Source organism: Quercus robur, chromosome 5, assembly GCF_932294415.1.
Source record: "Quercus robur chromosome 5, dhQueRobu3.1, whole genome shotgun sequence".
Lineage (NCBI taxonomy): Eukaryota > Viridiplantae > Streptophyta > Magnoliopsida > Fagales > Fagaceae > Quercus > Quercus robur.
In genome coordinates, this window is record NC_065538.1 from 52401655 (window position 1) to 52473743 (window position 72089).

The 72089-nt window shown below is 34.3% G+C and overlaps 2 protein-coding genes and 2 pseudogenes across 2 annotated transcripts; 1 reads left to right on the forward strand and 3 right to left on the reverse strand.

The window, feature by feature from the left end:
• Nucleotides 1-17110: 17110 nt before the first annotated feature.
• On the reverse strand, nt 17111-19046 carry LOC126728341 (pentatricopeptide repeat-containing protein At3g54980, mitochondrial-like; annotated as a pseudogene).
• Nucleotides 19047-30987: 11941 nt separating this feature from the next.
• Nucleotides 30988-33343, forward strand: LOC126728342 (FT-interacting protein 3-like). The gene has a single exon (XM_050434183.1). The coding sequence runs from the start codon at nt 30988-30990 to the stop codon at nt 33166-33168; it is 2181 nt and encodes a 726-aa protein (XP_050290140.1). The 3' UTR covers nt 33169-33343.
• Nucleotides 33344-58881: 25538 nt separating this feature from the next.
• Nucleotides 58882-59495, reverse strand: LOC126729112 (probable histone H2A.1; annotated as a pseudogene).
• Nucleotides 59496-61320: 1825 nt separating this feature from the next.
• LOC126728343 (uncharacterized) lies at nt 61321-63823 on the reverse strand. Its single transcript, XM_050434186.1, has 3 exons — nt 63749-63823; nt 62359-62874; nt 61321-61689 (listed from the first exon to the last, which is right to left on the reverse strand). Exons 1-3 carry the CDS (start codon nt 63821-63823, stop codon nt 61561-61563), a joined length of 720 nt encoding a protein of 239 aa, XP_050290143.1. The 3' UTR covers nt 61321-61560.
• Nucleotides 63824-72089: the final 8266 nt, after the last annotated feature.

Sequence of the window (72089 nt, forward strand, 5' to 3'; positions counted from 1 at the left end):
CAATGCTTCAAGGCAAGGTACTTTCCTCGATGCAATTTTTTGGATGCGGTTGAGTCACCAAATTGTTCGTATGCATGGAAGAGCATGGTTGCTGCATTATCTATTCTTAAGAGTGGGTGTTGTTGGCGAGTGGGGAATGGTGAATCCATTAAAGTATATTTAGATAAAGGGATACTAAACTACCCAGCAAATAGAATTCTCCATCAGGGACACGATGTTGATAGGGAGATGCTGGTATCAAAGCTCATTGATGCTAATTTACATTGGTGGAGGCATGATATGATTATGGAAAAATTTTGTAGAGAGGAAGCTGATGCCATATGCAAAATTACTTTGAGTCGAAGGAATATATCTGACTCAGTTGTGTGGCTGCATACCAAGAAAGGGAAGTGTGCTGTTAAGTCAGGGTACCATGTTGTAAGGAAAGTGTTGAGGAAAGATGATGGGATAGGTAGCTCTGGTGGTGTGGGTGGTCAACAGGTGTGGAACAAAATTTGGCAACTGCATGTGCCAAATAAAATAAAAATTTTCAGGTGGAGAGCATGCCAAGACATTTTACCAACCCGAGTGATCCTAGTCCGAAGGAAAATAATCACTGAGAGGGGCTGTCAATGCTGCAAAGGGGTACCCAAATTTGCATTACATACAATTTGGGAGTGTGGGGTTGCACAGGACTTGTGGGTTGGCTATGCTATCAGTTTGTAGAAGTTTACCACTGTTTTCCATGACATTGTGGTTTTGTTTGAGCATTTATTGGACAAGTTATCACATCTGATTTTGAGGTTTTCCTTGTTCATTGGCTTATTTAGAATAAGAGAAATGTGATTGTACATGGAGGACATATAAGGGATCCGAAGTGGCTGAACCAAAGAGCAGTGGAGTACTTAGACGAGTATAGGAAAGCGCAAGACCAGATGAGTCTTCCAAACACAGCGGCATAACCTAGACAAAGCTGGCAACCTCCTCCTTCATCGGTGTATAAACTTTGACGCGGCTGTATTTGATGGGATTCAGTGCTCGGGTTTTGGGGCAATAATTCGAAATTCATATGGTGAAGTAATGGCGGCAATGTCTGTCAAAGGGCCTTCGGTCAGTAGCAGTGAAGAAGCGAAGGCATTGGCTTGTCGAAAGGCTATTGAGTTTGCTATGGAAGCTAGTTTTTTAGAGTTGATAATTGTAGGTGACAACAGTGTAGTCATGAAAGCAATGGCAGGAGCATTAGGTGGTTACTCGTTGCTGGGACATGTTTATGAAGACATCCACTGCAACCTTCGTGGGTTGCACTTAGTCTCTATAAGCTGTGTTAGAAGAGGGGGAAAGAAGGTAGCGCAAATTTTGGCTCAATATGCTAGAAATATTACTGATGAGTTGTGATGAGTTGTATTGGATGGAGGATTCTCAACCCCCTGTCCTAGAAGCCTTGTACCATGACTACACTACAAAAAAAAGGTTCTATGGCTGCGCTTTTAAAACGTGGCTATATGTCAAAAAAACGTGGCTATAGCCTATAGCCGCGTTTTTTTAGGCCACGCTTTCTAGTGTGGCCTAAAACCTGTGACTATAGGACTCACGGTCCTATAGCCACACTTTTTAACCGCGGCCCAAGACCAGGTCCTATAGCCGCGTTTAAAACGCGGCCTAAGGTTGTGGTCTTGGGCCGCATTTTAAACGCGGCCTAAGGTTGTGGTCTTGGGCTGCGTTTTAAACGCGGCCCAAGGTTTAACCTTAGGCCACGTTTAAAACGCGGCTATATACCCTTAAATTTTTTAAAAAAAAAAAAACCTTTGATTACCAAAAATTAATTTTCGGTAATCAAAAGTTTTTTTTTTTAAATTAAAATTAAAATTTTTAAAATTAATACTTTCAAACTTTAAAATTTCAATTTTAAATAAATAAAGAAATTCAAAACAAAAATACAAACCCAGCAAATTCAAAAACAAAAACAAAAACAAAAACAAAAATACAAACCCAGCAAATTCAAATTCAAAAACAAAAACAAAAATACAAACCCAGCAAATTCAAAAACAAAAACAAAAAAAAAAAAAAATACAAACCCAGAAAATTGAAATTCAAAAACAAAAACAAAAATACAAACCCAGCGTCGCCGATGAAGCTCAACGGCGACGCCGAGAGCGTCGCGATCGGCGACGCTTGAGCGTCGCGAACGGCGACGCTAGCGTCGCGATCGCGACGCTGGAGCGTCGCGGTTCGCGACGCTGGAGCGTCGCGTTCGCGACGCTTGAGCGTCGCGTTCGCGACGCTTGAGCGTCGCCGTTCGCGACGCTTGAGCGTCGCGATCGCGACGCTCTTGGCGTCGCCGTTGAGCTTCATCGGCGACGGCTGAGCTCAACGGCGAGGGTGTTTGTGGTTTGTGTTTTTTTTTTTTTTTTTTTTTTGACCGAAATGGCTCTGGGTTGTGGTTTGTGTTTGTTTGTGTTTGTTGGTGTGCTATTAGTATTGAATGGCTCCAGTTAAGGAAAAGAAAAAAAAAAAAAAAAGTTTGTCAAAAAATAAAGTACGGAGGTCCTTAGGCCGCGTTTTTAGCTCAAAAAAACGCGGCCTAAGATCCCGTCTATGGTCACGCTTCTAAAACGCGGCCACAGTTAAGGAAAAGAAAAAAAAATTTGCTAAAAAATAAAACACGGAGGTCCTTAGGCCGCGTTTTTAGCTTAAATAAACGCGGCCTAAGAGCACGTCTATGGCCACGCTTAAAAAACGCGGCCTAAGAACCTGTCTATGGCCTCATTTTTAAAACGCGGCCACAGTTAAGGAAAAGAAAAAAAAAATTTGCCGGAAAAAAAAACAAGGAGGTCCTTAGGCCGCGTTTTTAGCTCAAATAAACGCGGCCTAAGAGCCCGTCTATGGCCACGCTTAAAAAACGCGGCCTAAGATCCTGTCTATGGCCTCATTTTTAAAACGCGGCCACAGTTAAGGAATAGGAAAAAAAAATTGCTGAAAAAAAAAACACGGAGGTCCTTAGGCCGCGTTTTTAGCTCAAGAAAACGCGGCCTAAGGTCCCGTCTATGGCCACGTTTAAAAAACGCGGCCTAAGAGCCCGTCTATGGCCCCGTTTTTTAGAAACGCGGCTTCAGTCCATCTTAGGCCGCGTTTTTTATGGCCACAGCTTAAAAAACGCGGCCTAAGACCCCCGCGTTTTGTAGTGCTATTTAAACATTAATGAATGAATATTTGCATTGTCTTCAAAAATAAAATAAAAATTAAATGGCAAAACTTAACCAACTGACATTGTATTAATTATTGACTCACACTCCACACTCATACATACATAATTTTTTTTTTTTTTTTTTAAGAAGGTTATCTATACATAAATAATACACTAAAAGTTTACTTGACTAATCAAATGATTAAACAATTACTAAATTTACTATTCTTTATTTATTGAAGCACTAACTTTACAACAAAAAATTATTATAGCATAATAACAATACACACATATGTAATAAAACTATTGCATTTCATAAATATTAAAACCTTGATACATTTTGATTGAAATTTTGATTACTAAAGAGTAGCTGTAATTTAAAATTTTATTACTGACAAAGTACTTTTTTCCGAATGAAAAGATACCACTATTTTACAGCTAGAAATTGACTAAAAATGTTTACAGCGAGTGGGCCCCAAAGTTTCAGCTGTAAACACGGAACAGTGCTTGAACTCGCGCATTTGCGTGTGCCCCACCGCTAAAACGGTTAGCAAAAAGTTCCTTACACTATCCTTCCTAAGACCTCGTACTCTCTAGTCTCTACCATTTTCCCCTCTTGTAATTTGCTTGGTTGGTACACAAGACAAGAGTACAACTACAGAGTACAAACGCTAGCTTTGGTTCAAGACATGTGACCGTGAACATTGGCTCATGGTTCCCACACTTCCGCTTGAAGTCCAAGCCTTACTGACCCAAATATATGACATTATAGGTCCGTTTGGATTGAACTTATTGTTGCTGAAATTGAAAACTGAAAATACTGTAACAAAATAATTTTTAAACGTGTGAATAGTGTCGTGGAACCCATGAATAATGCGTGAACAGTACATGAATAGTGCATGAACAGTATTTTTTGTCCCTTACACAATAAAATCATGTGATTTTACTGTTCATGTGCAGGGGGAAAAAAAAACTTGAAAACGCAGAACTGAAAACGCCACTTTCAACCCAATCCAAACGGGTACTATATGCGGCTAAGCCCACGGTTACTACCACACGACTAAATGTCGAAACTGCCCTTCCTATCCAGTTCCTAATAGAGAGTATATCTATTAAATTATCAACATAATGTCAAAACTACCCTTCCTATCCAGTTGCCAATCAGTGACTGTTCCATAATATGGAGGCCATTCAAAAACTCAAATTTGACAAAATTTAATAAAAATAATAATTTAAATATATCACGGTATTGATAAAAAAAAAAAATTTTGAAGTATTAAAATTTTCTTCTATGAGTTTTTATATTTCAAAATTTGTTACGTAATAATTCATTATTATTTATTAATCTGGGTAGATGAGACCAATTTAACAAAGTTAAATTTATATAACATATTTATTTTTATGTAGATTTTTTATAAAAATATTTTAAATTAAATGGCAAAACTTAACTCATTAGTGTGTGTATATATATATATATATATAACTCAGAAAAAATCCAATTAGATTTTAATTGGATTCTCAATTTTGCATCACGTGCCTTATCTAATTTTTAATTTTTGTACTAAGTGAATAATTGAGTGTATAAATCGAAGTGTCCTAATTCAATTTGATTGCAATTGGAGTCCAATTTTGCGCCACGTGTTAATCTTTTGTTTTTGTTTTTTTTTTTTTTTTTTTTGTGGCATGAGAATTATTGGGTGCAAAAATCGAAATGTATAAATCCAATTATATATACAATGAGAAACTTATATATTTTAGAAATATATGGTGTAAAAAAGGTGTAAGTTAATACTATATCTAATTTGAATATATTCTAAAAAAAATGTATAATTTGAAACGTGTAATTGTGATTGATTTTAATTAAACAGGTGCATATGAATGAGATTACACACTAGTTGTATTAATTATTGACTCACATTGCCATACTCATCCCTACATAAATAATACACTAAGAGTTGCTTAACCAATCGAATGGTTGAACAATCACTAAATTTACTATTTTTTATTTATTGAATCACTAACTTTATAACATAATAACAATATACACATATAATAAACATTTAATATTACATAATTATTAGATCCTTGGGTACATTTTCATTGCAATTTTGATAACTAAAAAATTATTTGTTATTGCAAATTTTATTGCTAACAAAAGTACCTTCTTCTTTTTTAAGGCAATAGCAAAATATTTGAATATATTTATTAAACAAATAAAGTTTCTACTTTTTACATATACCCATTATTTTATGGCTTATCACAGGCAATTTTGATGATATGATAATCACGGGCAATGACCTTGCTTGTGTTGCTTCTCTAAAGTCAGTTTTAGATCAGAGGTTTACAATCAAGGACCTTGGCTCACTCAAGTATTTCTTGGGGTTAGAAAGTGTAAGGAATAAGACATTAATTAGCTTAAATCAAAGGAAGTATGCTTTTGAGGTTCTTAAGGAGACAGGAATGACAGGTAATTGTAAGCCAGCCAAAACACCAATGGAACAACAATTGAAGCTGTCTAAAGGCAGTGGAGAGTTGATTCCAAATCCTGGTCAATATAGGAGACTCATTGGGAAGTTGATGTATCTGACCTTGAGTAAACCAAATATCATATATGTAGTGCATAGGATTAGCCAAGTTTTGGCACAACCTAGAATACCACATATGTAGTCAGTAACTAGGATACTTCAATACATTATGGGTACACCAGGGCAAGGAGTTTTCTTCCCTGTGAATTCTGATTTGCAATTAAAAGTTTATAGTGATGCAGATTGAGCAGATTGCCCTGATACAAGGAAATCTCTTACTGGATACTGTGCGTTTTTGGGTGATGCTTTAATTTCTTTGAGGTCAAAAAAGCAAAGCATAGTATCTAGGTCCAGTGCAAAGGTAGAATATAGGTCTATGGCTGCAACAACTTGTGAATTGACTTGGCTTTTATACTTGTTGAAGCATTTACATGTTCAACATAACAAACTTGTGTTAATGTACTGTGATAACCAGGCTACACTCCATATTGCTGCTAATCTAGTGTTCCATGAAAGATCAAAACATACAGAAGTTGATTGACACATTGTGAGGAATAGAAGTTTGGATGGGACAATCAAAACTTTTTATGTGTCAACTAAAAATCAGCTAGTAGATGTATTCACTAAGGCCCTTAGGGTAGAAGACTACTTGACGCTAATTAAGGAGTTAGGCATCATTAATATCTTTGCTCATACTGTAGAATATCCTCAGCCTACTGCACTAAGTCAAGAAGCAAGAGCTTTGCTCTTGAGGGAGAGTGTTAAAACTATAGATGACAGTGCAGAGCATTATAGCAGAGTTGGTGAGCTAAGGTGCATGAGTCAAGTAGCAATAAGTGCAGCACCTGATGAGGAAAGGTGCACGAGTCAAGCAACAAGGATAGCATTAGAGCCTACCTGGGCTATCACAGATCGTCTAGAAGTAATTGAAGAAGTTCCTTATCATGAGCTATTCATCCATAACTTTGAGGAGTTAGTTATACGAAGTTAGGCAGTTAGAGAGTTTACTATTTGTGGATGCCACGTGTAAAACTTGGATGGTTCTAGTAACAGATTTTAGCGTCAAATAAGGAAGTTAGTTATTTTGCTTGGTTCAAATTGTATATAAGTAGGACTAGGCTATGTATTTCAATTCAATTCATTGTAAAACTCTTCACTTGATCAATGAAATTCTCTGAGTTTTATTTAGATGATTCCTCTAAGAATTTTACACCATAACTGGTTTGGACTAGTTGCATTTAGATATATTATTATAAGAGTACTTAACTTATGCACGATTCTCTACTATTCTATGATTAGAGTGTCAAAGTTTCATTTTCTGTGGTTTTGTCACGTGTTTATTGATCTGAAACCACATAATTATAGCAAAATTGATTTTTTTTTTCCCCTTAATCCACTTTGAGAACCCAAATATAGTGGTTTTTAATACTTCTTTATAAGTCATATTGAATTATTACTTTTCATATTTTCCTCCACAGACGTTTTGTATGGAAGAAGTGATTTGGAGAATTGTAGGAATTAATTCATGAAATTTGGTTGATAAAAGTCTAAATTTGTGATCATTTGAGAGTTCTAAATGTTCCAGTTTCTATTTGATTAAGAGCTGACGATGTGTCTCGTCAAGAAAGGACAAGAAAAAAGGGAAAGTTAGAAACAAAATGGAAAATGAAAATAAGTGTAGAATGGTCGAAACCTCGAAATGTTCTTGATGTTCCTCTTATGTCACTTCAGGTCATGGGCAGTGGCGGAGCCAGGATTTTAGTTTAGGGGGGGCAAGATCAAAAGGCAATAATAAAAAAATAAAAAATAAAACCTAAAATTATTAATTGACAATTGTAAAATAAATAAACAATTGTAAAACATCTAATTCATCTATATATATATATATATATATAAAATCGAAGCTTTTGAAGCTCCCACAATTTTCCACGTCAGCACAATATTTAAATTAAATTAAATTTTCCACCTCATCACTGTTTTCCTTTTCCAATGCAAATTAGACTTCTAGCCAAATAAGGACACTCTCCCACCGCCTCTACTCTCTCCTATTTAAGAATTGCTTGCGTAGAAAACCTAAGCCCCAAAAACTTATTTTTGCCGCAACACAATTTTCTCCTTAAAACTTATTTTTCTTCAAGATTTTTTTTTGAGGGCGGCTCATGCTTCACAATTCACATATTCCACTTATGTATTGGACTCCTCTCCTTCTTCGGTCAATGCATCAAGGTTAGGGTTATTTGATTTGTTCAATAAAAATTATAGATTTGTTGCTTTTTCTTATAAGTTTGTCAATTGTTGTTTTGTTTATTTAATTGTTGGGCCTGAATCTTTTAATTAAATCTTCAAATTTTTATTGAACAAATCAAATAACCCTAACCTTGATGCATTGACCGAAGAAGGAGAGGAGTCCAATACATAAGTGGAAAAGCTATAATCATGGATTCCCTTCTTTCTATTGTATTTCTCTATTGCGTAATTTTATATATATATATATATATATATATATATATATATATATATATTGTTTTATTTCAATACTTTTGAAGCTTTGAATCTTCTGATTTTTTTAAAATTATTTTTTTTTTGGCCTTTTGGAAGTTTTAACATCATAACTTTTGGGTTTTATTTTTTCTATTATCAGAAATTATCTAGAAGATTTCAATGAATATCCATGGATTATTCTTTTTGAGGGTAACCCATCTTTATCTTATATTTCTATTCCTAACTTTTTTTTCCTATATTTTTTCTTTAATTGTCCGTGTTTACGTCTCTTTTGTTTTTCTTATTTTTTCTTTAATTGTCCGTGTTTATGTCTCTTTTTGTGTGAGTATGTGTCATCGTATCTGGGTACTTAGGTAAAATCTATAAAGACTAACGATGCTTTTTTTTTTTTTTTTTGGTAATGAATCTTGTGTTTTTCATGACTTTAGTGAGTCATATTCTTAATGATCGAAATGGTTTTGTTTGACGTGGATTTTGTTCATATTGGTTTCAAAGTTTATTTCTTGGCTTATATTATAGATTGTAATATATTTATTCATCAAACTGTTTAGTTGAGTTTGTTTTCGAAATTGTTTTCAGTGTTGGACATTTTCTTGAAGCATGTTGGTATCATATATTAAAATACTGTTAAGTTGATAATAATAATAATAATAATAATAATATAGTTTAATAAATGTCTGAAACGTATAGCTGTTAACAAATGTTTTAGCTATATGATTTTATTTTACAAATTCAATTTTGGTGTTGTAGTAAAATAAACAAAGATTAAATTATATATTGTACTCAATACATTTCCCGTGCATCGCACGGGTTAGCGACTAGTAGTTATTAATTGACAATCAATCATCAAAGTAAGAGATTAATCTATATACATAAAGTTTGGAAATCTAATTTGATAACTCAAAATAAATTGAGAAAATAAATTTCAACTTTTCTCTATTCTTTTAATTATTTTAAATTTTGGATTTATGGTAGAGACTCAAATTTTGAAACTATGAAAATGGAAAAGATGAAGGATAAAAAAGTAATGGATATTTTAATGCTTTAGTACCATACAAGACATTATTATTAGATAAGTGAAAAAAATAAAAGACAAAAAGAGTTATAATGGTCAAAAGTGTAAACAGCTTTAACAAGTTTTGTTTGGTGGCATTTATTTTGTGTCAGATTGTTTAAAGTGAGAGGAACTGTTTTAGTAACACTACAAAATTTCACAATATTTTTACAATAAATTAAGGTGTTAGTACATCATTGGTCAAAATAAAATAAAATAAATTATTCTGAAATTCATTTCAACTAAAAATAAGAGTATTGTGAAAATATTGTAAGATTTTTTTGTGTCTCTAAACTTTCTCAATTGGAAGATTTGTTATTTATTATTTATTTCATATCATGTACTGTTGGTTTAGGGAAACTGTTTCTTTGTTTTTCTATTCTGTTAGGAGTTAAATCAACTTTACATAAGCATGTATAATGGACATTTTAGGTGGAGTCAGGGGGGGCAGGTGCCCCCTCTCGCCCCCCTCTGGCTCCGCCCCTGGTCATGGGTATTTAGAACTACTAGACATTCGAAGCTAATTGTGTTTCCAATCTAAAGTTCGGTAGCAAAAATGGCATTAATTAAGTAAAAGGATAAATATTTTCCTTGGTCCTTTTTAATATTTTTAAGTTCATATATCCAAAAATAGGGAACAATGAATTTGAATTGCCATTATTTTACATCAGCACAATTGTACAACACCAGTTTGAGATGTTATGTTTATTTGATTGTGGATTATTTTTATTTGATTGTGGATGTTGTTTAGTTGATGTGCTGAAAGAAATAACTAGTAGGATGGGTGTGACGTATTGGAGGCAAGGTAGTCGATACCGTATCGGTACCAGCCGTACCGGTACCAAAACGCCAACATTTCATACTGATTTGGATGCCAGCGATACCGACTGATTTCGGGCGTGCCGGCCACGTACTGGGCATACCAGTCGGTACAATTTTTTTTTTTAGTTTTGTAATTTTTGAATTTTTGTAAGGGCAAAATGATAACTTATTAGTATTATTTGTTTTCTTAGAATGCAATGAACAATTAAGCTTTCTATTTTTTATATTATGTTTTTTTTTTCCTTTAATTAATGCTAAAGTTTAAAACCATGAATAATTTGTTTTGAATTGAGGTAATGTTTTATGATAAACTTTTATATTTATTATAATACACACACACACACACACACATATTTATAAATATAAAAGTAACGGTAAACCCGAAACAGTACATCGGTATTGACCAGTACCGAAATATATTGTTCTACTAGTCAAATCGGTACAGCCTTTAGTACGAGATTGACTCTCTTGATTGGAGGTTTGATGGTAATTCTTGCCAAATTCAAATGGTTGGGGTAACACCAGAACCATAAGGGAATGCTGAGAGCAACATTAATTGTGATTGTCACATCGAGAATAACAGTACTGTATGTCATGTTGTAAAGATGTACAGTTCCCTCATCTTATTACTCTTCTATTTTATATTCTATGCATGATTCTATGACTTCATATGATGGACAAAAATTTAAAAGTTTTTCATCTAAGCCTTACTCTCTACTCCTCTGTATATTGTTGTTGTTAATATTTTTATCATGTAAGTGAACCAACTTGTTTTGAAGCATGCATTGTATATTTAGCCCAGTAAACATTAATTTCAAAAGCAATTTGTTTACATCTCTTATCATTTTATCATTGATTTACTTATAATGATAGTACTTGTCTGGACTCAATATTTTATTTCCCATGTGTTGTAGAATGCTAAAGGGTTATAGTCTTCTTGGCATGCTTCCACCTCAACTTTCTAATTTCCTCACCTCCAAAAAACGTAAGTTCATTTTAAAATTCTTCAAATACATTTTTTTTGGTAATATTCTATAGAAATAATTTCTTGCACAATTCACAAGGTTTGTATTAGGGGTGTAATTGGTTCGTTTCGACCGATTTTCTTAGTGTTTGGCCAACCGAATTGAAATTTTTCGATTTGTGAATTTCTCCACCGAAATTGACCGAAATAATTGGAAATCAATTGGTTTCGGTTTATTTCGATTTTGGTCGGTTTTCGATTTTTATTTTGAACAATTGAAAAAAGAATCAAAACCCTAAGTTTATGTTTTTACTACTAGGCTATTAGCTATAATCTCATAAAAATAGCATTGATTTAATATTAAAGAAAACCCAAAAAAAAGAAAAAAAGAGAGGGTTATAAGATTTTCAAAACCCTAACTTTAATCACATATAAAAAACAAAGAGAGAGAGAGAGAGAGAGAGAGAGAGAGAGCTGTTGAAGTATTGATTGAAGCAAATCAAGAAAGAAAATTGAAGAAAGAGAGAAGAACCATACCAATGATCAAAAGAAGCCTCAAGTCGATGATCAAAAGAGAGTGAGAGTGAAAGAAAGGGGAAACCGACATGCGGAGGTCGGTGGCAGAGCCAGAATCAGACTATGGAGGACTATGGAATGGAGTGTGGAGGCGGAGGCTGTTTGAGAGTGAGAGTGAGAGTGAATTGTGAGCTGTGAGGTATGTAGGGTAGGGTTTCTAAAAATTTTCTTTTGTTTTTACTTAATCTAATGGGTTAATGGGTTTTAAATAGCAAAAGGCTTAAACGAAAAAACAAAAAAGGCCAGATGTTTGCAATTTGGAGGCCTAATGTTTGCAAGCCCAAACATGTTTTATATTATATATGTAATATATAATATATTATAATAAATTCAATTCGGTTTCTGCCGGTTCAGTGCATACAAACTTGCCACCGAAACCAAAATTTTAGGTTTTTATGAAATGAAAACCAAAACCAAACCAAAAATTTGGCACAATTTGGCCGGTTTTTTTGGTTTCTTAGTTTTGTGCACACCCCTAGTTTGTATAAAGACTTTTTTTTTTCCAATACTTTTCAATTTAAACTTGTCTTCTTCTAATTGTAGTGATTTTGTGTACAACTATCTCAATGGAACAATAACGCCAAAATGGGCTACAAAAATGGGCTTCTATAGTAGACAAAACAACAATCTTTTATAGATTTAAAGACCAAGATATAGCTATATCACCTAGAGTAAATGCAAACCCAGTAGTACTCTTTCTACTATCAATATCACTTGCTAATTCAGCATCTACATAACCCTGTAGTTTCAAACTTGCACCTGTGAAGCAAAGACATGTATCTGTTGAGCCTTTCAGATACCTCAGAATCCACTTGACTGCCTCCCAATGTTGCTTTCTTGGCCTACTCATGTATCTACTCATAACTCCCACTGCATGTGCAATGTCTGGCCTTGTACACACCATAACATACATCAAGCTGCCAATAGCTGAGGCATAGGGAATCTTGCTCATATGGTCCCTTTCTTCTTTTGTCTTCGGTAACTATTCTTTACTTAGTCTGAAATGACTACCCAAGGGTGTACTCACTGGTTCAGCTTTATTCATGTTGAACCTACTGAGAATCTTCTTCACATATTCTGCTTGTGAAAAGCTTCAATGTACCATTAGCCTTGTCTCTAATGATTCTCATACCAAGGATTCGTTTTGCAACTCTCAAATCCTTCATTGCAAACTGTTTCGACAATTGCTTCTTCAGATTATTAATCTCTTCAATGCTAGACCCTGCGATGAGCATATCATCCACATACAACAGTAAAATGATCTAAGAATTTTCAAAGAACTTAACATAGCAACAGTGATCAGCTTCACATCTCTTGAACCTAGTTCTATTCATAAAAATATCAAATTTCTTATACCACTGTCTTGGAGCTTGCTTTAGGCCATACAAGCTCTTTCTCAGTTTGCAGACCAGACTCTCTTGTTCCAAAACAATAAACCCTTCTGGCTGACTCATGTAAATGTCTTCCTCCAAGTCACCATGAAGGAATGCTGTTTTCACATCTAATTGCTCAAGATGTAGATTCTCTGTAGCCACCATTCCCAGTACCAGTCTAATTATTAACATCTTCACAATTGGAGAAAATATTTCTAAGTAATCAATGCCCTTCTTCTGCTGGAACCCTTTGATAACTAATCTAGTCTTGTAGCATTTGCTACCATCATGCTCATTCTTTATTCTGTATACACACTTGTTGTGCAAAGCCTTCTTTCCTTCTAGCAATTCAGTCACTTCCCATGTTTGATTCCCCAACAAAGAATCCATCTCATCCTTCATGGCTAACTCCCACTTGCTTGAATTTTCATCTTGCAAGGCTTCATCATCACACTCTAACTCACCACCATCAGTCAACAAGAGATAATTTAAGGCGGGTGAATAACGTTGTGGAGGTCTAATGATCCTGGAAGATCTACGAATTTCAGCTATAGGTGTACTCTGATCTACCTGTGAATTTACATTCTCCTTATCTTCTTCACCCCCTTTACGAACAGTATTTTCAGTCAATTCATCTAAGTTGACAAACTCAGATTTCTTTTGATCTATCTCTGTAACATCTGACACTACAGTTGATCTGTCTTTATACATAACTTGTTCATTAAATATCACATTTCTGCTTCTGATGATTTTTTTGTTTTGTTCATCCCAAAACCAATAGCCAATTTTGTCATCACCATAGCCAATAAAAAAACATATTTTAGATTTTGGATCAAGTTTACAGGAGCATCAGAATCAATATGAACATAAGAAACACAACCAAAAACTTCTAAATGGGAAAACTTTACCTCTTTACCGCTCCAAACCTCTTCAGGAATTCTGAATTCCATGGGAATTGATGGTCCTTGGTTTATCAGATAAGCTACAGTACTAATAGCATCAGCTCAGAAAGTTTTTGGTAATCCAGCATGCAACCTCATACTCCTAGTACACTCATTGAGAGTTCTATTCATGCGCTTAGCCACACCATTTTGCTGTGGTGTCTCAGGAATGGTCTTCTCCATCCTAATTCCATGTGTTGCACAATATTCATTGAACCCTCCATCTATGTACTCTCTTCCATTATCTGACCTCAGAAATTTTACTTTCAGATCTATTTCTGTCTCAACCATGACCTTCCACTTCTTAAAAATCTCAAATACATCAGATTTATTTTTCAGAAAATAAACTCATACCTTTCTGCTTGAGTCTTCAATGAAAGTAATGTAGTACCTTAAACTTCCAAGCGATGCAATCGGAAAAGGCCCTCACAAATCAGTGTACTAACTCCAATTTTTTAGCCCTCGGTGTCCTGCTAGTTTTTAAGAAGTTCACCACTTTCTGCTTTTCTAAGATGTAGCTTTCACACATATCAAGATTAATAGACTTCAGTTCTGGTAGTTTCCCTTTTGGCAATAGCATCTTCATTCCGTTCTCATTTATGTGACCAAGTCTACAGTGCCATAGACTTGCATCGATACTTACTTTAGCAACTGCAATTGTGTCCCTTGGACTTGAGGTCATATACAAAGTACCAATTGTCCTTCCACGAGCCAATACCATGGCTCTCTTTGTAACCATCCAGGTACCACTAACAAATAGTATTGCATGCCCTTCATCATCAAGTTGTCCTATAGAATCAGATTAATATGTCGAACCTTCTACAATAACCAGACATACCCATTGGGCAATACAATCCGGACGTCTCCCATACCCACAACATCCAAGGCTTCTCCATCAACCAAATACACCTTACCAAAATTACCTTCAACATAGTTCTGTATGATTTCTTGGTGTGGAGTGGTATGAAACGAAACTCCTGCGTCCAAAACCCAATCATCAAGTGGACTATCTACAGCAAGAAGCAGCGCATCCTGTATCTCATCTGTTACAGCATTAGTAGAATCATCATCCTTCTTCTTCTTAGGGCTTTTGCAGTGCCTCTTAAAATGGCCAGCTTTGCCACAGTTCCAACACTGCACCTGTTGGCTAGATCTAGAATTACTTCTATTTCGATTGGAATTTCTAGATTTTAATCTACCTCGATTTGAATTTCTATCATTACCTCTACCTCTTGTCTCAAGGTTTAGGGCAGAACCAGACCCTGAGATTTCACCTGCATCTCTTCTGCGAAGCTCCTCAGCCAGAACTAGATCTCATATGTTATTGTACTTCAGCTTTTCTTTTCCAGTAGAATTGCTCACTGCCATTCTCATAGCCTCCCAACTATTTGGCAATGAAGCCAAAATGATCAGTGCATGGATCTCATCATCAAAATCAATTTCTACAACAGACAGTTGATTTGTGATGGTGTTAAATTCATTCAAATGTTGTGCTACTAATGCATTCTCTGCCATCTTCAAATTGAATAGTTTCTTCATCAAATGCACCTTGTTGTTTGCTGATGGCTTTTCATACATACTAGACAAAGCCTTCATCAGATCTGCTGTGGTCTTCTCCTTCACAACATTGTGTTCAATAGACCTTGACAGAGTTAATCTAATGACTCCTAGTACATGTCTGTCAAGAAGAGTCCATTCATCATCTTTCATAGTTGCAAGTTTCTCCCTTCAAAGCAGCAAGTGCAACTTCTTCCCATAGAGATAGTCCTCAATTTGCACCCTCCAGAATCCAAAGTCTGTGCTATCAAATTTTTGTATTCCAGACGCCTTTCCTGTTTCCTTTGCCATTGCTCCCACTCAAACCTAACCCTAGGCTCTAATACGAATTGATGGGAATATGGACGAAATTCCCAGACCTATGAGATGCAAAAATAGAGAAAAAAATATACACCAAAGAAAAAATAATAGCACATAAGATAGTATTTACATGGTTCAGCAATTTGCCTACGTTCACGGAATTGCAGAGATTTCACTATTCTCAAGGAAAAATATAGAGTGCAGCAGTACAGTTTTTCTCTCTCAAAAATGACATCAAAACCCTAATTTCCAAAACAATAGTTTTTCTATCTTGTGCACAGGATTCCCTTAGAAAACCTCCCATTAAAAACTGTAACAACATTATTTCGGGTCGGGTCATAATCCGAATCAAACACAACTAGGCTCTACAAAGCCCAAAAATATAGTTGTGAAATGGAGTAGAAATGCTTTGGTTCTTCTTGCTAAATGTATCTTTAGGACCTCAAAACCTCTAGAATTTTTTATTGTTTATCTGTTAAACAATAATTTTAATATCCTTGCAGTCCATTGTGATCTCTCGGGAGGTTTAATCAATTCTATTATGCTTCTTAGTAATCTCAATATTTCTTTTTCATTTTGGTTTTTTTCCCCTTTTCAAACAGGCCCTGAAGCAAACCAAAAACCAATTCCCTTACATTGTTCCTCTAAGCTTGGGGATTTGATCAACTTGCAAACTTTGTGAGACATTTCATTTTGGTGTTCTACAATTCTTTTTCTTTTCACCATCAACACATTTCTGAAGGATTTTGGTGGTTCATTGCTTCAATGTTCTAATTTCCGGATGCTCTCCTCCAATAATTTGACAGGGTACTTGCCGATGGCTTTGACTAGGTTGAGAAACCTAACAGATTTGAGAGAATTTGTTATATCCTCCTCTTTTTATATATTTGCCTCTCTTTAAAGCATAAATATCCACCTCTTTTTATTTACCTCTCCTTTAAAGCATAAATACAAACTTTACCTGATCAAAATTATTTTATTACACAATGCAGTAGGATAAATGATAACAACTTAAGGGGAATTATACCCGATTTCATACAGAATTAATATTGGAAACAACTGACAAGATTGTGAGATCCTTGTTCGGTTCAAAAATATCTCAAATGCTTTTTGAGTTTTAATGGTAGATAAGTCTAAATATTGTGTATATATTATAGTAGTTATTCTCATTCAAATTTGAATATTGAAGAGATGCATGCAAGTGGACTCAAGGGACCCATCCCTCCAAAGATTCCTGAGTTGCTCAAACGATTCCAGTCGAGGTTCCAATCAGTTATTTACACTTATGAGACTTCAAACAATTCCAGTTGAGGTTCCAATCAGTTATTTACACTTATGAGACTTCAGCGGGAGTATTTACTGCCTTTGCTTTCCCATTACAAGAATATCATAAGTAATCTCATCAGGTACATGACCTCTGTCAAGCATCTCATCAAGTAGTCTAAAAGCTTCTTGCAGGTTCCCCTACATGAAGTGTCCAGCAATCAAGGTATTATAAAATGAAAAAACTCTAGGATTCATGCTCTTCCTAGCCACGTCTTCCAAAATTTTGCATGCATTTTTTAGCTATCCTTCGTTACACGGGCCATTTATTAGAACCATATATGTAATAATGTCTGGCACAATACCCTTTGAAAGCATCTCCAAGTAAAGATCTGATGCAAGTGGCAATTTACCATCTTTTAACAATCCATCGATCAATATTGTATACGTTTGCAAATCATACTATTGTACGCAACTGCATTTGGAGACAAACAGACTTCAAGAAGTTAAGAAAAAAGTTCACGTGCAGTTTCCATGTCTCGCTTTTTGCAAAAACCCATCAGTACGTGCAATATGCTGTAACATCCAATTCAAGACCCTTGCTTTTCATCTTATTATTCAGCATTTTCCAAGCAAGATTATTGCTTTTGCAAAACCCATTAATCTAGCTGGTGTAAGTGACCACATAGGGGGAATTCCACTTTCACACATGCCTCTATAAATGGCCAATGCAGAATTGATGGCACCCTCCTAGACCAATCCATCTATAATGCTATTGTAAGTCAAAAAGACGAAGAAAAAAAAAAAAAAAAAAAAAAAAACCCTCTCAACAAAGTTCTTCAACATCACCTTTGCGATTTGCCTCAGATGTGTGGCCAACTTTGCACAAGCCATTGATAATAGTGTTAAATACTTAAATGTGAAGTATGTGAGAACAATATTTACACTTATCATTTGGTCAAACACATCAAAGGCGCATTCAGTGTCACCTTTCTTGAATTACCCACCCATCAAAACAGATTACATGATCACATTAGGATATAAGCTCTTTTCCATCATCCCCAAAAATAAGCTATTTGCAACATCCATATCCCCCTTTCTGCAGTGACCAAGTATCATATTGTTGTAAGACACTACACTATGTATCACACCCTTGGTAAGCATATTTTTTTCCACGTACCTTGAGCCTCACTTACCTTGCCCTTTCCAGAGAGCCATAACAAAAGATTATTATATATAAAAATATTAGCAAGACCACATTCAACTGCCTCGTCAAACACCTTGAATGCAGTTTCCAGTGATCAAGAATTCGAGATTTCAAGAAGCAACTTAAGTCACTAGGCTGGATACCCTTTTCTTTCATTTTGGGTGTAAAGCTCATAGGCCTTTTCCATGCTCCCATTCTTACTGAACCATTCAATCAAAACTGAATAAGCTTGTTTGGTGAAAGCCCATCCTCACCAATCTTATTCAACAAATCCAAAGCACTATCCAAATTGCCTAGCACGCAATATTTCTTTATCAAATTTTTCGCCACAACCAAATTCATTGACTTCCCACAGGCCACAGCTAATCATCTCAACCTTAGGCCTCAATGCCTGTACCATATTCCCATGCTTCACATATGACAAGCCCCAATAATACAAGTATACGTACCATCGAAGGAATCCATCCCATTTCTATCATTTCCTTCAATAACACAAGAGACAAACTCAAAATTGGGTTTCTTACAAAGAGCTTGAATAACAAATTTTACAATACTATAAGCTTCTGCATCAAGTTCAATCCCTATAGCCTTGGCCTCTCTTAAATACTCCTCAAACACGCACGCATCAACGCATGCACCATATAGCAATCACCACAAATTCCTTTACATATATACCATCTTATTATGCAATTCTTGCACTTCACCAAACATGTTTCTCCTAACTAATGCACTCAAAAGAATATTGATATATCATATACGGCACCAAAGGAGTTATAACAATGCACAGTATCTTCAATTTTTTTTTTTTTTTTTTTTTTTTTTTTTTTTTGAAAGCAATTCTATTTGATCTAACATAACTATAAATTTACAATTTTGCGAGAGAAGTGTTTGTGCATGCCACGGTTTATAGGCTAGTGTAAAGTAATTAAGTATCACGAGTGCAATTTTTTATCTCTTCGTAAATGTATGCTAATGATTAATAAATAAACTATATTTGAGATAATTAAATTGATTAATTTTCATTTTTAAACTTACAAAACTTAGATACATTAAACTTATATGATTAGAAATTATATATATCCTACAAAAGACGGTTTACATTATTAATAACTTATAAATAATACTTTAATATTTTTACACCTATACACTAGTAAATTAGTAATTTGTATATTGTCATTGTGCATTACAAAATTTATAAACTTATATATTTTGTTTAAGTTTTTTTTTTTTTTTTTTTTGAGGGGGAATATATTTTGTTAAAGTTAGAAACTCATTTTCGATTAAAAGCGTTTTGTATTTATATTCTAATCCAATCTTGGTCCAAACCCATTTCTAAAGCTGTATTGGTATACTTCATTTAAGGAAATAATAATAATAATATGTTTATTATTATTATACACGGTATAAAAAAAAACACATAAATAGGGGTGAAAATTTGAAAACGGTGAAAAAGGGTCCAAAACTCCCACCTAATGCAATAAATACCAACCCATGTCTAAAAATTTTGTTGATGTACACTGCTCTATGGTCTGATATCTTAGAAAACAAAACCAAAATGCAAGACAAAGGCAAATGCAAATGCAATACTACCATTTTAACAAAGTCATTTAAAAAATTAAAAATAAATAAATAAAAGAGAGAGAGAAAAGTAAGCACACAAAATCAGAAAACAAAAATAAAAGATGAAGAAGTGGAGCACAGGATAACTGGATAAGATTCAAAAGTACCTTTCTTTATACTAGATTGTAACTAGGACCAAACCATTGTAAAATTTTTGTTTTCTTAGATTATATATATAGGACTAAAGCCATGAAATTTTTCACTTTATTTTCCATGTGATGTAATATTCAAATCATTCAATAAAGAGTATTTCATGAAGGTTTTCTTATTTTTCTATAATGAAATAAGTTGTGAGTCCATATGCAATCACAATTGTAAGGATCTTTAGGTTAGTGACAAATCCCATGACAAGTTTGGGTGTAATTTTGAATGTTAATTTTACATTGTAATCAATGTAGTGTTGGGGTTTGATTTTGTAATGGGCTTTAGATGTTAGTGTTGAGGTACAAATTTTTTCGGCCTTAATTTCATTAGCCCACTCACAAAAATACCCACACAAACCCATAAATTATTTTGAGCTCACATAAATATTCCCAATATATATTACTCAAATATTCTCCATGTTATTAAGCCTTCACAAATACTCCATACACAAGCCCATAAATTGCCTTGGGCTCTCTCACGAATATTACCCATTATAGCCCACATATTATCCAACTTGGGCTTTCACAAAAATACTCACCATATTGCTACCATATTGAGTCACAAAATTATACCATCTCTATAAAAAGCCCAAAAGCACTTACCTTGTGGGAAAATCCAAAAAGCCCAACAAAACCCTCTCCAAAGCCTGTTGCTACACGACATCTTTACAAAGTCCGTTGCTACACGACATCTTTACAAAGCCCATTGCTACACAGCACCTCTAAATCTCGCTACGATGTGGCATCTTCAAAGCCCGCTATGATGCGGCACCTCCAAAGCCCGTTACTACACGGCATCTTTACAAAACCCGTTGCTACAGGGCACATCCAAAGCCCGTTGCAACACGACACCTTTACAAAGCCTGCTACGATGCGGCATTTTCAAAGCCCACTATGATGCGGCACCTCTAAAGCCCGTTACGATACGACACTTCTACTAAGTCCGTTGCTACACGGCAATATTTTTACAAAATCCTACAAAGCCCAAATACTAATTTGGCAACCATCTCTAAAAGCCCAAATAATAATTTGGCAACTATTCCTACAAAAGCCCAAATCTATTTTGGCAACTATTTTACAAAACCCAAAATATTATTTTGGCAAAAACAATTACTTTATGCTCAAAGCCCAAATGTTAATTTGGCACCCATTTTATAAAGCCCAAGTATTAATTTGGCAACTATTTTATAAAGCCCAAATAATATTTTGGCACATATTTACAAAATCAAGTATTATTTCAACACTTGCTTTACATATACTAAGTCCCTAACTCATGGGAAATATAAATTACTCATCTCTCAAAAAATATCTCTTTCACAAAATTTATGGAAACTATGCCTATTTTTTCCATAATCAACTAACTACAAAAGTCCATGAATATCACCCATGGCAAAACTCTTCATTTTTTAGTGATAACCAAACCCAAAGGAGCTCAACTACAAAGCCCAGCTGAGCCAGCCCAACCCACACACAAATCCCAGCTACTGGAGGTCACGTGAGTTGACCAGCCAAATTTCAGCAACAACTGAACAGCTGGAGCCCCTTCCCATTAGGTCCCAACTTGTCCAATCAGATCAGAAGAGGACACATGTCCCTCAAGGGTTGAATCCTTCTTTCACAAGCTGAAATCCCATCATTTCTCATTTGACACAAAGCTGAAAGGGATGTGACAGAAAGCTGGGAAGCTTCAGCCAGCTGTCACTTCTTTCTTCTCCAACCCAGCCGGTCAAAAATCAAGAGCAGCCATGATCAGACCATTAAAGCTCCTGAAACAACATGAAATCAGCTCATTTTCATTCTAAAAATGTGTATTCTCTGGTTCATGGACCAAGCACATGAACCCCAAATAAGGAAACTTAGGGAAATGTGGTTTGGAGGGCACCAAGGGGATCTCAATAGAGTTCCCAGCAAGGGCTCCAAGGTTCACACCTGGCTTGGGGTGATCTAATATGCCCTAAGGAGCTCTGATTCTAGTTGCAGCATAACCAAGATCAATAGCCTTAAGCATGCTCTAATCCCATCAGTCAAGGCGAATCAACATTCAATACTAAGTTAGAATCCCAACTGTTATTACCCAAAATAGCAACAACCTTCTAAAAGCTGAGCTTACCACTATTAGCTAAAATCCCAAGAACGATTCTCTAAGGATTTTCTGAGAATTGGGAAAGATTTAGCAGAAATTATTTGCTAATCACCCCCTAAAAACCCAGATATAAATGGAACTCTCCATTAATGCTTAAACAACACACTAAGGAGACCAAGATACACTAAGACATACACAAGGAAAGACTTTTTCTTAACTTCTCTGTTTTAAGTCTCCTTTAAGCTCTGAAAAAAAAAAAAAAAAAAAAAAAAAAAAAAAAAAAAAAAAAAGATGGAGTTCTTAGTTCCAAGCCTAGAAACTAAGTTCCCCAGCTACTAGCTTAAAAACACTCATCATATCTCTACTCATAAACACTTACTTACCCCCAGTAGAAAGCCCCAGCAGTTTTATTGTGCACGTTCTCTCTCACTACTCATACGACCTGAAATATCCCTCATTACTCACTATATTCATGAGCATGCCATGGCACCATAATGATCTTGTTGCACTAGCTGGGATCTCTCTCTCTCTCTCTCTCTCTCTCTCTCTCTCTCTCTCTCTCCCTTCATCTCACACTAAGTTTTCCTTATTATTTGTCATAATGGAACCCATGATATTTACTTATTCTTTTTCTATCAATGGTTATGATGTAACTGTTACTATAGAATTTTTCCCTCATATTGTATTAGAAGACTCCTCTCCAGAGCTAACAGATGATGAGTCTAAAAATGTAGATATTTTCCTTAGTTTGTGAAGTAGCTAACAGCTAGAGGTTTATCATGTTTTATCTTACTTTATCGCTAGGCTATTTTTTGTAGAAACACCTTACCGCTGAGATGTTTTCTGCAAAAACACTTTACTGCTAGGTTATTTCTTGCAGTATGCTTTTTAACTGTGCTAACGTGTCCGCTGTAGGGATTGTTTATGGGCTACTCTTGTCAGTTCCAATCTAGGCCCAAGGCATAAAATATAGTGGATTCCTTGGATCTTCACCAATATCTTTGGGTTGTGCATTAAGCCCATCGTCAAATTTCGGTTTAAACCCCCCAACCCAACATAAATCTTATTAGTCAGAAGAAAAAATTTTTCGCCCCCGACAGTTAGAAACTGAAAATTTGAAATTGCAAGTTATAGAATCTCACACAAGTGAAAGTCAGAGGGTTAGGAAACTATTAGGAGAGTTCACATTTTTAAATCCAGCTAAGGTAGCAATTCCCCTTTCATTTTTACAACTCTATCTTGATTGAAAAATCTATAACTTGAGAGAATTTAGTTACGAATTGCTATACAGTACTAGCTCTCAACCTCTCTTTTAAACCCTCATTTCTCATGACTTTCGAAGCAAAAAAAAAAACTCTATATATTGAAGAATTGGAAAGAGACCAAATATCCTAGAGAAAATACCTTCACGTTCTCTCTACCTTCTCCCTCTGAAATTTCCATATATCATGACAAGTGATTAAGACCATCACACACTTGAAATCTTAAAAGTTCTTTGACTGAAGCTTGGGAATCATTAGAGCATCCTAGAATTTTCAAGGAGACTTAGAGATAGCAGTTGGATCTCAATTGTGAATTTGGTGACTAGAGAAGACAAAGGACTCGAGGAGTTGGTTGTGAGTAGAAGCTTGGAAGGCTTGAGTACATTGTTACTTCATAGCTTGGAGGGCTTTGTACGTAAGATGTATTATAACTCTCTAGTGGATCATTTGGTACTATGATGCCACTGAGAGTTTTTTTTTTTTATGCCTAGTACTTTGGTGGTATTCTTCATAAATACTTTAGTGTTCTTATGGGTGATTGGTTTTTCTTGGTTGCTATTGAATTAATGTTTACCCATGCATGTTAAGGTAAATTGGTATAATTACTTAAACAATTGTGCTTAAATTTATGATTAGATTAAAATCAATATTGGCCATAAAATTTAGGATCGAAAGTGTTGTAACTCTCAACAATCAACTCATCATTTCCAATGAGGATCTCCAAAAGGGTGTAAAAAAAAAGCGGGTCATCACATTAGCCAATCCAAATGGAATCTTAAAAGTTTTAGTAGTAACACAAGTGCCCACCATTATCTTAATTTTGCCGCCTAATTTTCTGATTAACGTAAATTAGGGTTTTGATGGGCGTTTTCCTAGCCGCCCTAGGTTTTCTTTCACTATTTAAGCATATATATATATCGTGACTTCTAAGGAATTCAATTATTAAATCAATAAAATTGCAAAGCTTATCATGAGGTTTTTTTTTTTTTTGTGTGTGTGTGTGGATTCTTGAAACATATTTCCTCGTGGATTCAATGTTACTTTTTTTTTAAACAAATGTGTTTTATTTTTTGTAGATATTTCACTGCATTATTTATGTACACACAATTCACTTATTGATAGTGATGAAACTAATTAGGGAGTGATTTTGTACTGTATTAGCTAGTATGAGTGGTATGTCTCATACATATTTGTAGACCAATATAGAAACAAGGGTGAATCAATATAGAAACAAGGTTGAATTGTACTACCCCAAAACTAATATAAAGCTAGTTATAGAGTGCCATTATTATGTAATTAGTTATAACGCATTTAAGATCCAAGCAACTTCCTTCTCAAAAAATTAAAAATCCAAGCAACTTGCCAAACAATGGCTGCTCCATAATATTTTTAGGGAGGTGGTCAAGAAAATAAATTAAAAAATTTAATAAAAATATAACTTGAATATATTGAGTTATCGACCTAAAAAAAAGAAGTATTATCATTTTCTCCTATGAGCTTTCATATTTCAAAATACTTACATGATAATTCATTATAAGTTATCATTATCTATCGTCAATCTACGTAGGTGTAACCATTTTATTTTACTAAATTTATATAACATTTTTATTTTTATATTGTTGTCATTAATCATTATCTATTTGTTATTGTTCTTATTTTAAATTAAATGGCAAAACTTTTTTTTTTATACAAGATAAAAATTTTACTCTAGCCTAATCTATGTGTATATGTGTGTGAAACTCCCTCCTAGAGACTTGAATCCCGACCCTTACCCCCCACACTCCACAGACACTTATACCTGTGGAGTGACCAAAATGGCAAAACTTAACAAATTGACATTATATTAATTATTGACACACATTGCCACACTCATCCATACATTTTTTTTTTTTTTGAGAAGGTTTTCTATTCATAAATAATACACTAAGAGTCTAATGGACTAATCAAATGGTTAAACAATTACTAAATTTACTATTCTTTATTTATTGTTTCTCAAAAAAAGAAAAATACTATTCTTTATTTATTGAATCACTAACTTTACAACAACAAAAAAAACTATTATAGTATATTAACAATACACACATGTAATAAAACTATCGTATTTCATAAATATTAAAACCTTGATAGATTTCGATTGCAATTTTGATTACTAAAAAGTAATTGTAATTTGAAATTTTATTACTGACAAAGTACTTTTTTCTTAATGAAAAGATGCCGCTATTTTACAGCTAGAAATTGACTAAAAATGTTTACAGCGAGTGGGCCCCAAAGTTTCAGCCGTAAACACGGAACAGTGCTTGAATTCGCGCATTTGCATGTGCCCCACCCCTAAAACGGTTAGCAAAAAGTTCCTTACACTATCCTTCCTAAGACCTCGGCGAAAATGGGTAATTACCCATAAAAAAACAAACTATTTAGTTAGTAGGATCCGTTTACAAACTATATATAATTTTAGCAACTCGAGTCTTAAAGACTCGATTTTGGGCCCCTAAATCGAGCGTCTAAGGCTCGATTTTCATGGGTTGTTCCTGTCTGATGTGGCACTTCTTCCACGTGGCGTCTACATGAAAATCGAGTTTCAAATACTCGATTTACATTTAAAACAAAAACAAAAAAAACCACAAGGGCAGCAGGAAAACCACAACAACGCGTTCATCAGGAAAAAAAAAAAAAAAAAAAAAAAAAAAAACCAGAGAAGAATGTGTTCATCAGAGAAGAAAGAAAAAAGAAAAAAAAAAAAACCCAGATCGCACCGCGAAGAGAAGAAAGAAAAAAAAAAAAAAAAAAAAACCCAGATCGCACCGCGACCTGGGTCGCACGGTGCGACCTGGGTCGCGCGGCGACCTGGGTCATCGGCCTAGATCTGTCGCGCGCGGCCTGTGTCACCTTTCCTTCTTCTTCTTCTTCTCTTTCTTTTTTTTCTTTCTTTCTTTCTGCCTTTTTTTCCGCTGTTTCTGCATTTTGGGTTGCATTTTGGGTCATTAATATTTTATTTTTGGGTTGGAAATCGAGTCTCTAAGACTCGATTTCCATGTAGACGCCATCTGGACAAACTGCCACATCAGACAGGAACAACCCATGAAAATCGAGGCTTAGAGGGTCGATTTAGGGGCCCAAAATTGAGTCTTTGAAACTCGAGTTGCTAAAAATATATATAATTTGTAAACGGACCCTACTAACTAGATAGTTTGTTTTTTATGGGTAATTACCCATTTTCGCCTAAGACCTCGTACTCTATAGTATCTGCCATTTCCCTTCTTGTAATTTGCTTGGTTGGTACACAAGACAAGAGTACAACTACAGAGTACAGACGCAAGCTTTGGTTCAAGACATGTGACCGCGAGGCGTGAACATTGGCTCATGGTTCCCACACTTCCGCTTGAAGTCCAAGCCTTACTGACCCAAATATATGACATTATATGTGGCTAAGCCCACGGATTACTACCACACGACTAAATGTCGAAACTGCCCTTCCTATCCAGTTGCTAATAGAGAGACGTAGATCTATTAAATTACCAACATAATGAGTCAAATTGTACAAATACTGATATAAAAAGCTAGTTCTATAAAATAAAATGATAAACTAATATAAAGCTAGTTACGACGTGCCATTATTATGTAATATTAGTTATAATGCATTTAAAATCCAAGAAACTACATTCTAATATATATATGTTGCCAATCAGTGGCTGTTCCATAATATGGAGGTTATTTAAAAACTTAAATTAGATAAAATTTAATTTAAAGTTTTTTGAATATATCACATTACCGTTAAAAAAATGAAATATTACAAAGTTAAATTGCTACATGATATTTCATTATTAGTTGTCAATCTGCGTAATGTGACCAGTTTAACAAAGTTAAATTTATATAACATATTTATTTTTATGTAGATTGTTTTTATAAAAATATTTTAAATTAAATGACAAAACTTATCTCATTGGCATATATATATATATATATATTAAAAGCCAAAACTTAGAAAAAATCCAATTAGATTTATATTGGATTCTCAATTTTGCGCCATGTGCCCTATCTAATTTTTAATTTTTGTGCCAAATAAATTATTGAGTGTAAAATTGAAGAGATCTAATTCAATTAGATTCTAAATTTGATTTCAACTAGAGTCCAATTTTACACCACGTGTTAATCTTTTTTTTTTTTAATTTTTGTGACAAGTGAATTATTGAGTGCAAAAATCGAAGAATATAAATCCAATTATATATATATCAAGAAACTTATATATTTTAGAAATGTATGGTTTAGAAAAAATGTAAGTTAATACTATATATAATTTAAACACATTTTTTAAAAAATGTATAATTTGAAACGTGTAATTGTGACTGTTTTTAGTTAAACATATGCATATAAACTAGATTACACACGAATTGTATTAATTATTGACTCACACTACTATACTCATCCATACATAAATAATACAATAAGAGTTACTTAACCCAATGGTTGAACAATCACTAAATTTACTATTTTTTATTTATTGAATCACTAACTTTATAACATAATAACAATATACACATATAATAAGCCTTTAATATTACATAATTATTAGAACTTTGGTACATTTTGATTGCAATTTAATTACTAAAAAGTTATTTGTTATTACTAACAAAGGTACCTTTTTTTTTTTTTAGGCAATAGCAAAGTATTTGAATATATTTATTAAACGAATAAAGTTTCTACTTTTTATAAAAAAAATTTCCAAAAATATTAAAATTTCAGGTGTAAGTGGTGGATGAAAATTTACCAAAAATGTTAAAACATCATCGGTAAACACTGAACAGTGCAAAAACAGTAAGCAAAAAGTTCCCTCCATTTCTTTGCTCTGTTTCTCTCATTCTGAACGGAGAGAACGAAGTCACTGTCTAATTTCTGTACGATTTCTCTCTCTCTCTCTCTCTCTCTCTCTCTCGGTTTTTGCTTTTGGTTCATCTCCATCGTTTTCCTCTGAGCTCTCTCTCGGTTGCTGGGTTCTCTCGTGGTTTCTCTCTCTTTGGGTGTTTGCACACTCTCGCAGGTATCGTCTACGTCTCCAACATTCGCTCTGGTTATGTTTAGTAGCTGATTTGTGGTATCGGGATTTAGTTTGTGTGTTTAGTTGTAGCTTGCGTTGCTAAAATGTTTCTGGGTTGAAGATTATATTTTATTTTATTTGTGTCATCTGCTGGTTGTGGCTTTATGGGCGTTACTCATAATCTTTTGTGTTGAATAAAATTTGACTGCTTTTTTATATCAATGTTTGTCTAACTTTTGTTGTTTCAAAGTATGAAATCTATGTGAAGTATCATAGGAAAACACATGACTGATTTGAATGCCTAATGTAAGTTTGAAAAACCTGAAAGCTAAAGACTTTTTTTTTTTAATGAGGCTGTAACTTCAGATCACCCAATCCCTATGACAAAAGACCTGTCACTCCTATCCTATGTTTGTTAGCCTTTAGTTGAGCCAAACCTTGTTCTCTATTGCTCAAAAGCTTCTACTTTGTGGCCAGTTTGTACCAGAATACAGCCAAGGGAAGCCATTGCACCTACTGCTTGTTTACCTTTTTTTTAACCATCGACTTGGTCCCCAAGTTCCACTGCTGCACTACTACCAAAATTTTCAAGTGTAACCAGAAATCTGACTACCACAGTGATGCCTTATGAGATTTCCAGGGCCTTCTAAACCCTTGTTTCCTGAGAATTAACTGTTTCTGTTAAGTGAAATCACTGGTTTGAGGGCAGGGCTACCTATTAATGAGACGGAGAGCTCTAGCACTGCAGATGTACCATTGAATCCCCCTCCCACCAAAACACAAATAGTATCTGCAGTTATGACTGATATAAATTTGACTAAGGTTCACTTTCTAAATAGCCAGGACACAACAAAGAGATATTGGTTGCATTTAACATTCTATACCAGTGAAAAAAATAGATATTATACAACCTTCAAAATTTAGGGTCATAGTAATACACATGGAGAGGAATATTGATCAGTAAATAGCAGATTTAGATTACGGAGATGAAGATTGTTATCAAATAGCAGATTCATATCCTGAAAAGGAGGCTGATGATGAGTTCTGCAGCTGGGTTCTCTGCAGATTTAGAGTGTAGTCTTTTGGATGGTTTTGGTAGAAAACTGAGGAACCAAGAGAGACCCATTTGATAAACAATGAGGTCTGACTGAACCCAATTAGGAGGAGATGAGTTTGTTTCGGCGGGAAGAGTTGAACCTCTGAAAGTGTAAACACCAAGGTTCCTGGAAATGGCATGAACCCACTATAAATAAGAACCCTCTCCTTGTTTTGTGATAAATAATAATAGGCTCCTGTAGTTAAAGTTTATAATGCTGGTTTTAGGCTTTTTATAAGGAATCGAATCACTCTGGGTATAATCCTTGTACATATTTTCATTAATATTTGTTAGTATTTCTCTAGTATATTCCTGAGTGCGGTCATGTGGTTAATGAAAGGTTTTGAGAAGTTAGGTAAAGCTAGGACTGATGGACTAGCCACTGCTTGTTTGAGTTGTTCAAAGGCTTCTTGAGTCTTGGCATCACAATGGAAAGAATCTTTTTTTAACAGGACAGTTAAATGTTGTGCTATCAATCCATAATTCTTAATGAATTTTCTATAATATCCTGTTAATTCAAGAAAACCCCTTAATGCTTCAACAGATTTTGGGGCAGGCCATTGCTGAATAGCAGTAGTTATTTGGGATCAGCCTTTGCTCCTTGGCCTGTGATGATATTACCTAAGTATTCCACCTCACTACTTAATTACTAATGTAATAGCTTGCCCTAAACACTTCCATTTAGGCAGCATCCATATTAACTTGAGTACTTTCCAGAGTATGTAAAAGTTCTGTTGTTGTTTGTTGGGAACCAAAGTTTTTAAATCTGGCTATTATCTAGAGTTTCTGCTGAATTAATTTTGACTTTTCAAAAAATTGTGTCTCTATGGTTTTTCACAATTTTGTGCCCTATATATATATATATATATATATCCTGATGCAGTTATCTTAATAAATGCTGATTATGAAGCAGAGAATATCCCAAACTTCATCTCTAGTTATGTTGTTAGCATTCCAAATTTAGCAGTGACGAGCTTCATGTGAATGGTGCTGGTAATGTCCATGTGGTCATAATTTCTTTGAGGCATCTCTGCTTCACATGCAGTGTGCTTCTTTGTAAAAAAACTTATTTTGTTTTTGCTAATACATCACTTGAAACTTAATTGGCATTAGATTTTGGTGTGTGATTCTGAATCTGTTTAAGTTTAACTTCTTTTAAAATTTAAACTAGTGTAAGGACATGTCTCATACTCCATGGGCAATCAGTAGGAAAAGGGGGACAGTATTCCAATAGATAGCAAAACAAAAGGGTATAAGTGGGGTTATTGTGATTAATTATGAACTTTCATTTGATCTGTACTGATAGGAACATAGTTACATAGCACGCAAATTGTTTGTTGGAAAAATCATATTTAGTCACCCTTAGAACTTGAATATCATGCATTACATCAATCATAATTACTTGTTGTATAGGGCTTTGATATAGTGTGTCTTTTCCTTTTTACCTAAATCCAATTTAATAGTTTCAATGTGTTGGTTTTGAAATTTTTTTGCAGTTCTAACTATGGAGGATTTTGCTATAAAGGAGACCACCCCCAACATTCCTGCCGCGAATGGTTCCATGCTGCCTGGAACTGCATTGGATATAGTCGAACAAATGGACTTTTTGTTTGTCAAGGTTTTCAATGCAAGAGGTTTTATAGCATTTGATGGTCCATACATTGCTAATCCTCAAGTGGTGGTGAATCCCTATGTGGTAGTGAAGGTTGGGAGATACAAGGTTGCCACCAAATATCTCAAGTCAAGCTTAGACTGTGCTGAAACTTTTGCCTTCAAGGAAGAACAAATTAACAGTGATGAAGAAATTGAGATCCTTCTGAAGGATGGGGCTGCCATCACCATTGGGAAATTTTCTTTGTTGATCTCCGATGCTATTCGGCGGGATTCAGTTGGTACTTCATATGCACCTTGTTGGTATGTGTTAAAGGATAGAAACAATAGGAATACAAATATGGAGGTTAATCTAACCTACTGGATGGGGACTCAAGCCGATGCAGAATTTGCTAGTTCTTGGCATTCGGATTCAGCTGTTGATATGTGTTGCATTCCTTTTACCCGTTCAAGACAATACCATTCACCAATTCTTTGTTATCTTAGAGTTAGTGTGAATGAAGCAGTGCTTAGAGGTAACAATGGGAATGGCGCAAAAATTTATGTGAAGGCCACACTTGGAGATGTCGCCAAGAAAACTAAGGTGTCAAATAAGGTGAATCCTAAGTGGGATGAGATTATTCTATTTGTTGTGGCTGAGCCCTTGGATGGATCATTAGTTTTGACAGTAAAGGTGCAACCTAATGGGGAGAGAAGTGTAATTATTGGGAGGTGCACAGTTCCCCTAGAAAATGTGCAGAAGAGAGAGGATGACACACCTATTGTTAGTGATTGGTATAATCTTGTGGGGCCTGAAGGAATGGTTGGGAAGTTTCATATGGGGATCTCCTTGGAGGGTGGATGTCACGTTTTTGATGAGTCGATCCATTACAGCAGTGATTTCAGGCCAACTGCAAATTCAGGGATACCTAGTATTGGGGTTTTACATTTGGGAATCTTGAATGCGGCTGGTTTGCGGGTAATGAAGCTGATAGAGAATCGAACAGATGCTTATTGTGTGGCTAAATACGGGTCAAGGTGGGTGCGTACAAGGACGATTCTTGACAGTGTTGCTCCACAGTGGAATGAGCAATTTAGTTGGCTTGTCTATGAACTATATACTGTCCTTTGCATTGCAGTGTTTGATAATTGTCACTTGCATGGAGGACCTGAGGCACTTCATCAACAGATTGGGAAGATAAGGATTCGGCTATCTACCTTGGAAGTGAATCATGTTTATACATTTTCTTATCCACTTGCAGTCACACGATATTCTAAGGTAAAGAAGATGGGTGAAATTCAGTTGGCAGTGAGGCTTTCTTCTTCTACATCTCTTATTAATAGGCTTCGTACATATTCACAACCCTTACTTCCCAAGATGCAGTGCTCTAGTACGTTGTCTGAATTCAAGCTAGATAAATTGAAGAATGAAGCAGCTTCTTTGATTGTGTTGAGCTTGACCCGTGATGAGCCACCATTAAGAAAAGAGGTCATTAGCTATATGCTAGATGTCAGTGTAGAAACATGGAGCCTACAAAAAGCCATAGCCAATTATGATAGGGTCAGAATGGTTGTCATCAGTTTTCTTGATTGGTTTGAGAATATACGCAATTGGAGATTTACAATGATTTTTGTTTATGCCAGTCTGCTACTTGCGATTCTCTTTCCAAATATGCTATTACCTATCATATTTTTAGGCCTTGTTGGGGCTTGGCTTTGGCGATACAGAAAGAGGCCAAGACTTCCTCCTGATGTGCATATCAAATTGACTGGCATAGTTATTAACAGTAGATACGATCAACTGAGGGTCATTGGGAGGATGCAGACAGCTCTTGGTGAATTGGCAACTCTAGGGGAAAGGGTGGAGTCTTTGTTGAGCTGGCGGGATGGTCTAGGTTCATCCGTGTTTTTTGTGGTGTTTGTATTCTTATGTGTGGCTGCATTTTGCATAACATATGCCATTGGTTGCCGGTGGTTTATGGTCTTTCTTATGGTGCTTCTTGTGGTAAGGCTCCCAATACACCGTATTATTTCCATTTCATATCTGAAGAACTTTTTGGATAGGATGCCTACAAGAACCGATAGCATGTTTTGAGATTGGGAATATTGCTGAACTCTAGGAAGCTATTAGCCTCTCTGAATTCTGATGTCCCTTGGATTTTATTTGTTTTTACTCTAGTACAGGGGCATTTTTCTTTTATAAACTAAAGAGTGCCTTACCAGCAAGCTTTTTATATGTTGTGACAATGGGAGCAGAGCTGAAGCTGGAAGGCACGATAATGAATACTTGGTTAGTGAGTAGGATAACAGACTATGCAATGCCTATGTCTTAAATGATTTTGGTGCTGACTACTTTTAAGATATTCTCTTTTAAAGTTTTTCTTTGCTTGTTAAATTTACAGATAGTTGCCTTAGGATGGTATAATTATGAACCATTTTTTAAATAATCTTTTGATATCAGTTTTTTGTGTGGACTCTGTCTAAACCTGTATGTCATTTATGAATGCTTGGTTTTTCTTATAAATGCACATCTTTAGAATTCACACTTAGTAGTATAAAATCATGACTTCAAAAATGTGACCTATTAGTGCTTTTACTGCCTCAGCATCTTCTTCAATTTGTTTGATAATGCCAGAAGCAATTTTCTCATTCTATCGCTTTTTATTACTTTGCATATTTACTAATCCTAGATGAAGTTACTAGGACATTAGCTATAGCAAGGACATCAGCTCTAGCTCCTGTGAGGATGAGGAGAGTGAGTTGACATTTTTGCATTGAGAGGTGGCCTTGTGTTGGAAAGTCAACCTTGCTGAATAAATAGTTACAATAAGATCATATTTTGTTGGTCCGGAGGCTGGTTTGACAAGAGATTCAGTTACCTCTCATTTTAACTTTCATCAGACTTCCATCTGATGATTGTTGCGTGTCCTAATTTTTCCTAGGGATATTACAAATTTGACTGCATAAGACTTACAAATTTTTTACTCTACTGTTAATGCTTTGCCAAATCATATTTATTTCCATGACTGTTTGTAAGCCTTTTGTAGTAAATTGATAGTAGCTTCCACATTTTCCCCACTTTGTTCCTATCTATTATTAGCCTGTGCAAGGCATTGGCACAATACGTGCATCACAGAAAAATGACTTATGTGTTTTTTGTCGCTAGAACTCTTCCAAATTGTCTACCTCTCTTTACTTCTAAAGATGGGTAGAGAAATTTGTATCTAATTACCGTTTAAGGAATTGTAAGAAAGGAAATTGTAGAATGAGAATGTCTCCCACAGAAAGTGGCTGGGCATCTCTCTAAACCTCATTACCTAATGTAGAAATAGAAGACTTCCTCACTGATACATAACTCTCTTGACGCTGTAATGTTCCCTCATGCCCAGCTTGCAAAGGTATGAAAATTGATTCTTGTTTAATCCTTGGCAAAAGCATCTTCCTGCTTATCAAATGACTTAATATAAGATGTTATTGTTGTTGGCTTATGTGAACTACACCAAACTAATATCTTTTCCAGGGACTCCAGCTTAATCCAATTCTGAAGTTGAAACCTTTGTAGTAGTGACTTCATGTAAATATAAAATAGATGAGTGTCCTCATTAATGGTCTTGGAAGAAGTGTTTTTTTGTACATGGTCAAACCTCTTGAGTTGAGAAACTAACTAATGTTACTTGAACAGATAACAGGGTTTTCAAGCTTTAAATATCTAGAACTTACTTATTTCTCTTTATTTTCATTGATAATGTTGAAATGTGTTGCCTCATTTCCTTATGTGAAGGATTTCAACCATACACATGCAACTTTTTTGCTGATTCCTCTTCCATCCTGGACCACCAATTTTACTGCCAGCTGTGTTTCAGCAGTAAATTTGAATCCCTTACAAAATGGAGGAAAAAAAAAAAAAAATTACATGTACTCATGATTTAGACCTTTCTTGACCAAATTTTAGTTTTGTGGGAGTGTGATTATATATTTACTTATGTATTTTTACCCCCAAGGCCGCTACAGAGTGGTAATAATTCTTCCCCTACCCATAGTCAGATAGTCTTCCTTAACTCAGGTTAAGGCATGATCAATCCCAAGTCTTTGGTACGGGTCCAAGAGACTTTACTAGTTGAAGTAGATGTTATTCCCAAGCCATTAATTCCTTGGTGCAAGATTGTTTAAGTTCTTAAAATTCTTAAGTTGGTTTTATGCATGGTACACGATAGATTCTAAAAAATGATAGTACATATGGAAGTTGTTATCAAGAGCTAAGAGATGATCAAGATTTTTTAATTTTTTATTTGAAGTACATGGTTGGGTGGTTTTTACGTTAAACATTGATAAGGGAACTGACCGAGCCCCAAGGCTAAAGCAAAATCAAATCTGAAGGCTGTTATTTCAGAAATTCAGCTTCGGTCGGATTAGTTGATCAATTACATTCTAATTCTCTGTTTTGTGGTTGTAAGTAGTAATGTTGTAACAACTATCAATGGCCATTAAATTATCAACAATTTTCCAGTCTGTAAAAGATTGGCTTTTTTTGGCAAAAGAACTATCAATAGCCGTTTGCACCCCTCTATATTCCCAATTAAAATGCTCAGATTGGACTCCAGAGAGAATTTATTTTAGCAAGTCATCTGTTTGCTGAAATTTTCACCATAGCTAGTCCATAAAATGATTTGATATCCTGCTTGAGCACATATTACTCAAACCACATTGGTAGTTTTGGGTCATAAGTTTTGTGGTTTCTAGTAGCACAACATCACTCTGGCACTAAAAATCTATAATTTTGTGTATTTTTGCATCTAGTAAGAAGCTTATTTTGTTTGAGTTGTGTTTCTAGCAAGAAGTATAATATCAATATGGTTTCTGAATGGGATGACTATCATTGTTAAACATGGTCTCCTCTAGTGCCCCTTGCAGCTACATATCAGCCCTAGGAGCCCATTCATCTAAAGAATGACCATAAAAATATAAATACCTTCCCAGTATTCTTTTCAACAGTGATGTTTACGCAAATTGTTTAATAAACTGGTCTCACACTCAATTATTGACTCAACACTTGTGGTTGGCATAACATGCTTCTCCTATGTTACCTTTCATACATACAATCCAAGTATATGGGTGTTTCTGAGTTGATTTCTTGCAGATGGTGTTATTGAGTATCTGGGATTTGATCATCAAAATAAGCAATGTTATTCATCCCTTACCCAATCAGCTTGGTCAAAATAGTCATTACTCCCACTATGAACTACCGGTATAGAAGAAAACTCGAATCATACAATTGATTTTGAAATTAAAACAAACTGCCTAGGCACACAAATGATTTAGTAGTATTAATTGAATGATTATGATGGAAGTTCTTGTTGGGGGAAACTGAATAACAAGACTTCATCATTGATTTTAGGCATCCCTAAATTCTAAGACAACTTTGTGAGATCTGCACTTTGATTTTGTACAGGTTTACATATTGTGTTTCATGTTTACTTAATTTAAAATTACCTGGGAAGTCAAAAAATTCGGAGCTGACCAGTTTGAAGGAAGCTACAGCTGCAAGCCCAAGTATTCCATAAATTTGTGACAGTCTTTGTCAAAGGATATGGTAAGTTCTTTTGAAATGTTATCCAAGACATAAATAAAACATTTGCCCCTCCTTGTCGGTACTGTGTAAGATCATTATCAATAAAAACAAAAAGTTCTGTGATTGAACTCTCCTACACTGGTATGGCATTCTAAAGCTATTGTCAAAATGTGGTGGTGAGTGATATATCATATATGAACATCCAGAAATCTGAAATCGCTGTCATTTTCAGATTAACATCATCAAAAATAACTTTTTTTTTTTTTAAATTTTTTTTTTTGTATGTGTATGATTGTATCTCAAGTTGAGGAACACGAAAAGAAGCCGTTTATTAGTCGGATAAAATGTTGTCATTTAAATTTTCATCCAACTAATCGAAAAAAAAAAAAAGAAAAAAAAAAGAGAGGATTATTATTATTATTTTTCTTTCTTTCTTTCTTTCTTATATCTATAATTCTGAGGATTTGGATGGTAATAAAGTAAAATACACAATCGAAGAAGGTAGTTTTGTATTTTTGTTTTTTCAAATACCATTAAACCGAAGGATAGTGACTCCAAAAAAAAAAAAGATAAGTGCTTTTAAATATATTTTTTATTCTATCTTTTATCTCAAAATATATATATATATATATATATATATATATATATATATATATATATATATATCTTTAAGTATAGTTTACTCTACCCAAAAAAAAAAAAAAAACCTTACGATGGTGCTTATTTATATCTTGAGCTTTTTTCCCGGTAATTTTTTTTTTTCAAAAAAATCAATTTAATCCTATAAATGGCTCACTTACTTTGGTAACTTCATCCAAAAATCACTCAAAACCTCCAACTTATAGGACTTAAATTTTTTTTGGGTAAATTTATTGGAATAAATGATCATTTTCAAACTTATAGGACTAAAATGATTTTGAGTTATAATTACTAGACTAAAATGACCAATTTTAATTTAAGGGACTAAAATGATTTTTGAACAAAGTTAACGTGCGTAAATTGCATTTTGCTTCAGATGTACATTATGGACAAAACAAATGTGTACAATATTATATACTTTTTGCAAATGTGTATGCTAGGCTGTTCCCAGTTCGCTCACCGTTACTAGGGGAATCTCATAAGTTTCTTTTACTCCACTTATTGATATGCTTAAACTTAGCAAGTAATCCCACCTGACTTGCGGTTGTGTTGGGAGCGCCACCGAGGCAACATGTTAGGGTCGGTGAGCCCTTGATTGGGCAATAGGGCGTGCACGACAAGGAACAAGGGTCGGCAAACCTCCAATTGTTGTGGTGTTCGTAGCCGAGGACTTATTTTTCGGCTAACAACGAGCGCGGGCGCATGAGAGGCCAACTTTCGCCCCCTCAGCAGGCGTGACGCCTAGGCAAATGTTGTTCCTAAATTCATGCCATGATTTTAGAAAGGGTTTCCAACAAGCAATTCGACATTCTGAGCATTTTTCTAATTTTTATGATTTTCCCTATTTTTCGACATCTAAAAATCATTTAAAAAAATTTTGAATTTGGACCTGAAATATTTACTAATTCAAGGTTGGATTTGGCTTAGCATGTGTGCAAAATTTCAAGTCAAAATTTCAAGATTTGCTCAAAGAAGGCCATCATGTTTCCTCAACGAATCAATGTTTCTCAATGCTAGGCAGGATTCAGCAGCCCTTGAAAATTTGGATGATCCAAAACCTCCCACGCCGGTCGTACTCATAACTGCATCAAGTCTCCAAGGTAAACAACTTTTGGTTGATAGAATAATGTAGGCAAGGAAAGTCAGCAAAATGGATCTGTAACCTCGAGAAAATGATTGGCTCTAGGGGCTAGGCACGAGGGTCCCAATCTTGAATTCATCGACTGTCGGCAAATGTCCATAGAAAGGTCCATAGCCACATACTTATTTTTTAAAAAAATTCTATTCCAAACTGAAAAAGAAAATACAAGCGAGAGACTGAGAGAAAACAAGTACCACGAGGGAAAGATGAAAAGGAATTTGAAAAGATAGTCAAAGAGTGCTTGAATTTTGGGAGGGAAGTGAATGGAGACAAGCAATGCGCCCCAGTCAGATGAGAAACAGTAATAGCCAGTTCATTGATTGACTCAAAGCATGGACCGATGCGGAATTGTCATGCCCTCAGAGATGTCGTTGCCTAAGCCATGGCAACCCAGTGTGGACAGGTAGCCAAGGCAATGGCATGCACGCATAGGCCCTTGGAAACTCAGTGTGTGCACGCTGCCAAGGCCATGGCATGCATGCGTTCACGCTGCCATGGCCTTGGCTGCATGCGTACACATTTGTTTATTCTATAATGTAAATCTTATATTCATAGAACAATGTCAACCAATAATTTTTATTTTATTTATTAATGAAATGTTGATGTGACATGTTGCTATTAGAGTGGATAAAACAGGGGATTTGCACTTGACCCTTATCAAATGTATTCTCAAAGACGAGAGCAAATGGGCATTTAAAGAAAGTTAAAATTTAAATAATATCATCAAAAGAGAGTCCAACATGGAATCTACCTCTTTAGTCATGTGTTTAAAATTTTTAGGAAATTCTATAACAAATTTTTTGGTCAACACTTTGTAAACACAAAATTTCAAATTTTAAATTAAATTTTTTTTTTTCATATTGATGAATAAGAGAGTACAAATCTCTATTTTTTTTTTTTTTATTCTATTGCAAAAGAATCCTCTGATTTAACCTTCTTTGATTCAAATACAATTAGAATTCAAACACTAAGTACGCTTCAATTTGGCTGGAAAATAGATTGAGAGTTGTCTAAAATGGAATAGCAATAAATCACTAGCTGTTTGCTTGTTATAAATTCTTCATTCTTCACATTTTTTGTGTGTTCTTCAACTGTTCTTCGCTTTGAAAATTTGTGTTGAAAGTTTTACGGAATTTTGGAGGCTTGACTCTATAGATCTTCATTGATTTAGAGTCTTATGGAGGATTTTTGAGCTTGATTCCAGTTAAACTATATGATTTGGAAAGAATGACTTCAAAACTTTATGGAGGCTTTGAAGCTTAATTCCAGTAAAGTTTCAAAACTTTTGAATGTATTCCAATAAGATTGATGAGAGCTCCTATTTATAGAAGTATTAATGAGATTTAGTAATACAGGATTGATTTTGACTAATAACACGTGCCACGGTTTAAATGGAGGGATTTTAAGTCTTGTTCTACAAGGGAAACAAGGCATCATTTTGATTAGCCAACTTGTCTTAAATTAAAATTACACATGGTAGCATGTAATTATAACACGTCACTTTTAGATTAAAATATTAACACATATCAATGAGCGATTGACTCTTGGGTATTTTTTTTTTTTTTTTGTAATTTCTATTTAGTGACACGTGGAATATTTCCATCGGTCTTTGAATAAAAATAGTGGCTCTAAGTAGCATGTGACACTTTTGTAATTTGTCATTTTACACACGTCAACAAATTTCTAACCCTAAAAGCCCAACTTCAAAGCTGTCCAAATTTCAGGAGACATCATGTTTTGGGTTCTTAAAGCCCCTTAAAATTTTAAATCTGTGCACAAGCCTTCAAAGAAATCAACAAAGAATTTCAAGATTGGGTTAAAAGTCCATGATTTTTCAAATCAACATCCATTTAAAAAATGACACCTCAAATTCTTAAAATTTTAAATGCCTCATCACTTCAAATTGGAATGAACATCTTAAGTGGTTGAAATTCAAATCTTTAGAAACTACCCCACTATTAGAATGAGCACATTAATACTCTGTTTGGGAGGAGGAAAAGAATTATTTAGAATATTCCTTTCATTCATTTGTTTGGGTGTTTTTATGGAAGGAATGGAAAGATCACTTCCTTATTTGGGAGTTTAAATAGGAAGAAATGGAATGAGTATAATGGAGCCCTTATTCCTCCTCCTTTTTTTTTTCCTTCTTAAAACCTCAAATTTTTATTCACTCAAATTGGGAATTAAATTATATTTAAAAAAATGTCCCTATACATTTTGCTTATTATTTAATGGGTATAATAGTATTATTGGTATAAAAGTATTTCATTCCATCTATGTTATTTGCACATAATGAATGTTGATACATAGCTATATCTATATACATCTAAAAGTTGAAATATTGTATTTATTGTTGTTACGCTCCTATTGAGCCACATTAGCGGTCACATTATCTACCTATTTCCAACCATTTCTCTCCACTACATTCAACCATAATATCTCTTTTACCTTTTCATCTCTCCACTATTTCCAACCATAATATCCCTTTTTATTTTCATTTTTCCACTACTTTTAACCTTAATGTTACTCTTTATCTATCCCTTTCACTTCCTTTTATTTCGGCTCTTCTTATCCTCATTCTATTACTATAAATGTTATTCTCTCCCTCATTCTAAACATATTTTTCCACATTAAAAAGGTTATTACTCTCTCTCTCATGTTTTATTTTTGTGTGAATTTTTTATATTTTGTATCTCTACTTTAGATTGATGAATTTATGTATTCTTTAGCATTCTAGTTTGGGTTGTTGCAATTTGATTTTGTGTTTTTAAGTTATTATCTTTTTTTCTTTTCTATGATTGTTAAATGTTATCCTATTGCATATAAAGATAGTTTACTAAATCAATGGATTTCAAATCCAAATCCAATCCAAATGTTGCCATCCAAACACAACCTACATTTTTTTATGTACACAAACCACTTATTGATAGTGTTGAGACTAAGGGAGTTGATTTTTTACTATATTACCTAGTATGATCAGTAAGTCTTGTACAGGTATATGGACCAAAATAGAAACAAGGCTGAATCATACTGCCCCAAATATCAGGGTGTTCATTGGCTTGTTTTGGCAATTTCACGGGATTTAGATAGTGTCTGGGGATTATTTGTTTTGGACTAGTTAGTACAAGTTAAAATCAGGGTTTTGAAATGTACGGGGATGGCCATTCAATATCTTTTTGATGAATCCATCACCAGTCAACACAGAGATACCCTTGAGGCTCCCTAATAATATAGTTATTTCTATTTTCAAAAAATATTAGTAGGAAGTACATTTGTTTTTTGCAAGACCAAGATTTAATTCATCAGAATTGCACAAAAATTTTCAAAGCTCAGGGATCTTGAGAAATGCTTGATTTGCTACTATGAAATCTTACTAAAAAAATGATCTGAAGCTGGGCTTTAAATAATACCAATAGAAACATATTAACCATGTCATAAAAGGATCTTAAGTAAAAGAACCAATTTAAAACAGGAGATACTTTGGGCCCAAAGATCCAAAATTTCTTGGCTGAAACATGGTGACAAAAATACAAAATTTTTCCATTCCGAAGCATCACAACGAAGACGGCGAAATCACATACAGGGTGTCACATATTTTGATGAAAATTGGGTGGAAGATGTGGAAGATATAGCTGGGGTGGCAGCCAATTATTTTGAGAACTTGTTTAAGGCAGGTACATGTCATCAGATTGATGATTGTCTCAATGCGGTGACCCACAAGGTGACTCCAGACATGCAACAGTTCTTGTCCAGTGATTTTACTGCAAAAGAGATCAAGGCAGGGTTGTTCCAAATGGGACCAACATAGGCACCTAGACCTGATGGTATGAATGCACTTTTTTACCAAAAATTCTGGCATGTAGTGGGTGATAATGTAGTTACTGCTGTGTTGGATTATTTGGTATTATGGTATATGATATTAATCATACTAATATTGCACTGATTCCTAAAGTAAAATCACCTGAGAAAATGTCTGATTTCCGGCCTATCAGATTATGTAATGTCATTTATAAAATTCAAAAGTGTTGGCTAACAGGTTGAAACAAATTCTTCCAAATATTATCTCCCCCACCCAGAGTGATTTTGTCCCAGGGCATCTCATCATTGATAATGTGCTAGTGACTTATGAGACTTTGCATACTATGCTTTCTCGGAAAAAAGGCAGAAAAGGATCACTTGCTTTGAAACTTGACATCAGTAAGGCATATGATCGGGTTGAATGGCCTTTCTTACAAGGCATAATGTCTAAGTTGGGTTTTCCAGAAAAATTGATTGGTTGGGTGATGGGATGTGTAACCATGCCTTCATTCTCTATTCTCATTAATGGGAACCGTATGGCAACATCCAGCTAACTCAAGGTATTCGACAAGGTGATTCACTTTCACCATACATGTTCCTTTTGTGTGCGGAGGGAGTTACTCCATTATTAGCAAAGGCGAAACTGGAGGGTAGCATTAAGGGGGTCTGTATATGCAAAAGGGCGCCAAAAATCTCAAATCTAATGTTTGCTGATGACTCATTGCTCTTTTGCCGAGCCACACATAGAGAGATTGTGTGATTAATGAGATCTTGCAAACATATGCAAATGCATCTGGCCAATGTATTAACATGGAAAAATCATTGGTACACTTCAGTAGCAACACCCAAGACAAACAAAAAGCAAAGATTGTGTCATCCTTGGGTGTGAAAGGGGTGGAGTTGTTTGAATCGTGTTTGGGACTACATACTTTGGTTGGATAGGCTAAATACCAAACTTTTTCTTTTTTAAAAGATCGAGTTTGGAAGAAATTACAATGATGAAAGGCAGGATGTTATCCAGGGCAGGGAAGGAAGTGCTGATAAAGGTAGTGGCCCAATAAATTCGCACTTACACGATGAGGGTGTTTCAATTGCCTCTAAAATTGTGTGAGGAACTTAATGCATTATGTGTGAAATTTTGGTGGGATCAAGTTGGAAATGAAAGGAAGATACATTGGAAGAGTTGAGATAGGTTATCTCGGCCAAAGAATGAAAGGAAGATACACAATGGAGGTATGGGTTTCAGGACTTGAGATTGTTCAATCTTGTCATGCTAGACAAGCAAGGTTGAAGGATGTTGCATGACCAGGACTCACTTCTTTTCAAATGCTTCAAATCTAGACATTTTCCTCGACGCCACTTTCTAAATGTGGTTGAATCACCCAATAACTCTTATGTGTGGAGAAGCATTATGTCAGCTATGCCAATTCTAAAGAGTGGATGCTATTGGTGAGTAGGGAATGGTGAATCCATCAAAGTCCTTACGCATAAATGGATTCCAAATTATCTGACAATTAAAATACTACATCCAGCACCTGAGGTTGGGGAAGGGTGGATAGTCTCGGATCTCATTGATTTGGACTTACACTCGTGGAGAAGAGACATCATCATGACAAGCTTCAAAAGGGTTGATGCTGATGCAATCTGCAGAGTGCCTTTAAGCTGTAGATATGATGCAGATGCAATTGTATGGTTGCACAATAAAAATGGTGATTATTCAGTCTGATCAAGATAACATGTAGCAAGAAAGGTATTGAGAATGAGAAGTGGGCCGAATGTTCCAGAGGTCCTAGGAGGCAGCAGATATGGAAAGCACTATGGAAGTTACAGGTGCCCAGTAAAATGAAGGTGTTTGGTTGGAGAGCATGCCATGATATATTGCCAAATCGTGCAAACGTTGCCAAAAGAAGAATCATTTTGGATAGCAACTGTCACTGCTACAAACGTCTCCTGAAACTGCAATACATGTGATATGGGGCTGTGTTGCTGCACAGGGTGTGGACAGGATGCTCCACTGCTTTGCAAAAATGCTCAACTAACCAGCTTGATTTTATGCAACTGTTTGAGTTCTTATTGGACAAGTTATCTGTTGATGAGCTTGAGCTTTTTCTTTTTCAAGCATGGACCATTTGAAATCAAAGAAACCAAGACGTGCATGGGGGACAGATGAAGGATCCATGATGGCTGAATAGACAAGTAAGGGAATACTTGGAGGAGTACAAGAAGGCTCAGGAACATCTTGCAGTACCAAATGCAATGCCTATCAGAAGCATGTGGCAACCTCCACCACCAGAATCACCAGACATGTACAAGCTGAACTTCGATGCAACTGTATTTTTTGTACCTGAACTGCTCTGGTTTTGGGGCAATTATCTGAAATGCTGCTGGGGAGATAATGGCTGACATGTCTGTTAAGGGACCCTACGTGAATAATAGTGAAGAAGCTGAAGTTTTGGCATGCCAAAAAGCTATAGAATTCTCTATTAAAGCTGGTTTTTCAGAGTTAATGATTGAGGGTGACAATGCTAATGTGATGAGGGCAATCTCAAGTCCATTAGCTAATAAATCTTTGTTGGGACATGTATATGAAGACATTCGTAGCTATTTTGATGGTCTGCACTCGGCTTCCATTAGCTGGGTTAGAAGGGGGGGAAATATGATAGCACATTTATTAGCTCAATATGCTAGGAACATCTCTGATGAAATGTATTAGTTGGAGGACTCACCACCACCTGCTGTGGCTACATTGGACCAAGATTCTTTACATCTTAATGAATAAATGAGTTCTTCACTTTCAAAAAAATTTTAAAAAAAACCACGTCAAAGAGCTTGGTTAGAGAATGCTTCTTACAAAAGTTAGGGGATTCAAATGCTTGCTTTTTCCAAGAATGTCATTTCCAGAAAATGAATATTGGCTTTGAACTAAAGCAATTCTTCTCCTTTTTTTTTTTTTTTTTTGAGTCGCCTTCTCCTATCGGTAATGGATGGAGACATTGATTATATATAAACAAGAAGTTAAGCCACACAACAACAATAATTGAATGGGATAATAAAGTCCTCCCACGGAATATTTATTTTCCAACTTAACTATTATAATTAAGTTCATTCCACAGTACTAGAGGACCATTTCACAAACCGAACATTAGGTAAAACAAAAATACTTACAAAGATTATCCAAGGATATACTTCTGAGACTTTCTGCAGTCTTTAAAAGGCGAATCTTCCCTGTAGGGTGAAACCAAATAATAAGGACTTCCATGTTACTATCTAATATCAAAGAGGATATATGAACAAGTACCATATACAACCCAAAGACACTCTTAAGCTTCAACTTCCTTTTTTTTTTTTTTTTGTGTGTGTGTGTGCATGTGTTGGCCTCTTAAATGGAATCAATTATTGAAACATAAGGTTGTTCCATGATTATATTGTATTCACCATTTTGGTGTTGCTGCATCAACACTTCACACCTCTGTGGGAAACTGAAATTCAATTTTGTGTCCTTGTTATATGTATCTGACATCCCCTTGCAATTCAAACTATAAAAGATTTTCCCATTAAGAAGACTTCACCTAACATTCTTGCCACAAATGGTACCATGCAACTTACAAATGCATTTTACCATCAAATATTTTATAGGTTGGTTCTAAAACATATAGTCAAACTTGGAAACCACCAAGTTCCTTGACAAAAAGTCAAGTTTATAGTGAAATGAAACTTCTGCTTTTAAGTAAGAATAATGTAAAAATTAGGACTCACTCTCTAAATAGAAACTATGCTTTTATTGATTATCAATGAATGAATGTACATTTACTTCTAATCCTTTCCTTATATACAAGCTGAAGCTAAAACAGAAAAACTAACTGATTCCCTATTTCCAGGGAAGTTTGTTACAATCAAGAATCTACCTAAACATGTGTGCATTAATCAAATCGTAGAACTAATCATCTAATCGTAGTGTGGAATTGATTTTATCAAGTCCTCTATAACTTCATGACTCAATCTTGTTATAACTTCCTTTTGAGTCTTTTCCTGATGATGCAACGCAAGCTATGGTGCACTGAATTGCAGCTGTCCTTGATGCTGAGGTGCACTCTCTGTTGCACCTGATTGTACCCTGCCCTGATGATGAGGTGGACTCAGTGCTGCACCTGATGGTAGCCTGTCCTGATGACTAGTGCATGCCATGCGCTTTGTACTCTGCTGCTGCTGAGGTTGGCTTGTACTTTTATCAAATAAATATATTCAAAGTGATCAAGTGGAGATTATTTTAAAGAAAGAACATGCAATAACTATTGATAAAGTTTTAATTATTGATCTGAATAGGAATAATAAGAATATTAAAATAGAGTTAAAATTGGCTTATTGGATGGGTACACATGCAAATGCAGTGCGCGTTTTCAGTGCTTGGCATTTGAATTCAGAAGCTATTAATTGGCACTGCATTGCTTTTACAGGTTATGAATAATACCATTCACCTACTCTATATTACCTTTGAGTTAATGTGATTGGCCAAGTTTTGGTCCTTAGAAGTACCAATGCAAAAGACCAATACATTTATGTGAAGACTACATTTAGACTTGTGGCTAAGAAGACTAAGGTATCACTAATAACAATGTGAATCCTAATTGAAATGATAATATTGTGTTTGTTGTGGCCGAACTTTTTAGGGATCTTTAGTTGAGGTGCAACCTAATAAGGAGGGAAGTTTGATTTGGGAGGACACTTTTCTCTGCATTAGATTGCACCCCATTCTTCAATGGGTGATCCCTCAAAAGTTTCTGCCACAACAAATATGATATTCTCATCTCACAAAGGAGTCACATTTTACTGGGCAATATCATAGCCTTTGGTCTAAACGTAGCCTTAGCATAAACTTTTGAGTCTAAATACCAAATTCTGAATTTCAATCACATGAACTCTAAGGTACCAAAGAGTACATGATTGATATTGTTCTAACACCTTAAAGCAATACAAACCCTATCAATAGGTCCTAGATTTGAATGCCCAGAAAATGGCTCTTCTACATGTGGCCCTATCCAAAAACCCAACTTTAAATCCATTTTATAATATACTTCTTATTCTTGTCTTTTAAAACTTTACCAATCACGTTATTAGTTACAACCACCCTATACTAGAAAAATCTCCAACTCTGTGTTATCACTTTGGATATGTTCTTGCTTAAAAGAAAAAAAAAAAGTTTAATTCCATTCTAGGCAACTTAGGACCAACAAACTCCCACATAACATCTGGAGTTCAAAATCTTAATAAACAAAAACTACACGAAATAAAATGCATGTGTAGAGTACCTAGTACCGTTTGTGGGAATGATTCTAGGCAAAATCTACTTACTATAAAAATCTTTCATTATTTTAACTTTGAACTATAAGACAGTGTTTAAAGTTCTAAACAACAATATAGATGTACTGCCCATTGAAACTATCCATCAAAATGGATTTAATGGGAAAAAGACACACTAGCCTTTATTCTAAAGGTGTAGTAAATTCTAGAAAAATTATGTAAGAGGATTTTCCTTTTTAGACTAGACTTTTATATGGTTCAAAAATACCCATAAACCTTACCTTTAACGAGAAAAAAACTACTCCATAAAGCCTCATCGCACGCACTTTGAGTGTGTGATAAGGCTAGTTGTATGCTAAGAGTTTTTAGCTTCTTCATAAAGTAATTTTTATATCATTTTTTTTTTTTATATATAGCCTTTTTGGTGGGTTCCACAGGTTGGAACTCTACCTCTAAAAACAAAAAAACAACCAATTTTCTCTCAACAAAAATTAGTTAATCAATAAGGAATAATTTTGGCTTCACACATGTTTCAAGTTATTTTGGTCCAACCTATTATGTGATGACTAAAGAGATCATTCCTATGTAATTTTAGTCACATGAATGTTTTAATAATTCATGTAACTTATTACAAATAAAACACATGAATAATCTCATAAATCTCCACCTAGTAAACTTTGTACATTTAATAGAATACCATTAATTGGTTCTCAGCCTCTAATTAGGCTCATAATTTGTATCCAATGACTCATTAATGCAAGCCTCAATCCTTAAAAATATGCCAAGATCACGAGAGATCAAACAACAAATTTAAGTTTCTAAAAAAAAAAAACAGCAGATTTAAGTATGATTTCCAATGGAAAATTGGTACTAAGTAATTCCATTTGATGTTTCTTTTATTGAGTATACCATTAATTATCACGTATATAAATTGACAAAGGAGTTTTATTGATTTTTATAAATTATGTATACTGTTTTTATTTGGGTCTTATTACTTCGTCATATTTGGTCCTTTAATTTTAGTAGATTATACTTGTGATTTATTTGAAGATCAAGTTAATTTTTTAAAAATAATGAGCATATCAATTTTTTTATGATTTATTTAAGTCCATGTGTCATGGTTCCTTAAGTGCACTGGGCAAATCAAGTTTCAATCCACTATAGAGGTTATTGCTAAAACCACCCCATGAACCCTAAAGACCCCGTATAAAAAGCTCACTTTCTCTGACCCAAAGCAAACCACTCCCCGTGAAATCCACCAATATCACAAGGCTCACACCAAAACTTGGACCTAAGCCCTTCCCTTTTTGGTTTTCAACTTCCAACATCCCTCATTTTCTACAGCCAAAAACCCCCAAAAATCAATCTCTCATTTTCTACACCTACCCTAAACTAACACAAGCTCTTTTCCTAAACAATCAACTATCTCCTCAAAGCACCAAAACAGCCACTCAATACCTTTAAACTCTTAAAGACACAAACCCATAGCTACTCAAAGCCCCAAAACACCACATTAACACCTTCAAACTCTCAAAGAAACAAACCCAACAACCCCAAAAGTAAACCCAGAGAAACCAAAGAAAAACAAAGCTAGAGGACCAAGAAATCCCTCCTTTTTCATATATGCCAAAAACCTTCAACAACCATTCTCAACAACAACAGCAACTACAAACACAAAACAGCAACAACCTTCCACCACAACTAGACCAATCCTCCAAAACTCTAGAAATAGAACCCAAAACCACAACAACAAACACTAAAGCACTCTCCTTTCTTTCACAAACCTTAAGCTATAGAAAAATCCTACCATATTCATATATACAAGACCCTAAACAATCGTTCTCAACAATAGCCAATAACAACAACAAACAACAGTCACAAGAAACTTCACCAAGCCAAAATAACCAACAAGCAAAGACAATCACAAGCAACATCAAAGGCAGCAACTTCAACTGAAAAAAGAGAAAAGAGGATAGAGCATTGCAGAGACCACCCAATAATTTTTTCTCACTCTATTCTTACTCTCATTTTTCTTTTCTTTTCCAATTTTTGTTCAAGTCTAACCAAAAGTTTGTTCCTTTTTCAACTATCAACAGAGTAGATAAACAGAGCATCTTAAACAGCTAAAGAAACAAAGGGTAATGAACAAGAAAACAAGGGAGGTAACACTCAACCTTTTCCATAGCATTTTACTTTCAATCTGTGCAATGCTTCCTAACCTCTACATGTTCAAATACCTAGATTTGTACACACATACATATCATATTTATTGTTTATTCACAAAAGCATGCATTTTTTTAAAGGTGTAGTAAATTCTAGAAAAATTATCTAAACAAAATAGTACTGTAATAACCAAATGGAATTATACAAACACAAACAAAATCGTAGTGTAATAACCAAAGGAATTATACAAATACACGGTCTATAGTATTGCTAATCTATTCTAGAATGACATGTATAATCTATCCTAGGATGGCATGTGAAAAATGATAATTTACCATAGGATGACATGTGAATAATGAATAGCATGTAAAATCTATTATAGGATGACGTGTAAGCAATTTATTTTTAAAAGGCAAGACCAAAAGGGCATAGTTGAACATGTGATCGCATGACATTTACTATGAAAGTAAATTGCATAGGGAATTAAGTAAAACTTACTTCACTCCATAGCATAGCATACCAAATGCAATTTTGCAATTCTTTTTCCCAAAGTATTTTACTTCATGCAAAAGGACCCAAGGAAATAACAAGAACACAAAGGTTAAATTCCTACAAGGTGTGAAAACAAAACCATTTAACGATTTTCTTATTTTTTAAGGAATTATTTTTAGCAAAATAAGGATTGAAAATGAATTTTTGTGACCTCAAGGGCCTTTGTGCATTTTTGGGAAATTTTAGGGCTTAAAATGTAATTTTGGAAGAAAAAAAGGGTCAAAAACATAATTTTGTAAGAGTTGGAGGTTATAAATATAAATTGAAAAGGTTTGGGATTGAAAACATAATTTTGAAAAAGATGGAGGGTTAAAATGTAATCTTGGAAAGTGTTGGGCTCAAAATTGGTGAAAGCTTAAAGGCCAAAACATGATTTTTGTGAAAATTTAGGGTGGAAGTGTAATTTCAGGTTGGGCTTAGGATTGAGAGTGAGTTTAATTGCACTTGGGCTAAAGGCTTTTATTTAAATGGAGCTCCTAATTTTAGTTGGGCTTTGTGTGTAGGTTTGGTGGAGTTTGGGCTACTGTAGCTAAAGGGGATAAGGCTTTGAGTGTGTGTTGGATTTCAGTTGGGCCTAAGAGATTAAGTCTATTTTGTACACACGCAAATTGGGCTTTGATTCACAAATTGATCCAATCCTTACCTTAACTAAAATCCTCCCCACCAATCACAACCTAGAAAATCTCCAATGGCCAATGAAATTAAGCCACCTAACCTAGATTTATCTCCCTAATCTCTTTATTTCTATTTCTATTTCTATTTTAGAACCCATCAGATTAAAATCCTAATCTCTTTCTCACAGTCTCATCAGTCATCGCCAACTCTCTTCCTCTCTTCACAGCAGAGCCTCCATGGCCATGGCTGAAGCTTCTTGGCTGGACCTCCATGCCACCACCTTAAGCCACATGAACTACCAACGTGGTGTCTTTCTCCCTCTCCATTTCAAAGTGGGTTTCTCTATGGGTGTGAATTTGTGTATGTGCATTGAATTTGGGGCCTCGGGGTTTATTCAAAATGGGTAATTTTTGTGTGTTTGGTTTAGGATTTTGGGGTTTCGGGTTTGCTTTGGCCATGTTGGTATGCTTGTGGGCTCCATGGTGTAGCTGTATGTGCCTTGTGTCTATGTATGTGAATGAAAGTGAGCTTTTGTGTTAAAAAAAATGCATGCTTGTGTGAATAAATAATAAATTTGATATGTATGTGTGAACAAATCTAGATATTTGAACATGTAGAGGTTAGGAAGCATTGCACAGATTGAACGTAAAATGCTATGAAAAAGGTTAAGTGTTACCTCCCTTGTTTTCTTGTTCATTACCCTTTGTTTCTTTAGTTGTCTAAGATGCTCTGTTTTTGTGCTCTGTTGATAGTTGAAAAATGAACAAACTTTTGGTTAGACTTTGAACTAAAATTGGAAAAGAAAGAAAAATGAGTGTAAGAATAGAGTTAGAAAAAATTATTGGGTGCTCTCTACAATAGTCAATCCTCTTCTCTTTTTTCTGGTTGAAGTTGTTACCTTTGATGCTGCTTGTGATTGTCTTTGCTTGTTGGTATGCTTGTGGGCTCTATGGTGTAGCCGTGTGTGTCTTGTGTCTATATATGTGAATGAAAGTGAGCTTTTGTGTTAAAAAGAAATGCATGCTTGTGTGAATAAATAATAAATTTGATATGTGTGAACAAATCTAGATATTTGAACATGTAGAGGTTAGGAAGCATTGCACAGATTGAACGTAAAATGCTATGAAAAAGGTTAAGTGTTACCTCCCTTGTTTTTTTGTTCATTACCCTTTGTTTCTTTAGCTGTCTAAGATGCTCTGTTTTTGTGCTCTGTTGATAGCTGAAAAATGAACAAACTTTTGGTTAGACTTTGAACTAAAATTGGAAAAGAAAGAAAAATGAGTGTAAGAATAGAGTTAGAAAAAATTATTGGGTGCTCTCTACAATAGTCTATCCTCTTCTCTTTTTTCTGGTTGAAGTTGTTGCCTTTGATGCTGCTTGTGATTGTCTTTGCTTGTTGATTATTTTTGCTTGTTGAACTTTCTTGTGATTGTTGTTTGTTGTTGTTATTGGCTACTGTTGACTGCTGTTTAGGGTCTCGTATATACGAACAAGGTAGGATTTTTCTGTAGCTTAGGGTTTGTGAAAGAAAGGAGATTGCTTTTAGTGTTTGTTGTTGTGGTTTTGGGTTTTGTTTCTGGAGTTTTGGAGGGTTGGTCTAGGTGGAAGGATGTTGCGGTTTTGTGTTTGTAGTTGCCATTGTTGTTGGTTGTTGTTGAGAATGGTTGTTGAAGGTTTCTGGCATATACAAAAAATGAGGGATTTTTTTTGGTCCCCTGCCTTTGTTTTTCTTTGGTTTCTCTGGGTTTACTTCTGGGGTTGTTTGGTTTGTTTCTTTGAGAGTTTAAAGGTATTGAGTGGTTGTTTTGGTGCTTTGAGAAGATAGCTAATTGTTTGGGAAAAGAGATTGTGTTAGTCTAGAGTAGGTGTACAAAATGAGAGATTGATTTTTAGGGTTTTTGAAGTAGAAAATGAGGGAGTTGGAAGTTGAAGACCAAAAGGTGAAGGGCTAAGGTATTTTGGTGTGAGCCGTGTGATATTGGTGGATTTCAACCGTGGGAGTGGTTTGCTCTAGGTAGGAGAAACTAGAAAGTGAGCCTTTTATACAGGGTCTTTAGGGTTTGAGGGGTGGTTTCGGCAATAGGACCATTACCTCTACAGTGGATTAAAACTTCATCGGCCTAGTGCACTTTTAAGGAACCATGACATTTGGACTTAAATAAATCACAATAAAATTTGACATGCTCATTAATTAAAAAAATTACTTTGATCTCCAAATAAATCATATGTATAATCTGCTAAAATTAAAGGACCAAATATGACGAATTAATAAGAACCAAATAAAAACAAGATACGTAATTTATAAAAATCAATTAAACTCCTTTATCAATTTATAAAAATCAATTAAACTCCTTTATTAATTTATATACATGATAATTAATGGGATGCTCACTAAAAGAGACATCAAATGGAATTACTTAGCACCAATTTTCCATTAGAAATCAAACTAAAATTTTAAGAATTATTGATAAAAAGCATTATAGATAATTTCCTTAATTAAGTAATATCGCACTTAATTCAAACTTAATCTTCACGCTATGCGCAATCAAATTACATGGAAGTTCATGGTTTTAAATATAGTACCAAAATTTATCCAATTACATGGTTAGATTTTAATTAAAATTCAATTAAATTTAATTAGCCTCATAAAAATGGATAAAAATCAATAACAAAAAACAAGGTTTAACTATTAAAACAATAAAATCCTTCAATTTAAAGCCAAAAAAAAAAAAATTCAAAATTTAGAACTGGAAAAAATATGATATCAACCGTGGGAGTAAAAAACAATCAACAACTTTTCGTTGAGGTTCTAATAAAATCTACGCAACTAATTTCTAGAATGAGGGAAATGATCTACAATGGGAAGTCTAAGCAACAAATTATAGATGAAAAGTGAGCGAATCAAACATATATAAGTGCATGGGAATGAAACTCCCTAAATACGTGGGGTAAATTCTATAACTGAAAACCCTCAAAGCTATCTCTCTATATTCTTTTTCTCTCTCTTGTTCTTGTCTAAACTTTTTTCTCTCTAATTTTCCCAACCTCCCTCTCTCTTGCTCCCCTCCTCCTTTTATAGCCATTTTCCCCTCTTCCCTATTTTTCTAGCCGGTTTGCCCCCAACCGGATTTAGGGGATACTTGTCTCATCCATCCTCTACTCTGTCACCTTTTGATCATGAAGGAGGACTTTTGGGAATATTTCTACTGTTTAGGCCAGTCATTTAACATTGAATGTGGCTAACATTAGATGAGGGGCCTCATTAATGCAAAGGTGATTGCTACATTGGTTCCCGTGTCCTCTTTGTTATGTCTCTTGTGGTAAGTTTGAATAAAGGGGACACCTCATTTAGAAGGAAACTAGTTGTGGCACCTTCATTACTTCGGGAAAAGGGTTCTACATGTCACCTCAGTAATTGACCTTGGGGAAGGAAGTCGTTACAAATTTCCACGATGGTAGGCCTAGATGGCTTCTTTCTACTTAGTAGGCTATTTTATTTACCGCCATACTCCTTGGGCCGAGCTTGCAGTCATCCCCCACTTCAACAATTACCAAATCAACTACTACAAGCTTAAGAACCAATAAGAAAAAGAATCTAATAAAGAAGAAAAATTACCAATACTGGCTTGCTTGGTGTATTTGTCACACAAGGCAACACAATAATACTTAATGTGATTATGTGGAATGGTCATGTTTATAATGTTTATCATATTGATGAATTTTGACTTTTATATAATGATTTTTATAAGCCTATTTAGACTTCACGTATATTTATCTTTAAATTATGGGTAATGCTAGAAATACAAACTTTTTTACAAAATTTTTTATAAACTACTGATATGATATGTGGTTATTATTTAATGATAAAATGATATTAATAGTGGGGTTAGATGAAAACCAATAAGAAGTTGGCCACACTAATACTTTGTAAAAATATTGTAAAATAATTTGTGATTGTAGCATTACTCTTAAATTATAGGAACCGATATCATGATTCACATTAAATTTGTTGTTTTTTTTTTTTTTTTAAGAAACTTAAAATTGTTGTTTGATCTCTCATGATCTTGGCATATTTTTAAGGATTGAAGAAAGTTTACTATGTGGAGATTTATGAGTATATTCAGGTGTTTTATTTTAAATAAGTTACACAAATCATTAAAACATTTATGTGACTAAAATTACACATGAATGATCTCTTCAGTCATCACATAATAAGTTGGAGCAAGATAACTTGAAACATGTGTGAAGCCAAAATTATTCCTTATTGATTAACTAATTTTTGTTGAGACAAAACTAGTTTTTTTTTTTTTTTTTTGAGGTAGATTTTCAACCTATGGAACCCATCAAAAAAGCTATATGGAAATCAAAAAATAAATAAATAAACAAATAAACAAATAATATAAAAATTACTTTATGGAGACTCTTAGCATACAATATGCTACTTCTTTTCAAAGGACCAAATTATCATTTACTCATACCCAATACCACCAATTAAATCACATTCCATATTATTACCATATGCCATTGACACAATACCATACTATATCACAAACATAGACACAATCTTTACTGTTATTTCTACTGAGACCACACATACATCCTCAAGATGAACCACAATACCCATAAAAAAAAATAAAAAATAAAAAAAGATGAACCACAGTTAGTTAACGTGTGTGGACATTGTCACATGATGCCTTTCAAAAGGGTTTTGGGAAAGAAGATTGTTTTGAAAGTTTGTCTTGAAAATCATAAATTTTTTAAAAAAATGTGAGGAGTCATAACTTATTTTTAATTTTTTGAAAGGAAAAAACAAAGTAAGAAATAAAAACAATTTTTATTTAGAAAATAACACAATGATTAAAATGGTCTAGGACAAGTTTGAGGGATAGATTCCATGGTGAGAAGGTGTGAGGCACCCACACACGTTAGGATTATCCACCGGTCTCGACTAAATAAGTAAAGGTTAGTAAATTGATCTAATTATTCAATAAGCACTAAATTGATCAAATTTATTTCATCAAAAAAGTGAGTAGTAAATGTTTTAGTATGGTAGCCTAAAACTAAATTGAGAAAAAATAGAAACAAAGCAATAATGAAATTAACCAGTGCGAGTAGTTAAAAGAAAATAAAATTTTTTACTAGAAGTATCTCTAAATAGTTATTTGGAGTTAGATTTATAAGTTATTTAGAACCAATATTTGGGCTTTAATCACTGTCACAAAAATAGCATGTGATTCAAATTAGTTCGTGGGCCTAAAAAAGAAATCAAGGAGCAATTATTTCAAACAAAACCTATCGTACATAACTAGCCTAAACAGAACCCAACCCATTATCAAGCCAATGGTGTAGAATAATAGTCTGTAGACTTCTGATACTCTCTCCCCACAACGCCAACGGTACCACTTGAAAGAGAGAGATGTGTTTTTTTTTTGTTTGACGCAGCAGGGCAACAGTTCACTGCAAATGTAACGGCAACAGTGCACGCCTCACAGTACAATGCTCATTTTTTTCATTATTTTTTTATCTTCTGTTTTTTTGGGAAATAATTATAAGCTCTTTTTTTTTTTTTTTTTTGAGAATGAGGAAATAATTATAAGCTGGCTCACTATAATTTTTTTTTTTTTTGGGGGTCAAGAAGTTAGGTAAAGTAATTTTTTCCCTCACCCTTGTGTTTGTGTTTGTTTCTTAAAAAAAAAAAACGTTTCAATCTACTTATTTTATTTATCTTTTAGCTTTTGTACTTTTAAAGAAAAAAAAAACTTTTAGTAAAAAGGCATATAACTTGTTTCCAAGAGAACAAAAGAGTCAAACGTTCTTTTAAGAGGACAAGAAATAAAATGAAGATTTCTGCATATTTTTTGAAATTGAGAGTTTGATAAAAGTAGAGGTGAAGAAAGATTGAATGATAAAATAAAAATATGAATAAAAGTAAAATTAAAAGCAAAGTTAATACAATAAATAATAGATAGATTTAAGAGTTTATGAGCATAGTTCAATAAATTTATTATTGGGATGAGGCACATGTAAAATGATACGCATCATAATTGAGGAATGAAATAACCAAATAGGGTTTGTACACCATGGTTTTTATTTATGCCACTGCTTGTGATTTCCATTTTGTTATTTGTAAAATGCAATGTTAGTTATTTTATAAAACAAGTTGTCAAATTTCATAACCAAATGAGATGTTTTGATAAGTTTAGGCATGGGTTTAAGGAGATGGGTTTTGGACATGGATGGGTCAAGAAGTTGGGCATGGGCTTGAGTCCAGGGTGCTACGTGGGTCTATGACTTGTTTGGGCTATTTGAGTTGAAGTTATTGGGTTTGTAGTTTTGTTTGAGCTGTTTAAGTAGATTTGGGTTGGGTATGGATTTGGTATGAAGGATATGCTAATAATAGGATTCTGGGCATGGCGGGTCGAGATTGTAAAATGAATTGTTCAATTCTTGTATTTCTAATTGGTTCTTGTTCAAGAGTCATGAGTACTTTAAAAGTTCAAAACTTAAGCAGCTTGGTCAGGGAAAAAATAAATTACGCACCTCAAGAGTCAAGTCTAATATTCTTTTCCACAAGAATGTTAGGCCACACATTAAATCTGGTTTGGCAGCAATGATGGGGTTGAAAATTGCATATTCCAATATCGAATAGCTTGGTCTACCGTCTACCTTTGCAAGTCGGCAGTCCAAAGAGAAAAAAAAAAACGCCTATAATGGAACTAATTGAGAAAGTAATGAAGAAGTCCTCAAATGAAAGAAAACCCCAATTATTACTCAACAAAATCTTTTTTTTTTTTTTTGGGTTAAATTCTAAATATTACTCAGTAAAATATTTAAATTAGTAGATGAAAATTTTGGGCTATTAATTACCTTGTAGAAGTAGTAACTAAGCCCTTTTTCTCACTAAAAAAAAAAAAAACTAAGCCCCGAAATTTAGGCTGTAGATAAAAATCTCTATCGTGTGCACTTTATCTGACTCTCTCTTTCATATTTGTATGAGTTTTAAACTCTAATCTATGAGTCCTACGTACTAAAAAAAATCGAAGAAGCTATCTGTCTCTATTTCTCTCACCAAAAAAAAAAAAAAATCCAAATTTGAAATTAATTACTTGAAATATTTTCTCCTTGCAAGTTGCAACCCTCACGGCAACTCATTGCACAAGTAAAGCAATTTTTTTTTTCTTTTACAAATTTTCTCTATGTTACTGTAAATGGTATCAGCTTGTGGAGTGATTTTAATTTTTCTCTTCTTCATACTCAATTCCTACCTATGGAGTGTTAAGTTTTTACTGTTTAATATTGGTCATGTTGCCTTTTTATTTTAACAAAGTAATGAAATTTGAGACAATTTTTCTATACCACAAACTTTGTCACAATTTGCACATATGTTATCTTATGATCCGATTACATTATCATACATGAATTCACCACTGGTACTTGGTGAAAAGTAATCCAATCACCAATTAACACGTGTGCAAGTAATGACAAGATATATGTATCAAGATTTTCAGTTTACTAATATGAAAATCTCCCTTTTATCTCCCTTTGTAGCCTGGTAGAGTTCACTTATTGTACTAGACTAGTAGTGTAGTGTTCTAGTTCTAGATTTAATTAATTAATTAATTGTTATTATTATTATTATTATTATTATTATTTTAAGTAAAAGAAGAGTCAAATGAAGGAGCAAATGCTATGTTTGTTTTAGGCCTTGTTCTATTTTTTTTTTTTTTTATGAGAAACTTGTTCTATTTTAAAAGTAGGCGAAACTACACTGTTGGTCCCTGAAGTTTACCCTGTGTGCGCAATTGGTCCCTCAAGTTTGAAGCGAGCATAATTAGTCCTTTAAGTTTTAAAACTAAGTTGTATTGGTCCTTTTACTAACTGCTTTTAACGATGTTACTTACGTGGCTAACGGAACAATGACTTGGCATTTTTTTTAAATGATGTGGCATGTTTTTAATTAAAAATTTAAAAAAAAAATAGTTTTCCCGTGAGATGAAATTGAAAAATCATATTGACCGGATTAAAAACAAATCTGGATTAAAAATAGATCTTTGAGAAAGCTCCTCTGATCTAGTCATCGATTGGGCTGCTCTTGGAACCAGCGCTGGTTTTCTTAGGCAAGAGCATGTTGTGAATGTTGGGCAAAACGCCACCGTTTGTGATGATCATAGACCCAAGAAGCTTACTCAGTTCCTCGTCGTTTCTCACCACCAACTGGATATGACGTGGCACTATGCGTGGCTTCTTGTTGTCTCTCGCTGCATTCCCAGCCAATTCCAAAACCTAAAAAAAATGAAAAATTCACCGCACAAAACTTCTTTTTAAAATCGATAACAAAGAAGTAAACTTTTACTTTTAAAAGAAACGAAAGTAACATAATTTGTAACTGTCAAAAACTGTAAACTGACCTCGGCAGCAAGATACTCGAGGACGGCGGGTAGACAGGGGCGCCACCGCCAACGCGTTCGGCGTACTTGCCAGTTTTGAGGAAACGAGCGATACCGCCGACGGGGAACTGGAGACCGGCCTTGCTGCTCCGAGATGTGCTCTTCTTGGCGGTGCCTGCGGCAAGAGATTTGCCTCTTCCGGCCATTGAAGAAAGCGAGAGAGACAAAAGGGACTTTTAGGAATCGAAGAAGGTTTGAAAGGGAACTGAATGCGTTTGTGAGTTTCTTTGAATAGTGTGGAATGTGAGAGAAGATGAGTTGGGGTGCTCTTAGATCCTTCTCTTCAATCTCAGATCCTTTCTTCAATCTGATATTCTGGCTAGCCAAAATGATGCCGCTGGAGCAAATCCTTCGCCTACAATGCAGTCGCTATGCTTTGATGATGGTGGATTGATCATTGATAGGAATTTAAAATATCATGTGGAAACTATTTTTTTAATTTTTAATTAAAAACATGCCACATCATTTAAAAAAATGTTAAGTCATTATTCCGTTAGCCACGTAAGTAACACTGTTAACAGCAGTTAGTAAAAGGACCAATACAACTTAGTTTTAAAACTTAAGGGACTAATTGTGCTCGCTTCAAACTTGAGGGACCAATTACGCACACAAGGTAAACTTCGGGGACCAATAGTGTAGTTTCGCCTTAAAAGTACTAATTCTATTTGATTTCATTAGATAAATGTTATTTTATTTTAAAATAAAGTATGGATAAAATTAGAATGTGAGATAAGGTCCAAAAAAACCTGGAATTTTAATATTTTACTAACATTCCCTTTAATATATGTGGGGGCCAGTTAATTAGGAAGTATTGTTAACACATTGTTAACTAGGCCTGTGGCCGGATCCGAGGACGTTAGACCATCCGAAGAGGTCCAGATAAGATTATAAGGAGAACGGAATGAAGAGAGGAGTAGAGACAATATGAGAAAGGTCAAACAAGTGTTCGAGAACAAAAGCTCTCTCGGCAATATGTGCCCGAGGTCGATCTGAGTGCCACATCATCACGGACTTACTTCGGAGTTACATCATCACTAAGGGTTAATTGTCGGACAAAGGATAAGAAAGGAAAAGGGTAACAAATATCTTCAAAAAGCTGCTACCTCTGCATTAAATGACTCCCAACCAACTCTCTGGCCACATTAATGTAGAAGTGACGTCTGAACAATGATCAAATAGCCTTACAGCTACTAGTTGATGGTTTTGGGAAGTGCTAGATGAGACAGGAACGAGTTCTCCGAATCTAACCTACACATGTGTGGTAGGGACGGCACCAAGGCTGAAATATATAATATGAAAAGATGTACTAAAGAAAAAAGTGCATAAAAAAACGAAGAAAGACAGGAACTCTTGTACAACTTGATCATTCAACAAAACCATATGATATGTACTACTTGGATTATTCTGAGGATAGATTTTCTAATCTGAATTGTGTCTTGCAGTCTGAAACCACTAAATCTAATTGTTTTTTCTTCTGGGATAGATCTAGTTCTCCCATCCACGCTCTACAAATTTATTGTTTGGGCCGCTTGGGTTTGAGCCCAATCCTGTTTTGGAACCAATCCAATTTCAGTCCTTACAATATATAATAATAAATAAATAAATAAATAAAACCTAACTCTACATATTACAAATTTAAAAAGAGATGTTATACAAAAAAGATTTAATAGTAATTATGCATCATAAAGAATGAAAAAAAAAAATTTCTAACTTAAAAATATTATATTGAAAGTTAATAGCATCAATAGTTTAATCATATCAGGATTCAGGTTGTAATCTTTACTTTTTGCTTGAATAATATCTCACATTAGCCCAGTTAACTTGAGATATTAACTCCATCAATTTAGTTGTTATTTGGTACTTAGCTCGGTAATCGACATAGTGTAGTTGACGCAGTAACCATCGATACGAAGGAATCACCTTTCATAAAAGACAAAAGGCCTCTTTGTTGACGCAAGATGGAGCCATAAGCTCTTAGAAAGAAAGTTAAATCATGAAATCAAAGGCTTAATTAACGTAGCCTATGATCAAATCAATGCCCAAAATTAAAATTAAGTACAAAGAAGGTCCATTGCTAAAGGCAAGAAAAAATTATTTCTACTGGATTAGCCAGAGCTCCTTCCAATTGAAAAAGAAGATATGACTTGCCAGAAAAATGACAATTCAAAAGATTTTTGCAGAGCCTTCTATAAATTCTACCCTTCGGGTAAAGTCTATTCAAGTCTCTAATAATCTTCATTGTCTCATTGTTTTGCTTCAATACCTTTATCTCTTAGGTACAAGGATGTCGAAGTCACTACCAGTCCATTCAGCAACTTGATCTGGGTCTTTAAATATTTCAGTTCCCAAATCAACAGACATCCATTGCCTCCTAGCTGGAGGAGTACCAGGATCCTGGAAATGAAGTTTTTATAACTATGGTTAGCATTTAATCCTCAAGAATTATAACCATATGGAGAATGTATGACATTCTACTATTATTCTGTTCTGTTCTTCACCTCTGTTTCCTCCAAAAGCAATTGGACCAATTAATATTTGATAACAATCTCTTCTATATATATATATGATAACAATCTAGCTAGTACCACTCAGAACATTAGGAAAACTTTTGGAGCCAATTCATTAATGTGCATTTCTATCTACCTAAATGAATTTGCATAGGAGAAAAAAAAATACAAGTTATACAAATTTTTATTTTTTAATTGCTCTAAAGTAATTTCTTCATTCCCTTGTATAAAAAAGGGGTAAAATACTATTTTAGCTTTTAAATTTTACTAAAAGTTTTTTTCACATTCCTAAATTTTAAAATTTTTTTTTTTTATCCCTAAACTATTGAAAAGTTTGTCTTCATCCTAAACTAATAAAATGTTTTATTTATGTCATAAAACTTTTATAAAAAATTTTCATCCCTAAACTATTGAAAAAGTTCTTTTTTTAACCACTATATTTGTCTCTAAACTATTGAAAAAACTACAAAGTTCATGAATGAAAAAAGAATTTAAAAAAAAAAAAAACAAACAAACAAACAAACTAACAAATGGGTGAACAAGGAGACAATCAAACCTGGTAAAAGAAAAGTGATTGTGACAACCTCCCAACATCAAGTTCCCATGTCCTTGGATCCCCAATCCAACCCTCCCCTTGCTTAGTAGGGTACCCATACTCACCCCAAACTGGGTGTGGCAAAATCTGCAATATCTCTTGAGGCTGAGGATTGCTATATGGATCACACAAACTGTAAGGTGCCTCAAGATGCTCTGCATTTCCTGGTGAGCAATGCAAGTGATAAGCTGCATAAGGAAAGTTGGTAGTATCATTTCGATGTATGCGTGTCCCATTAGGGAATGTGTAGTAAGGTGGGCATGCATTGAGGCTTTTTGCTTGGCACCATGCGCTTGCATTTGGATTTATGATCATTTCATTGTATCGAGTGACATCTGAAGTCACATCACCATCACATGGCTTGCCATTGTTCTTCCAACAACTTCCAATGTCTAATAGGTAGAATTGGCTACTTGGACCACCACCTTTAATCACATTCAAGGTGAACCTCACCTTAAAATTAGGTGATTCTGGAATCTACATAGTTAGTATATTAAGTACATTATTAAGATGTTATCCATTTGAAATAAATATATTTTATGAACTTAGATTAAATGTTATATATTTAAAAGTAAATCCAATTTCATGTTACTTAAATAACGTGACATTTTATATATTATCAAATTTAAGAAATAAAATCTTAACCATGTAATGGATTATCTCTATTTCAAATGAAATTAAAAGGGTGTATGTATAGGCCCAACAAGCTTAGGCTCCCACTTACTTTACTTGTCTAGCACACATATTCTGCATCTATAAAGGCAGTCTCTTGTACTTTGATCAACAAAGAAAATATAATACACATTTCGTCCCTCTCCTTTCTTTTACCTTATATTCAACAAAGAGGATCCTATTTCACATTAACCAAAGATAAAAAAAAGCCTATAATGGAACTAGTTGAGAAGTAACAGAAGAAGTTGTAGGAATAAATTCTCTCGTTTGATAACGTATTCATTTGATAACTTCATGTATGTTATGGTTTAATAAGATGTTATGTGTCCTTAAAATATTGGTTAATGAAGAAGTAAATTTCCTAAGTAACTCCAACTTTGATGGACAAGTGGAGGTTATAGATACAAGAAAGTTGGTCATCTCTCTACCTATAAAAAAACATTCAATTACCCTATCAGATACACTGAATAGTTAAAGAGAAAAGAGGGTCAAGGGAGAGAAACCAATTCTATAAGAATTAAGTGCCTTTTATACTAAGACTTCAACTTAATAAAATTTCAACAATGGATCAAAGTAAACTTTATAATTAATTTGTGTAGTTGTGAAATCATAATAATTCAAAATCCTAAAATTTATATTATGGTTGTTTATAATCTAACAACATAAAGAAAACATTTACATATAGTATTAGAGCTTGTGTTTTAGAATTATCATGTTTTCCATTAAAAGATTTATAAACAATTATAGTTTCCATTATCATGACTGTGATTTTGAATTTGTGAAAACAATTAAAGTATTCTATATGAACTTGGATCGAATTTGGATAATATGAACTTTGTTTTTCCATTAGTTAATAAATTTTGGGTATTACGGATTTTTACGATATTTGGTTCTAATTTATTTAAGGGAAATGCTAATGGATGTCCTTAGGACAGTGATTAATAATCTATTTAAAGAAAATTTTTATAGAAAAAAAATTAATATTTTGACAGTTTTTTCTATTTTCCATAAAAATGGTGTCGAAACTTTCCTAAAATAGATTATCAACCATTGCCCTAAAAACAACTGTTAACATGACCATTTATTTAATTGTTTCTTTAAAAATTAACAACTTTAATGTTTAATGCATGGTTTTAAAAACCGGACCAGATCGGACTAACCTAACTGGTCAGCTCAACCGATTCAACCGGGAACCGGCCTTCAATCCGATCCAGTTATGGGTAAAAACCAGAAATAGCTTAAAAATCAGGAAAATTTGAAAACCGGCCGGTTCAACGGAGAACCAAGAATCGGCATGGTCAAACCGATTACTTATCAGTTGGGATTTTCTGACTTTTTCCCAGCCTAAAACTACATCGTTTTGGCCAGGAACCTAACAACTAACCCTAAAGTCCTAACTCCTAAACACTCTCACAGTCTCATGCCTCTCTCAAGCTCTCTGCCTTACTTTGTCTGCCTCACGCACGCGACATGCCTCTCAATTTTTTTTTCCCCTTCTCATCGACTCATCCTCACGACATTTGAAGTGTTCTCTATTCTAGGTTTTTTTTTTTTTTTTCTTTTTTCCTTCACGGTCTCGCCAAGACATTTGAGCTCTACTCTTTACTTCTTGGCTTCATCAGGTAATATTCTTTTCTTTTGATTTTGATTTTGATCATTTTCTCAGTTTTTTTTTTTTTTTTTTTTTTTTTTCATTTCATTTCTCTCAGCTTCATCTCATATTCTCCGTTCATGTTCTCGACTTCATCTCAGGTTCTTCGTTCTGTGACTTCACTGGTAAGTGGTAACTTCTATCATTAATTCTCATTTCAATTATTAGTTTACAAAGTATGTTGTGGATTTTGTGTATGTTGTGGATTTGATTTACAGAGCATTTGTGTTTGTGAAATATAATTTACAGAGTACCATACATAATTTAATTAGACTATTTATGATTTATGAGAAATGATTATTAGAATCATTATTTCATTTATTGTTCTTTGGTTTTGAAATTTGTATAGATACGGACATTGAAGTGATTGAGGATGATGATGACATCAATTTGGAATCATTTGGTGATGAACTTGATGCTCCTCCCGTATTTAGAGATAAAAATCATCCTATTCAAGTTGAAGATGAAGAAGATGAGAATGAGGATGATGATAATGATGCTAGTGGTGGAGCATTTTGTTCACATGAAGATATTGATTTCAATTTTCTTCATAACAAACGAGGCTTGAGTCTTAAAACTTAGTAGTTGTTTGTTTAAAACTTTAAAACTTATTTGCTATTTGCCATTTGGATGTAATTTAATGACTAATGAACTTACTTATTTGGTTTTGTTGAAAGTTTATTATGTGATAATTGTATTGTAAGGTTATTATGTTAAATTCTTTAAAAAGATGTTATATACTTATATACTTGTATTTTTTTTTAAAGGAAACATATTTATTACTATTGGTTTGTTAATTTTAGTATATTAAAAAATTATTAATTATTTATATAATTTAAATAAATAATAATTAAATTATTTATAACATCACCAGTTCGATTGGGGTCCGACTAGAAAACCGGTAATTAGCCCCTTTTTCGGTTCTATCATCATACTTGTTTTTAAAACCTTGGTTTAATGTTAAAAGCTCAAATCTTAAACTTGAGAATAGAATATCGTCTGACACTCATGAATAGTTATGGTATAAATTCTTTTATACTTTGAGATTGTCAGTTATTGTTCATTATTAATTTTTCTGTCTTATGTACACTTTTTACATGCAACAAATGTTGAATTGTTGAATTTAGTTTATTTAATAATGTAATAAACTACAAATATTATCAAAACTATAGGCCCGTTTGGTACATATGTTTAAATACATGTTTTTAGTTTTTAAACAATATTACACATACTTTTCACATATTTTTTTACCCACACATATTTTCAAAAAATACAGATAACGTTACTAAAACAACATTACCAAATGGACCCTATAACTTACTGTTCTATCAAATATTTCCTTGATGCCTTTTATGAGAGAAGGAGCTTATTTATTTTGATGTAAACATGTATAGCACAAACGTTTATATCAGTATTGCTATAATGTATCCCATTAATTTAATGTTTATGCAAAGCCATTAATAATTTTGATTTTTTTTTTTTTTTGAGAATCAAGACCTTGAAACTTTATTAAAATCAAATCAGCCGTGGTCAGCAAAAATTACATGAGAAAGGTGTGGAGGAACATCCTCCGTCCACACCGAAAAACCTCTAACATGTCTAGCACGTTTAGCTAGGTTGTGTGCTACAGTGTTACCAGTTCGACCCACATGCGAGTACTTGATACCAAAGTGACCCAATCAGAAAGACACTTAGATAACAAGTCAAAATAACTGAAATATAACACATTCCTTATTGTTAAAAATTAATAACTTCGCTAATCCCAATTTTTTAATCACAAGAATATTAGGTTGGAGTGATTAATAAATTGGAATAAAATAGTTAATGAATATTAATGGTTGAGATTGAAAAGAATACCCAAAAGTAACCCAAAAGTAACAGACCAATTTAACTATGAATATTTCATTAATTAGTCTTATTAGGTAAAAGAGAATCATCACAATTGTTTAATAGTTTACCATAAGAATAGCCCAAAGGTAATCATAAATCATTGTTTAAATATGTGTTTCATTTTGGTTTATTGTTCCTTAATCGATAACAATTAGCATTAATGAAGTGAGCATATATTATTACTTTGTTTGCAGTATCAATCATTGTTTCACTACATTTGCATGCTTCGTCTATTCTCATGCTAAATGATATGATCTAAGGATAACAATTTTGTGCCTCCAACTCTAAGTTATCCATTTTTGTTTATCTTTTGTGTTATCTTTGTTCTTCCTTTATTATTTTGTGTATTATTCCCAACACATTTGTTTTTTGCAAGACCAGGATTTAATTCACCAGAATTGCACAAAAATTTTCAAAGCTCAAGGGTCTGGAGAAGTGCTTGATCTATTACTATGAAATCTTACTAAAAAAAATTATTTGAAGTTGGGGTTTAAATAGTACCAACAAAACATATTAACCATGTCATAGAAGGATCCTAAGTAAAAGAACCAATTTAAAAACCACGTCAGAGAACTTGGTTACAGAATGCTTCTTGCAGAAGTTAGGGGCTTCAAATGATTGCTTTTTCCAAGAATGTCATTTCCAGAAAATGAATATTGGCTTTGAAAGTTTACCAAAAAAAGAATATTGGCTTTGAACTAAAGCAATTCTTCTCCTATTGGTAAGGGATGGAGACATTGATTACATATATAAACAAGAAGTTAAGCCACACAACAATAATAATTGAATGGGAACTAATAAAGTCCTCCCACTGAATATTTATTTTCCAATTGAACTATTATAATTAAGTTCATTCCATAGTACTAGAGGACCATTTCACAAACCGAACATTAGGTAAAACAAAAATACTTACAAAGATTATCCAATGATATACTGCTGAGACCTTCTGCAGTCTTTATTAGGCGAATCTTCCCTGTAGGGTGAAACCAAATAATGACTTCCACTGTCTAATATCAAAGAGAATATATGAACAAGTACCATATACAACCCAAGGACACTCTCAAGCTTCAACTTCCTTTTTCTCTCTTTGTGTGTGTGTGTGCATGTGTGCATGTGTTGGCCGCTTAAATGGAATCAATTATTGAAACATAAGGTTGTTCCCATGATTATGTTGTATTCACCATTTTGGTGTTGCTGCATCAACACTTCTCACCACTAGGAAATTGAAATTCAATTTTGTGTCCTTGTTATATGCTATGTTGCACGGACACGGACACAGAGATACGGCAATTTTTGAAAAATAAGGACACAACATGGCGGAGACACGGCGGTTAAATAATTAATTATATTTTATATTTAGGCATATTTTTAAATATTTTTAGACATAAAATACGTTTATGTCTAGCATTTAAATTATGTAAGAACTACAAATAACTAAACTAACACCCAAAGTAGTAAAATAATACACTATATTTAACTTTAATAAATAAATAAAACTATAGCAGGACACACAAAAACAAAAATCACTAAATTCATGATAAATATTATAATTTATAAGGCAAAACAAAAGGCTGAGTAAAGAAATACATTAACTGTGACTGTGAGTAAGGGTGTGCAAAAAATCGAAGAACCGAAAAAACCGCTTCAAACCGATCGAACCGATGCAAAAATTTCGGTTCAGTTTCGGTTTTATCATATAAAAAACCGAAAATTTTGGTTTGGTTTTCGGTGGCAATTTCTAATAGACTGAACCAACCAAATCGAACCGAAATATATTAAATAATAATTTGTACTAAATATTTTAACAAAGTACCTGGTATCCTAGCGGCAAGGACACAGGCTTATCTCCCGTCAGCCCAGGTTCATCAAGAGAGAACATCAAGAAGCAAGAAATAAAGAGAATCAAGAACCAAGAACAAGATTCAGAGAGAATCAAGAACAAGAATCAAGAAACCCACCCAAAGATCCAGAGAGAAAACATCATCAAACCCCGTTGTCGCCGCTGCCTGGAGTCTGCCACCTGGGTTCAATCGTTGCCGCCTCCTTCGCTGTCGCCGCCTCTCTGGTTTGATTTTTCTATCTTCGTGGTTTGGGTTTTGTTCTTTATGGGTTTCTGTTTGGGTTTCAAGGTTTCTAGGTGTTTGGGTTTTGTTCTTCGTGGTTTGGGTTTCGTTCTTCGTGATTTCTAGGTTTCAAGGTAGAAGAGAAGGTTGTGAGTTTGGCTTCACCGGTACGCTTCTTCGCCGTTCTTTTTTTTTTTTTTTGGGTTTTGTGTTTGCTACTTTGCTTGGTGCTTGGTGTTTGTTGGTGTTTGGGTGGTGAGAAAACGTGGGAAAGCAAAGGGATTTTCTGGGTTTGTTAATTTTTTTTGGGTTTGTTAATATTTTTTGGGTTTGTTAATTTTTTTTTTCTTTGTTTGCTTTCTTAGAAAATAAATGATGAGGAAACCGAAAAACCGACTGAAACCGAAATCCAACCAAAACTGACGGATTTCCAATTATTTCGGTCGGTTTCGATTAAGAATTTCACAAACCGAAAATTTCGGTTTCGGTTGGCCAACACTTACAAAACCGACCAAAACCAAACCGACACACCCCTAATTGTGAGAGTGGGATTAAAAAAAAAAAAAAAGTGTTAAACTTATAACTTATATAAATGAGTAACAGTACTGAACTGCGTACACCCATTACCATTCAGTCACCAAAGGGCTTTGCTTCTCCTTCTTCCTCACACTCTTTAACAGTTTCAGAAAGAGGGTTCAAATTGTGCATGGTTGGGTGGTTGCCCCTCTCTAAACCCAATGATTTCACCAATTTGGCCCTTCAAATCAATCACCCAAGACCCTTCTCTTCCAAACCCATTACCATTTAGTCACCAAAATTAATATCCGAAGGAAAAAAAAAAAAAAAAAAAACAAAAACACAAAGAGAGGAGGTCGGACCTGTTGTCCACGTCGAGAGAGAGAGAGAGAGAGATTGCCGGAAGGGACAGGCTATGGCGTCACTCGACATCTATGGAGCTCACCGATTGGCCCGATCTAGCTCCGGCGAGGGATAGAGGGCAGCGACAGAGGTCAGAGGGAGGGTGGGTTGAAAACTTGAGAGGTGGGTTTTTCAAAATGACTTCTCAGACTCAAATCTGTGATTTTCTTCTTTTTTTTCTTCACTACTAGCGTGTCGGCCGCGACAAAGCCACGTCAGAGCCATGTTGGCGCGTGGCGGAGAAACGGGAAAAAATAAATAAATAATAATAATAATAATAATAAATAAATAAATAAAAAGGACACTCGCCAGACACTGGAATCTGGCGAGTCGTACCCGTTCCGGTGTCCGACACCGACACGACGCCAAAAATGGCGTGTCCGTGCAACTTAGGTTATATGTATCTGACATTCCCTTGCAATTCAAACTATAAAAGATTTTCCTATTAAGGAGATTTCACCTAACATTCCTACCACAAATGGTATCGGTACCATGCAGCCTACAAATGCATTTTAACGTCAAATATTTTATAGGTTGGTACTAATACACTTAGTCAAACTTGGAAATCACCAAATTCCTTGACAAGAAGTCAAGTTTATGGTGAAATGAAACTTCTACTTTTAAGCAAGAATAAATATATTCAAAGTGATCAAGTGGAGATTATTCTAAAGAAAGAACCTGCAATAACTATTGATAAAGTTTTAATTATTAATCTAAATAGGAATAATAAGGATATTAAAATAGAGTTAAAATCAGCTTATTGAATGGGAACACATGCAAATGCAATGCGGTGCTTGGCATTTGAATTCATAAGCTATTAATTGGCATTGCATTGCTTTTACAGGTTAAGAATAATACCATTCACCTACTCTATATTACCCTTGAGTTAATGTGATTGACCAGGTTTTGATCCTTAAAAGTACCAATGCAAACCCATACATTTATGTGAAGACTACATTTAGACTTGTGGCTAAGAAGACTAAGGAATCACTAATAACAATCTGAATCCTAATTGAAATGATAATATTGTGTTTGTTGTGGCCGAACTTTTTAGGGATCTTTAGTTGAGGTGCAACCTAATGAGGAGGGAAGTTTGATTTTGGGAGGACACTTTCCTCTCCATTTGATTGCACCCCATTCTTCAATGGGTGATCCCTCAAAAGTTTCTGCCACAACAAATATGATATTCTCATCTCACAAAGGAGTCACATTTTATTGGGCTCGTAGCCTTAGGTCTAAATGTAGCCTTAGCATAAACTTTTGAGTCATTCACATTGTTACCATTAAATACCAAACTCTGAGTTTCAATCACATTAAGGTACCAAAGAGTATGTGATTGATATTGTTCTAACACCTAAAAGCAATACAAACCCTATCAATAGGTCCTAGATTTGAATGCCCAAAAAATTCCTATCCAAAAACCCAACTTCAAATCCATTTTAATATACTTCTTAATCTTGTCTTTTAAAACTTTACCAATCACGTTATTAGTTATAACAATCCTATATTAGAAAATTTTCCAACTTTTTTTTTCTCATTTTGGATATGTTCTTGCTTAAAAGAAAAAAAAAAAAAAAGTTTGATTCCATTCTAGGCAACTTAGGACCAACAAACTCCTATAAAACATCTGGATAAAATGCATGTGTAGAGTACCTAGTACCATTTGTGAGAGTGATGCTAGGAAAAATCTACTTACTATAAAAATCTTTCATTATTTGAACTTTGAACTATAAGACGGTGTTTAAAGTTCTAAACAACAATATAGATGTACAGCCCATTGAAACTATCAAAATGGATTTAATGGGAAAAAGACACACTAGCCTTTATTCTAAAGGTGTAGTAAATTCTAGAAAAATTATGTAAACAAAATAGTAGTGTAATAACCAATGGAATTATACAAATACATGGTCTATAGCATTGCTAATCTATTCTAGAATGACATATATAATCTATACTACGATGGCATGTGAAAAATGAAAATTTATCATAGGAGGACATGTGAATAATGAAGAGCATGTATAATCTATTATAGGATGACATGTAAACAATATATTTTTAAAAGGCAAGACCAAAAGGGCATAGCTGAACATGTGATCACATGACATTTACTACAAAAGTAAATTGCATAGAGAATTAAGTAAAACTTCACTCCATAGCATAGCATATAGCATACCAAATGCAATTTTGCAATTCTTTTTCCCAAAGTATTTTACTTCATGCAAAAGGACACAAGGAAATAACAAGAACACAAAGGTTAAATTCCCACAAGGTGTGAAAACAAAACCATTTAACAATTTTCTTAATTTTTAAGGAATTATATTTTGGCAAAATAAGGATTGAAAATGCATTTTTGTGACCTCAGGGGCCTTTGTGCATTTTTTGGAAATTTTAGGGCTCAAAATGTAATTTTGGAAGAGAAAAGGGTCAAAACATAACTTTGTAAAAGTTGGAGGTTAAAAATATAAATTGAAAAGGTTTGGGGTTGAAAGCATAATTTT

Coding starts and splice junctions, on each gene's coding strand:
- LOC126728342 (XM_050434183.1), top strand. CDS start 30,988: ATGGAGGATTTTGCTATAAAGGAGACCACCCCCAACATTCCTGCCGCG.
- LOC126728343 (XM_050434186.1), bottom strand. CDS start 63,823: ATGGAAACTATAATTGTTTATAAATCTTTTAATGGAAAACATGATAAT. Junction 62,875..63,748: donor CACAAGCTCTAATACTATAT/GTAAATGTTTTC, acceptor CTAACTATGTAG/ATTCCAGAATCACCTAATTT. Junction 61,690..62,358: donor AATCACTTTTCTTTTACCAG/GTTTGATTGTCT, acceptor CTTCATTTCCAG/GATCCTGGTACTCCTCCAGC.